Genomic DNA, 72,089 nt, shown 5'->3' with positions numbered 1-72,089 from the left:
CTGTGGGTACTCAGACATTTGGTCAAACATTATTCTAGATGTTTCCGTAAGGATGGTTTTGGAAGAGATTTACATTTAAATTTGTAGACTGAGTAAATGTGGGTAGGTCTTCAATTTGCAGACTCACCCTGCAGATCTTAGGATCTCAGCTCCCATAATTTCATGTGCCAATTTCATACATAAAACATCTCTCTATCTCTTTCTCTGTCTCTGTCTTTCTCTCTCTCTCTCGCTTTCTTTCTCTCTCTTTCTATGGGATGTATCAGTATACCTCCTTTCCCCAGTCTTTTCTTTCTCCTCTTCCTCCTTTTCCCAGCTTATGAGCTATCTCTTCCTCCCTCTCTCTCACTTTCTCTCTCTTTTCTTCCTTCCTCCCTCCCCACCTCCCTTGTTTCTTTCCTTCCTTCTTTCCTCCCTCCCTTCCTTCCTCCCTTCTTTCCTTCCTTCTTCTCTTTTATGTTTCGTTTTCAATGAATTATTGTCCAAATTTATTCTCAACATTTTCTGAGCTAGTACATTTATCTCAAGAAATTTTTTTTCTAATCAATATAAAAACATGCTATACCCATGAAACTTTATGCTTCATAAGTTTCACAGGACTTTTTTTTTAGGAGGATCATTATAAATATGTATGGATAGTAATAGCAAAGCCTATAAATGTGAAGTGCTTTTTCTAAAACCCATCTTTAGAGCAAATATGTTATATACATACTACAAATACTCTCACACAGTTAGAGACTTTATTGATTATATGGATAATTTATATATATATTATCTGTTTCTGATGCTTGCAATGAAATCTAAGATTTTATGTTCTAATTGTGCATTTAAAAGAAATATTACAAAAATATGTTTATCCCCCTAGGTATCTGTCTACAATTGGAAGCATTATCAGCATAATTAGTTTCATTGCACATATAATTCTCTGATATGCCACTATTACATTCTTAAATCATTGGGTCAACAAGGGATTTCCCTTTCTTACTACAAGAATACAATAACTATAATACAAATATTACCATTAAATTGTTGAAGTACTTATTGTATTCATGATCTCCTTTTAAAAAATAACAATATCTTGATTTTTAAATATAGGCTTTTATAGCTATTGTTTAATACATGAAGTACTTCCACTACTATGTTGAGATTTTGAGATTTCTTGCTAGCATTTTGTCAGTTTTTCTCATAGATCATTGAGAGGTTTGAAACGTGTTCACATAGTTTTCCATGTGTTAATGAAAAACATTGATTTCTGCCTGATTTTATATTTGATTTCTGATCAATTGGAAATGATTTTTGCTCTCTTAATCAAAGTATTTATAGTCATTTTATTTTATGAGAATTTATTTTTCAAAAATATAGCTATATTTTGAATACATTAACTCTGGAATTATATCCATTAATAATGACTGGATGTGAACCAACAATAGATATGAGATACACACACACACACATGCATACACATGCACACACACACACACACACATGCTTTCTCTTGCTGGAAACTAGTATGTCTTTCTATTCTTTCCTTCTTTTTCTTTAGTATTCGTCATTTTCATATTTTTATGTGGTTTTTTTTTTGAGGGATGAGTGAGTTCTTAATAACTCTCCCTCCTATATCAGAAAATAGCTTTAAGTATTAGATTGATCGCTCTGTGAGGCCAGAGTTTCTAAGAATCCGGGCAGTAGATATTATTTGGATACCTATGTGGTCTCAGGTGCTGTGTTTGACACAGTTATTTTTTTAAGTAACATTAAATTATTCTTTAACAGCTTACACATATATTGTTGTGGAGGGGGGCAAAAAAGCAAATACCAAAACACGGAAATGGCCAGATGCGGTGGCTCACGCCTGTAATCCCAACACTTTGGGAGGCCGAGACAGGTGGATCACGAGGTCAGGAGATTGAGACCATCCTGGCCAACATGGTGAAACCCCATCTCTACTAAAAATGCAAAAATTAGCTGGGCATGGTGACACACGCCTGCAGACCCAGCTACTCGGGAGGCTGAGGGAGGAGAATCACTTGAACCTGGGAGGTGGAGTTGCATCAGTGAGCCGAGATTGCACTGCTGCACTCCAGCCTGAGTGACAGAGTAAGACTCCGTCTCAAAAAACAAAAAACACCCCCTACCAAAAAAAAAAACAAGGAAATATTACTCTATTTAAAGAGTATATTTACTGGGGAATATACATGAAATCAATCTTGGTCTTATAACAAACTTCATTGACACCTAAAAAATGACTCATTAAAGTAAATTAACTAAAATGAGAAATAGAAGTTTATTACAAATAGTGAAAATATATACTAACACTTATTATAAACAATAAAACTAAAAATTATTATAAAATAATATTGAATTGTGTCCTGAATTTAACGAAATATAGGTTATATTTGTGTAAATGTTTATTATTGCCCCAGAGTCTGAATCCAGTAGTGATTACCTTTTTTATTTTTTTTCAAACAGTATGTAAAACTGTATAATCAAGTCTTCTATTTCACGTTTGACTTTTGCATCAAAATCATAAAGGGAATTTTTTTTTCATAAGTAATCAAGAGATACTTCAGTTGTCTATGGGACTTTGTATCCTTTCTTTTCCAGCATCTACCTGTCTTTAACTTTGTTTTTTTTTCTTTAATTTACTCTGACTTTTATTATGTATCCAAGATCATTTTTACGAACTTGATGAAATTCTATTTCATGCTAAATTTATAACTTTATTTTGCAGTTGTTTTGCACTGCATATTTATTATATATCTCATAATTAGCAGGAAACTAATTCACAAACAGATTGGTGTTATAGGTAAGAAATAGAATCTAGACTCGAGAAAAGATTTTTTATAATGGACAAATTTAATAAGTGATCAACTTAACATTATTTGCTTGTCATGGCTTTTTCATGTCAACATAAATAGCAGGAGCTGAAGTACGGAATACTTGTAAAATAAGGATCTGCTACATAACAAAGAATAAAAATAAGCAATATCTGTTCATTGATTATATGCCAGAAGTTAATAAAAGGAAGAGTTAAGGGCAAATAACATTTTTTTTTACTTGGGAGATTGAAAGATGATGGCAGAAATGAGAAATGAAAACAGGAAGCTATGAAACAGGTGTGGGAAGGCATATATAAAACACAAAATTCCTGTGGCAAATATAGAGTAGGCTATTCTGCAGAAAATGGACATAAGTCTGGAGCACATATATAAAAACTGTGCCGGGAGGTGGCCTGTTTGCTTGTCCTTTCATATATGTATTGTCGAATATGAAGTGAAGGAAGGAGAATCCTTGAAGGTTAGGAAGTGAGTTAAAAGAAGTGGGCAAAAGTGGATATATGTACAAAGCAATTAAAATAAACTCAAAATACTCTTTTGAAGGACATAATGAAATTCAGTTTTTATACAGAACATCCAGATTGAGATAATCTGAGAAGATGGTGATAATCCAAAAAGTTTTGCTACAAACTATGTCATTCAGAGCCCAATCTAGAGATTAGCTAGCATTTGACATACAAGTAGTAACTGAAGCAATGAGAAAATAAATGTTTTAGAGAAAATATATAGATGGGAGAATGAGTAGAATTTTAGAAAAAAAAATGGAAAGAATGAGCATTAAAACATGGGAATAAATAAGGCTCTCATAAAAGATCTAGAATTGAAAGAAGATATAAGAAGTGGAAACAGCATCAGTAAAACATGTTCAGAAATAATTCAAAGGCATAAAAAATTTTATAAAGAGGCTTTGATGGACAGCATACAATACACCGTAGAGTTTTCTGTAGGAGAAAAATGAGAAAATATCTAATAGAATAACAAATCATGAGATCAATATGTCTTCATTGTAAAAATGTTATGGGGGAAATAAGGAAATAATTCTGATTGATGTTCTGTTAATAGGTGAAAGTAGATCATAAAATGATGCCTTCCATTTCACGAAATACTGTAGCAAGGTAAGATCTTGGAGTGTTTCTTGTTTTTCTTGGGAAAGGCCTGAACATCTTTTGATATTGGGTTATATAGCCAAGATGGAGTAATCAATCCATGAATTCAATATATTTGAAGAGATTTTAAATGGGATAGATAAGGATTGGATCAGTAAAACCACTGGAGAAACTGGATTTAAAGAAGGATCTGCCTGAGAAGGGTGTGTGTGTGTGTGTGTGTGTGTGTGTGTGTGTGTGTGTGTGTGTGCATGCACATGCGCACACGTGTGTTTATAAAATTTGTTTTGAGTGCAAAAATATGGAAACGGATGTAGTTCCTGACTAATGGTTTCAATTTTCTTGAAGGGAATCGATTGTTAGAAAAAGTACTGATACCAGCTGAAGAATGAAAATGTGCAAATATCATTGAATGATATTAAAGGACAAAATTATTGGATTATAGCACCAATTGCTATACTCAGATTAGAAGTCAGGCATCTGAAGTTATCCAGAAATACTGGCATCTATAATAGTTATTAACTTATTGGATATAGAGTTGAATAAGGCAGAAAATAAGGTTGATAATTCTGTAGAATTTTTCAGGAATTTTTTCTGATTTTTATAAATCAAACATATAATATGTGCGTAGTTTTAGCATTTACCAGTTGTAAATGAATGAATCCACTAAAAGGTATCTCACAGAAGGCTGCCCTGAATGGTAAATCAATTCTTAATTTTTTATTTCTTAGGCCCACTCTGCCTCAAGAGTAAGTGCAGGCCTTGAAATCAGCATTGACTTATTTCTGAAAGCAGAAGTAAATCCAAGATAATAGGTCAAACTGCATGTACTGTGCTTTCAGTTTTGTACCTGTATATGGGTAAGGTTGCTTCAAATTTGATATCTAAAAGCAATGGAATTATAGATTACAGGAATCATCCTGTGGATAAACATTTCTACTGTTATCTCAGGAAGCATAGCAAAAACACAGAATATTCCAGAAGCCCTTTCTGAAAACATTGCTGCCTTCTGAGGGCTTGGCCTTTAGAGTTAATGCCATTTTCCGTACAGAGGAGCAAAAACAGCCAGAAAATCCTCCATAGCTAACCCCAGGAAGAAAAAGGGAAGGTATGAGAAGACAGAATTAATGTTTATAAACACCAAAGCTAAGGGCAGGACTGTTCAGTTTATGTCCCCCAACCCAAGACACACAAACACACACACACACACACACACACACACACACACACACACACACACACACACACACGGTGTAGCTGGAAATAGTACTCAGTATGTGATATGGGATAACCTCCCACCTATTTTGATCATGGAGAGCAGCTATGCCTCCCCATAAATCAACAGGCATTTTGAATTTTTCTTTCTGATTTTTGCTATAGCTTCCCTGAAGATGCTTGACTTATTTAGAATTACTGCCAAATGCGTCTCAAGGGTGAATAAACCATCTGACTGATTCATTTGCACATGGTTGACAAAAATAACAACAATCATTGCAACCACCAACACCATCCAAGGACAGTGAATACAAAGTCCATCACGTCAAACCTGTGTTCCCTTCACTACAAGATCCCTGCCTGAAACCTCTTTTTATTTATTACGCTGCCTTACATTCAGGTCTTCTGTCTATCCTCACTAGAAGATAACACTAACACTGATGTTTAGCAGTGAAAAACAAGTATAGTTCTATTGGTTATTTTCGGTTAGCATCTGTTCTGCTTGTTTGGTACCTGCACCATACTGGTAGTTATGTATTTAGTTTAAATTACATTATGTGCACATTTACACTTACTTAATAACTCCTTTCCCTCCAACTGACCAACTTTTTAAAATGTACTTTGAAACGTCCATTAATGGTCAGCAAATGTTCTTCTGAATGTTACTTTGTCTTTCTTGTTTTTATTAAAATATTAATATCACCTGTGGACCTTATTTCCCTTGTCATTAACAGTGTCATTTTTCTTTCATGCCACATATAACTCAGGGTATGGAGATGAATTTGGTATCACCCTCACTTGCAAACAAATTTTTAAGGTATTTCTGTTCTATAGTGTGTTAAAAATTCTGGTTCTTCTTAGTACTATGTGTCTCTTGCTTTTTCATGTCCTTCACATAAAGATTATCTATTTACTTATGTTAACTCTCTAACATTTATCAACAGCTTAAGCTCCTGCATCACATTCTTGTACTGTTTTAAACTCCTCTCATTAACATGTATTATTTAAACATCGCTGTGAATGGCCCATCCATCATATGCCTTCTCTTCCACTCCACTTCAATTACAGTCTTAGGTTGGAATTTGTTATCATTCAAAACTGAATCATCTCTTACATCACAAACTCAGACATGCTATTTTCCAACTGCAATCTCTTAACATGCAACATGCTTATTCAAGTACCTTCTCTTCAACTGTACTTTTACATTATCAAGTTATTTCACCCTCTGACATATCCACTTACCCCTGTCCATCATCAACCTCAATTATATGGCTATTTTCTTAAGAGCTCACTTTATTGATATCCTCTGAATATGCTTGGTTTTCTGATGAAATATTACACTTTTATCATCTAACTCTAATTTGACTCTATTTAAAGGCAACCATCTGTTTTATCCATATGCATGAAGTAAGGTGCTTCTAAAGAAAACAAAATCACATAAATTGGAATAAAACTATGACTTAGATTGATCATTATCAGTCTCAATTAAGCCCTAACATTTTCAAGAAATATTACTATGGTGATAGGTCTGGGAAGCCTAGAGTAATATTTTGGATAGCATCTGGCAAAAGAAGGTTTTATCAAAGCAAGGTCAGAAGCTCTGGAAAAGGACTTGACCTTCACACATTGGGAAAGGCAAGAACAGTTTGTATCCCTGCAGTGGGATTAAATCCACAGGTCTAGAAATGCTGAGGGTTTTTGCATTGAATTGGGAAACTTTATGTAACTCTTTTTTGGTCACATAGCCACTTGCTATATCACTTTAAATGAGTATGTATGTGATAGGCAAAATAAGGTCCCCTGATAATGGCGACATACTAATCTCTGGAACCTGTGCATATGTTAACTCACATGACACAAGGGAATCTGTAGATAAGATTGTTATGTACATTGAGGTAGGCAGCCTCTCTTAGATTATCCAAGTAGGTTCTAGCTAATCACATGGGTCATTAAAATCAGAGAACAGTTTCTGGATATGTTCAGTCACAGGGACTTGTGACATAGAAGAATGATGAGAGAAACTCAGTGGTGCCGCTTTGAAGGTGTAGGAAGAGGGCCACGAGCAAATAAAGCTGAGTGACTTCTAGAAGCTGGAAAGACAAGTTAACGTATTTTCCCTTGGAGGCCTCAAAAAAGAAACAATGGCCTGTGAAAACCTTCATTTTAGCCCGAGACCCATGTCAGGCTTGTAACCTACAGAACTGTACGATAATAGATTGTATTGTTTTAACTACTAAATTTATGATAGTAGGAATAGAAAAGTAAACTACTAACTGTAAACATGAATGGAACAAAAAACATCAATATTAGGTGTGATTAGAAATATTATATTGACTCAGCCACTACCAGCAATTTGACTTTAGAATTTTTACAAAGATGTAATTTAGTCAACACTCCTGTGATGCAGATGAGACATATTATCTACATCATTTTGAATTGACTCATAGTTTATGCAATTGAACCTTTCCTGAAACAATAGCATGCTGCTTTCATTGGAATGATTTTATTAAATATCTTAATATCTGGATGAATATTTACCTAGTTATACTTTGTAAGTTAGCAGTTGAAATAGCTATTGGTGAATTTTTATTCTTCCACATGTATCTTAGTACAAGCTTATCATGTTTCAAAATAAATATTGAAATAGAATTTTGATTAAATAGAATCATACTTAAAAATTATTTGGAGAAAAACTATTTATAATATGTCATTCCATTAATATCACAAGCTGTCTTTTCATTCATTTACATATTTTTCTAATTCTTTATTATAAAGAATTAGAGTTTTCCAAATGGAAGTCTTAGCATTTTTAGATTAATTTCTAGATTCTTGTTGTTTTTGTTTCTATAATATATGGTACAATTGTCCACTAAGATTCTGTCAGGGAATAAGAACCGATATGAGTGATGTACAAGAAAAAGCTTAATATAGTTATAAGCGCTTATGCAATCACAGGGTTAATTGAAATGTCTCTGCATGGCTGGCTGTTGCTTGTGCACATGCTGTTGGGTTTGAGGCGACTTAGGTCAGTCAAGACTGCAACTGTATTGGGATGTAAAATGGGGAAAAGCAGGACAGACAAAATCCCATGAGGACAAATTTAAAGCAATAATGATGAGGTGAAACTCAGAAGAATCAGGTAGAATGCACTTACTGCAGCAATAGACCTGCATGAACCTATATGTGTCTCTCAACATTTCCAATTTTGAAGGTTCATGAGAAGTTAGCATCCTAACCACAGAGCTACAGATGCCCATGTATCTGGTCCAGGATTTGTAGAATCTACAAGGGAAGATCCCGTAGTACCTGGAAGAGCTGTGCACTTGGCTTCTTTCTACCCACACCAAGATAATCTTGCAGATCATTGGCAATGTGCTTGACCTAATACTTTGCTTGGAGCCTGACAGCAAATTTCCAGAATAAAAAGAATTATTTCTGCTTCACCCTTCTGAATCTCATGCAAATTTTAGACATAATTGATAATATTGGGGACCTGGGGAAAATAAGAAATTTTGCTAGATTGACAACACAGTCTCTACTTTTTAAATGCATATCATGTTGGTTATTTAATTATACATTAAAATAATATTGATTTTTAAGTTGATCTAGTAGGTATTACCCTGTTGAATTCTTATTCAATTTATATTATTTTATTTTGCTTTTTTTAACTTTGCAGAAACCTTTATTTTATATATATATATGTATATATGTATATGTATGTATGTGTATATATATACATATATATGTGTGTATATATATGTGGTATTTGCACTGAAAAAGGTTAGAAACACCTGTGGGATGTTTTTATTCCTTTTTCTTATTTTTTAATTGACAAATAAAAATTGTATATATTTATGCTATATATAAATACTCTTATTTATTTACTTACTGTTTTATTTTTATTTTATTTTTATTATTATTTTTATTGATTGATTTTTTAGAAACAAAGTCTTCATTTTGTTATTGCCCAGGCTGGAGTACAATGATACAATCATGGCTTATGGTGACCTTGAACTCTTGGGCTCAAGTGGTTCTCCCGCCTCAGCCTCCTGAGTAGTTAGGATTACAGGCATGTACCACTACACCTGACTGATTTATTATTATTATTATTATTATTATTATTATTATTATTATCGTGATTATTTGTAGAGACAGAGTCTTTCTGTGTTGACCAGGTTGGTCTTGAACTCCTGGCCTCCAGCAATCCTCCTGTCTTGGTCGCTGAAAATGCTGGGATTACACAGGTGTGAGCCACTGCACCTGGCCTCTCATTTATTCTGAAGACATTAATTTTGTACCTGGTTTTACTGGGCAGGTAAAAAATACTCTTAAAATAATAACCAAATTATATCTTTTTTCCTTATTCTGACATCCTTATTATTTTTTTTTCTTTTATTACAGCATTGGCCAGGATCTTTACATCTGTGTTAGCTAATCATTGTAGGAAGCCATGTCTCTTCCTTAAATGTAAAAAGAATACATATTAAATATCTTTAGATAGAGTATCCTGAATTATCTTGTAGTCCTAAACTTAAGTGTCTTTACAAAAGAGAGGCAGAGAGGAATTTGAGTACAGAAGAGGAAAAGTTGATACAATAATGGAAGCAGAAATTGAAGTCATCAACTTTGAATATAAAAGGAGGGGCCACAAGCAACGGAATATGGTGACAGTCAAAAAGCTGAATGGATTATTCTCTCAGAGCCTCCAGATAGAACCAGCCCGATTGACACCTTGACTTTAGCCTAGTGAACTGATTTTGGAATTCTGGACTCCAGAAATGTAAAACTATAGATGTGCATTGTTTTAAGCCACTGTGTTTGTGGTAATTTGTTAAAACAGCCATAAGAAACAAATATAGGTATAACTGTAACAACAACAACAACAACAAAATGAAAACCAGACCAGACATAGAATTGTAGAAAATGTCAGGTGTATGGTGTCAAAGAGTACAAACTGAAGCCAACTCCCCAAATTCAATCAGATCCAAGAAAAAAAGAAAACCCAGATCTGAAGCCAGTAGTTCAGACTAGTGGAAGATTAAAAAGCATGAGTCAAGAGCAACACCTTAGCTGAAAGATAAGAAGTCACAAGGACATTCTATTTTGAAGATCATTTCTTCTTACGTCTTGGTTCCTTCCTTAGATACATCTGAGAAGCAGCTATTACCCTTTGTAAACTGCTATGTGGATATAAACATCTCCTAATTCCTTGTTGATTTCAGACAAGTTAATTTAACATACATCTCAAATATATAAAAATTAATTAAGGCATTAGAAAATGGATGATTAAAATATCAAAAGAATAGTTTAGGAATAATATGAACATAAAAACATTATTTTAAAATATTAATAATTAGAAAATTAAATATAAGCAATAGTAATGAAACAAGCAATTAAAAATATTAAAGGAACATGTGTTTTGAGATGAAAAAATTAAAGGGATGAAATTAGACCTTTGATCTCTAGCCTTTATCTCTTTCTTTCTTTAGTGATTATACATAACTTGATCTTTAAAGAAAATAAAAAGTCTTGTAAGTGATCTCTTGAGGAATGTCCAGCCAGCTATTTGAAGCCTGAAATACATGGACTTCTGCTAGGTCATATGAATCTAAGGACACAAGTCAGAAACCTTGGCCTAAGAGAGACTATAGTTTTACATATACTGTTATTTATTTTGGGAAAGAGAAAGGAGAAGATGGTGTTCAAAGAGAGAGAAAGAAGGGATAACGTGGTGCTCTAAAGGATAAACTACAACTTACTGTAATAGAACCATGTTATTTGAGATTTTTACAGTTTTTTTTTAATTAACATTGAACACTAATGATTATGTCTAGGTGCTTTTGCTTTTTTTTTTTTTTTTAACCTGAAGACTAATTGCTTTATTTAACTTCTCAAAGATGACTAACTAAAGCCATTCCAATGTCTAACAGTAACTTCTTGTCTTTTTTTTAATAAAAAGGTATTTTAGCTTGTGAGATTTTAGGTATGATTTTAACAATCAGGTTAAATGTTTAGAGTCATGGTAATAAATCTTCTATAACACTTTAAATTGGTATTTTCTCAGGAGTAGAAAACATTATGTACATGCCTAAAATCAAATATTCACATTTGGACAGACAATTTCTTTAAAAGTTAGACAATTTCCCGCTGGTGGTGTGGGCACTTAAATGTTCTAAAGTGTGGGCAAAGTGATCATTTTAGCTATCTTGCAAAAATAAATGTGAGTCAGGCACAGTCTAACTGAAAAAGGAGCAGTCCAGGTTAATCTTTAAAATGTTCAGTAGACATTTGCAAGAAATAATTTCAAACTTCAAAAAGATGAGGTAATTAATGGCATTTTGTGGTCTCAGTCAAATGCCAAAGTGCTCTGTGAGCTCTCTCCTCTTTGTGTGGATTCCAAGGGATTCCAAGGACCCCTATCCATGCACATCCTCTTGAATGATTATTCAGTGCTAGTCTCTATAAGAAGCAATCTCTCCTCAGCCTCATGTAATTTCAATCATGGGTAAGAATATGATTTTAGGTCAGGCGTGGTGGCTCACCTCTGTAATCCCAGCACTTTGGGAGGTCGAGGCAGGCAGATCACCTGAGATCAGGAGTTCAAGACCAGCCTGGCCAACATGGTAAAATCCTGGTCTCTGCTAAGAATACAAAAAAAGAATTTAGCCGGGCATGGTGGCAGGCGCCTGTAATCCAAGCTACTCAGGAGGTTGAGGCAGGAGAATCGCAGTGAGCCGAGATTGCGCCACTGCACTCTAGTCTGGGCAACAAAGGAAGACTCTGTCTCAAAAAAAAAAAAAAAATATATATATATATATATATATGATTGTATGTATATATATATGATTTTATGTGTATATATATGATTTTATTTATATATATATATGATTTTAACTTTTCTTTTTGGTAAATTGTCATGTAACAGATCCGATTCTTTGGATTAGTTTCACGTATTTGTACGTTTGTTTTTTGATGCTTGGTGCAGGCACATTTAAAAATCATCTGACTTCGGCCGGGTGTGGTAGCTCACACCTGTAATCCTAGCACTTTGGGAGGTCAAGGCCGGTGGATCATCTGAGGTCAGGAGTTCGAGACCAGCCTGGCCAACATGTTAAAACACCATGTCTACTAAAAATACAAAATTAACCAGGCATGGTGGTGGGCACCTCTAATCCCAGCTCCTTGGGAGCCTGAGGCAGTAGAATCACTTGAACCTGGGAGGCAGAGGTTGCAGTGAGCTGATATCGTGCCACTGTGCTCCAGCCTGGGTGACAGAACGAGACTCCGTCTCAAAAAAAAAAAAAAAAAAAATCATCTGACTTAAAAGTTTCATTTTATAAGTGATATGATTGGTACCCAGAAAGTTTCAGTGACTTCTTTAAGGACACCATCAGAAACCATGGCCTAAGAGAGAGTATAGTTTTATATATACTGTTATTTATTTTGGGAAGGAGAAAGAAAGAGAAGATGGTGTTCAAAGAGAGAGAAAGAAGGGATCACATGGTGCTCTAAAGGATAAACTACTACAACTTACTATAATAGAACCAGGTTATTTGAGATTTTTACAGTTTATTTCTTTAAATTAACATTGTATTCTCTTAAAATTTCAAACATTTGGCACTATAATAATGATTATTTAAACTAAAAGAGTAAACTTAATAAACTTATAAGATCGTATCTTGTCTTAAAGATTCTAATGTTGTAGGAAGTAAAACGCCCAAAGAACTTTAAATTAAAAGTCTAAAGCCTAAAATCTGTAGATAATATACTTAGCCTAAATAATATCATTAGTATGTGTATGATTTACCTCATCATCTCTATATTTTATTCTAAAACTTTCCAGGTTTCAAAGACTATCCTCTTTAAATATATAACTAGATCATTTCAAGTAAATTGGAGTTAACTCAAGTGAATTGAGGTTAGCAGTTCAGGTTGCTAAGGTTGCTTACTGGCAAAATAATTTTTGTTGGGATGAGAACAAGATAATGTCTGAAATGAGAATATGTTCTGGATGGTAATTTTCACATGTACGTGCGTGTGTGCTCACACACACAATGAGGCATTTTCTATAGTTCCAGGTAAACTAGGACTACAATTGTGATCTTAAAGTTCATATTCTTGTGTACAAGTTATATTAATAACTAAGTCTTGTGTTTGAGCTTGGGAGATAAGCATCTTTTAACCTTACCCCACACGTATGCACATACTAAAATAACAACTATCATTCTTTATCATCTAGAGAAATTGTATATTTTCCAGTCTTTTTCAGAGTTTAAAGTTTCCTGTTTTACCCTAATATACCTTGGTACTATTGCATCAGATTTCATCTCCTTACACAATTGCACAGAAATCTGTTTCTATTTTATCTGATTCAGCTCAGTTCCACTCTCTCTCTCCCCTCCTCTCTCCCATTTTTTTCTCTTGTCCTTCTTATCAGTATAAAGTATGAAGTACAATCTATACTGCTCTTCAAATTATCCATTATTGGATTTATTTCTAAATATCAGGGCTTTGTCTGGATCTAAGATTACATATCTGTATCACTATCATAGAATATTTCATGAAGATATGTCACATCCTTAGTACAATTTCAGTTTCTTATTTTAACATTTACTTCTTATCCACACATTTTTCATTTCATCTATACTAGTTTCAAGGAGAAAAATGAATACAATTATCTGAATATGTTTACATCAATAGGTGTTTACATACATCTAAAGAATGTCAATGTTAAATGTTAGGTAAATATAACTATATAATTAAAGCCTATACGAAAAATTCTAAAAAAGGGAACAATTTTGGAAAGGGAAGGTATCTTTTATGAACACACTAAAAATATTGTATTTTAGAGTTCAACTACTAATGACTCTTTCTTCCTTGCCCTAGTCCCAGACACAGTAGACAGAGAGTGGGTCTAGTAAATAGACATGTATATGTCCACTTTGTATTGATAGGCTAATTAGAGAAAATGGGTCTAGATTTGAGATTTTGAATATCTACTCTCATCCTCAAGCTTGAAACAACCTTTCCTAGAAAATATTTTCATAGAAAACATGGTATATTGATTCAGGTTTGTTTTCTTACATTATTGTGGTAGAAAAAAAGAAGAGAAAAAGTATCTCCACCTGTTGTGGCTGTTTAACAGATTAGTGCATTCCATCTAGAGAAATGTGGGAGAATGCATGCTGCACACCAATTGGGTCACAGAGTGAGGACAAATGAATTTATAATGTGAGATATTAAGCAAGAGACTTAATTCTACCAAAACCTCTTCACATAGAAATATAAGGCAAGTTAATAGAAATTTCCCCAGAATTGTAATGTATTGTAGGACACGAAAGTTTAATTGAAAGAATAATAAAAATATTCCTATAAATTTTAATAAAATAATGAGTCTATGTAATGCTAATGACATAGGATTTTTTTGGTGTTGCCTTATTAGCCAGAAATCTCCACAGCTGATGGCACCTATGCTCAGGCTTCACTGGGGCTGGCTGGGCTAATTCCACCCACTTGGCCTGGCAGGCTTTGATCAGCTTATGCTACCAGCCCAGATCCTGTGCCTGCTGTGGCTCTAGGCTCAGCCTGTGGTTGATCCAGGTACACTGTAACTGGCTTCCACCTTGGGCCCTGGCATCTGGATGAGGGGTACGTGGCAGGGCCCAAAAACTCAAAGATGCCAGCAACCGTAGAGCCCCGAGGGTGTTACAGCTTTAGCTTGGGGAGTCCCGAAGTCTGAACCCCCAGTAGGTGTTACAGCTTTTGTTTGTTCCCACCACACACAGCTTGGCAAATGGGGGTGTGTGGCATCCAGCAGTTTTCTTCACTCTCATAGCTTGGTAACAAGGAACATGTTACAGCTCTTTTTGCACTGACTGTTTGGCTGGTTCCAGGTTCTTGTCCTGTGACCAAGAGGAATGAGGTACACAGACACTGGAGAGTGAGCTAGGCAAAGAAGAATTTTATTGAGAGACAGAAAAGCTCTTGACAAAAAGGGACTTGAAGTGAGTAGCCCCCTTTGTGAGAGGGGGCCCAAAAGTGGGTAGCCATCAGTGAGGCTGAGTCTGGGGCTTTTATGGGCTCAGAATGGAGGAGTGTGTGCTGACTGACCCATGGGCAGGCCTGGAATAAAGTACCATTTCTTTGGCTAAAAGGCAGTGAGGAAGTTCTCACTCCAGTTGTGGACTTAACCCAGAACTGGCAGGTTGGTATTCAGGCTTCAGGCTGTCTTTGGCTTGAAGGTCGGGTTTCAGTGGGGACCCATCCCTGTCTGCCTAGGAATTTGTATTCTGTTGCTATCACTAATGTTTATAAGACTATCAATAAGCAAAACTGAAAGTGATATTTCTGTGTCAATTATTTCAAATGTTATGTTTCCTTTCAATGTGTCAAAATTCTCAAGTTTCATGGAGGAAATCAGTTATGTCAAATGAATTCTATCTACATTTTGTCTAAATTTATTAAGTAATCAAAAATTGATATTGCCACATTTTAGTTTGGGATTTATTTATTTAAGATTTAGCAAGATCTTTTTTTTTTTTTTTTGCTTTTTGAATTTTGACGTTTATAACCACATAATATGTATGCCTCTTGCCCAAATCACCAGTAAATTTCCTTAAGCAGTATTGCTTTTGGCCAACTTTTACACGTTACACCATAGCACTTAATATCTTTCACTATCAAATTATTGCATACCTCTTAAAGTACAATTACCAGATTTCCTTTGTGGAACAAATGCCTCTCCTGGGGAATAATAAATAATATTTGTATTTTCTAGGAAACACCTTTATCTCTCAAGTTTGTGTTTGTTCCAAAATAGTAAGTTACTTCCCTTTATTGTGTTTGCAAAGATATCATCTTCACTTTGCAACAGGGAGTCATCTCTGTTTGTTTTCTGTTTATTATCACCTACTTAAACATTTGAGATAATTGGTTGCATATTTTGTCTTACCCGCTTTTGCACTCAGTATCTACACTGTTAAAGTCATAATTCCTGGTCTATTAATAATTAGTTGGAGGATTAAAAGGACAGAGAAAGAATGAAAAAAAAAGAGGAAGGGTAATGGCAGGATATATATTCCTATATATTTGCTAAACTCTGTGGAACATACAACACAAAGTATAAAGCATAATGTAAACTTTAGCTAATAACCATGAATCAACATAGGCTCATCAAGTGTACCACATTAATATAAGATATACCTCACTACAGAAAGATGTTAAAAATAAGAGAAACTAGGATTGATGGGCATATAGATTTTGTTTCTTTTTCTGTAAACGTAAAACTGTTTAAAAAAGTAAAGCCAATTAAAATTAATTAAATAGAAATCAGAAGGAGAAAGACAAGAAGGAACAAAGAGAAAGGACAGAAGGGAGGAAAGGAAGAAGGGTAGGAAAGAGGAAAATGAGAAAGAGGTAGGTATCTTAACTAATTTAATGATGCTCATAGTACAGGAGATACAGGAAAAATACGTAACATAAATTAAAAGAGCTGAACATGTTTGATTCTGAAGAGAGGGAAATTGCATTAATTTAGACACTTAACTAAGAGATATTAAAAACAGTAAGCATCAATTTAAAAGAGACATTTCAGTTTAACAAAATAGAGTTTTTAAGTATGATTCCATTTAGGAGTTTTTAATTTCACTTTAATACAATTATTCAAACAGACACTATCACTCCCTATCATATATGTTGTAGTCTTGGCAAGGTAGATGCTGAGATAAATGTCATGATGAAATTACTATTTAGATGATTTCATGGAACTTTATTTAAATCATTCCTTTTTGGATCATAATAAGTAGATAAAGAGATAGATAATTTGAAATTATATGTATATATCACTAAATTATAAGTTCATTCAAATTAAGTATTCTTATTTTACTCTTTGAGATATCCATCAATGCTTTGCCTTATTTGATGTACAAAAAAGGCAATATTATCAACAATTTAAAAATAACTATGAAGTGGTTTGTTAGGAAGAAAAAAACCTTAATCATTTCAATATTGAAAATACTTTGTTATGCTTTCACTTTCTGTGTTTCACCTGACACAAACTTAAGGCAGCAGATATACTGGCATGGTAGTATTATCACTTGTGCCAATTTTGTTGTATTTTTCTCTTCATAGATATGTGTTTTAAACCTATAGCTATTTATGGGTGCTATTATTATTTGAAGCTTTCTCGTATATATCTGTAGGAGGTGTTTTTGCCCCTTTTTTCAACCTTTTCCTGTTCAACAGTTCTCTAAACTGTTCTTTCTACCTTTCGCAGGCTTCTAATTACAGCCATTTCTGATTCCGAGTTTTTGTTTCCTTCATTTATGTATGAATGTGACCATCTCCGGTATAAGCAATCTGTGTGCTTTCAGGGAATGAGTCACTTCAATAGGGATTCAGTCTTTCTCTCTTCTATTTATTTTCCATCATTTGTGAGAGAAGCTTTTTCCAGGGAATCAGTGAGTGACATTGTTTTATACCAAAGTTAGATACTAACTCACTGAAATTTTAAATCACTGGTAAATAATTTGTTTGATTTCAGACGAACTTAAGAGTGACTTTCTTTATTCCTCCTCTCATTCTCTTTATTATGAACCCCAATGTTGCTCAGATCAGCAGCCTCACTATCCCATTCTCCTTGATTTCCTTCTTTACTTTCAGAGAAGCACATTTCATTCTGTAATTTTAATTGACTTGCAAAGCCTACCTTTTTTCAATAGGAATTACTCCTAATGTTTTGTTGTGTCGTTGAATGGCAAACTGAAAAAAAATTAAAAATCATAAACATAAACTATTTTTATCATAATTATTTCAAAAATCATTAATATAGGAACAGGTCCAAAGAGACCATTATTAAATAGTTAAATCCTAAAATAAAGTTTTACTAGAATTTATAATATTAAGGAATCTCTTATTGATTAATGAGAGCAAATACGCCTCTGGGAGAAGTACTTCATGCAGCCACATCCAGCATGTACAGGGCCCTGATGCAGAGGCACAGGAAGTGATGGCTAGACAAGGCGGGACTGGAGGCAACTCTCCTGGTCTTACATTGCCCAGACCTGAGTAAAGAAGTAACACAAATTTTAGAGTGCACTGAACACAACCTTTATGAAAGGATTAATACACTTTTGCTTACCACCTTAGGTTAAAATTTGTAAATGGTCTTTAATAACAGCCTCTGAATACGTAATATTACCAAGAATCTGGCAAAGGTTATAAGGAAAGCTGAGAAGTTATATTTTTGTGTGTGCCCTGCTGGTTTTTTTTTTTTTTTTTTTTTTTTTTTGAGATGGAGTCTCTGTCACCCAGTCTGGAGTGCAGTGGCGCAACCTCGGGTCACTGCAACCTCTGCCTCCTGTGTTCAAGCAATGCTCCTGCCTCAACCTCCCAAGTAGCTGGGACTACGGGCACCCACCACCATGCCTGGCTAATTTTTTGTATTTTTAGTAGAGACAAGGTTTCACTATGTTGGCCAGGCTACTCTCGAACTCCTGACCTCATAATCCGCCTGCCTCGGCCTCCCGAAGTGCTGGGATTACAGGCATGAGCCACCGTGCCTGATCACCCTGCTGGTTCTTTAGTGGCACTAAGTTGGCCATGATAAAATGATGCATGAAAAATATACCCTAAAATAAAGTTAATCCAAGTTAAGCGTTTTCATAAAGTGTAGGACAGATGTGCACTGTTTATGGACCCCCTCCCTCCACTGCTCCTGTGTATTTGCCTTCTCCTTAAGGCCCTTTATATACCAGTAATAGCCTCTAAGATTTATTTGATGTGTGTGTGTGTAGCGTCTTCCATTCTGTGTGTGTGTGTGTGTGTGTTTGGTTTTCATTGCTGTGTCGCATTTTCACTGACTCTCACACAAACACACGCACACACACAGAATGGAAGATGCTACACACACACACACACACACACACACACACACAGAATGGAAGGTGCTACACTGCTGTTTTTGAAGATGGAGAATGTGGCCATGAGCCAAAGAATGCAGGTATCCAACTGGAAGTAGAAAGAGCATGGAAACTAATTCTCTTTACAGCCTCCAGAAGGAAGAGTTCTGACTTCCAGAATCATAAGAGACTACATTTGTGTGTTTTAAGCCACTAAATTTACTGTCATTTATTACAGCTGCAATAGAAAAAAAATACATATATATAAACACTTTCTTATTATAAATTTATGTAATGCTTTCTAGGTACACAAGATATTACTTTCATCACTTAAATTAAATAGCGCGTTACTGATACCATGATGCAGGTTTCTGTAAATATATGTAATAAATTTGAAAGTTAAGCTAAATTTTCAAATTAATAATATGATTACTGTTAGTTTAGCTTATTCTTTTGATATATTTATAATTAAAGGAAGCAAACACATCTTTCATATTTAAACCACTATTTTCAGGCTTCAATGTAAACCAGCTTTCTTCTTTCTATGTAATATTTTATTCAATATTTATAATTAGCTTCAAAACTTAATAGTCATTTTTCCTTTTTAAAATTTCTTATGTTGTTTGATTTTTTTCTCTCACCACGGGAGAATGCAGATGTCCTAAATTCCCTTTTCCTTGCTGTTTTATTAAAACCACACAGGCCTTTTGGATTATGCCGGTCCTTTCCCTAGCTTCCTCCTTGCTTTTTTTCTTTCTTTCTCATTTTTAGAATATAGTGGCTTAAAACACACAAATATGCTATAAAAGTAGCAAGAACCATAAAATATACATTTTACTACTGTTAATTTTTTGTTGTTTCTCAATAAATATTTTTGAATAATTTTTATGTACCGGGGAATTTTCTAGGTACTAGGTCAGTTTATTCTCAAGGCTCATATACTAATGAAAAATACACATATTCAGAGTTTTTTTTTTAATTTTTTATTTTATTTTATTATTATTATACTTTAAGTTTTAGGGTACATGTGCAAAATGTGCAGGTTAGTTACATATGTATACATGCGCCATGCTGGTGTGCTGCACCCATTAACTCGTCATTTAGCATTAGGTATATCTCCTAAAGCTATCCCTCCCCCCTCCCCCCACCCCACAACAGCACCCAGAGTGTGAAGTTCCCCTTCCTGTGTCCATGTATTCTCATTGTTCAATTCCCACCTATGAGTGAGAATATGCGGTGTTTGGTTTTTTGTTCTTGCGATAGTTTACTGAGAATGATGATTTCCAATTTCATCCATGTGCCTACAAAGGACATGAACTCATCCTTTTTATGGCTGCATAATATTCCATGGTGTATATGTGCCACATTTTCTTAATCCAGTCTATCACTGTTGGACATTTGGGTTGGTTCCAACTCTTTGCTATTGTGAATAGTGCCGCAATAAAGATACGTGTGCATGTGTCTTTATAGCAGCATGATTTATAGTCCTTTGGGTATATACCGAGTAATGGGATGGCTGGGTCAAATGGTATTTCTAGTTCTAGATCCCTGAGGAATCGCCACACTGACTTCCACAATGGTTGAACTAGTTCACAGTCCCACCAACAGTGTAAAAATGTTCCTATTTCTCCACATCCTCTCCAGCACCTGTTGTTTCCTGACTTTTTAATGATTGCCATTCTAACTGGTGTGAGATGGTATCTCATTGTGGTTTTGATTTGCATTTCTCTGATGGCCAGTGATGGTGAGCATTTTTTCATGTGTTTTTTGGCTGCATAAATGTCTTCTTTTGAGAAGTGTCTGTTCATATCCTTCACCCACTTTTTGATGGGGTTGTTTTTTTCTTGTAAATTTGTTTGAGTTCATTGTAGATTCTGGATATTAGCCCTTTGTCAGATGAGTAGGTTGCGAAAATTTTCTCCCATTTTGTAGGTTGCCTGTTCACTCTGATGGTACTTTCTTTTGCTGTGCAGAAGCTCTTTAGTTTCATTAGATCCGATTTGTCAATTTTGGCTTTTGTTGCCATTGCTTTTGGTGTTTTAGACATGAAGTCCTTGCCCATGCCTATGTCCTGAATGGCAATGCCTAGGTTTTTTTCTAGGGTTTTTATGGTTTTAGGTCTAACGTTTAAGTATTTAATACATCTTGAATTAATTTTTGTATAAGGTGTAAGGAAGGGATCCAGTTTCAGCTTTCTACATATGGCTAGCCAGTTTTCCCAGCACCATTTATTAAATAGGGAATCCTTTCCCCATTGCTTGTTTTTCTCAGGTTTGTCAAAGATCAGATAGTTGTAGATATGCAGCGTTATTTCTGAGGGCTCTGTTCTGTTCCATTGATCTATATCTCTGTTTTGGTACCAGTACCATCCTGTTTTCATTACTGTAGCCTTGTAGTATAGTTTGAAGTCGGGTAGCATGATGCCTCCAGCTTTGTTCTTTTGGCTTAGTATTGACTTGGCGATGCGGGCTCTTTTTTGGTTCCATATGAACTTTAAAGTAGTTTTTTTCCAATTCTGTGAAGAAAGTCATTGGTAGTTTGATGAGGATGGCATTGAATCTATAAATTACCTTGGGCCGTATGGCCATTTTCATGATATTGATTCTTCTGACCCATGAGCATGGAATGTTATTCCATTTGTTTGTATCCTCTTTTATTTCATTGAGCAGTGGTTTGTAGTTCTCCTTGAAGAGGTCCTTCACGTCCCTTGTAAGTTGGATTCCTAGGTATTTTATTCTTTGTGAAGCAATTGTGAATGGGATTTCACTCATGATTTGGCTCTCTGTTTGTCTGTTATTGGTGTATAAGAATGCTTGTGATTTTTGCACATTGATTTTGTATCCTGAGACTTTGCTGAAGTTGCTTATCAGCTTGAGATTTTGGGCTGAGACAATGGGGTTTTCTAGATATACAATCATGTCATCTGCAAACAGGGACAATTTGACTTCCTCTTTTCCTAATTGAATACCCTTTATTTCCTTCTCCTGCCTAATTGCCCTGGCCAGAGCTTCCAACACTATGTTGAATAGGAGTGGTGAGAGAGGGCATCCCTGTCTTGTGCCAGTTTTCAAAGGGAATGCTTCCAGTTTTTGCCCATTCAATATGATATTGGCTGTGGGTTTGTCATAGCTCTTATTATTTTGAGATACGTCCCATCAATACCTAATTTATTGAGAGTTTTTAGCATGAAGGGTTGTTGAATTTTGTCAAAGGCCTTTTCTGCATCTATTGAGATAATCATGTGGTTTTTGTCTTTGGTTCTGTTTATATACTGGATTATATTTATTGATTTGCGTATACTGAACCAGCCTTGCATCCCAGGGATGAAGCCCACTTGATCATGGTGGATAAGCTTTTTGATGTGCTGCTGGATTTGGTTTGCCTGTATTTTATTGAGGATTTTTGCATCAATGTTCATCAAGGATATTGGTCTAAAATTCTCTTTTTTTGTTGTGTCTCTGCCCAGCTTTGGTATCAGGATGATGCTGGCCTCATAAAATGAGTTAGGGAGGATTCCCTCTTTTTCTATTGATTGCAATAGTTTCAGAAGGAATGGTACCAGTTCCTCCTTGTACCTCTGGTAGAATTCGGCTGTGAATCCATCTGGTTCTGGACTCTTTTTGGTTGGTAAGCTATTGATTATTGCCACAATTTTAGAGCCTATTATTGGTCTATTCAGAGATTCAACTTCTTCCTGGTTTAGTCTTGGGAGGGTGTATGTTTCAAGGAATTTATCCATTTCTTCTAGATTTTCTAGTTTATTTGCGTAGAGGTGTTTGTAGTATTCTCTGATGGTAATTTGTATTTCTTTGGGATCAGTGGTGATATCTCCTTTATCATTTTTTTATTGCGTCTATTTGATTCTTCTCTCTTTTCTTCTTTATTAATCTTGCTAGCGGTCTATCAATTTTGTTGATCCTTTCAAAAAACCAGCTCCTGGATTCATTAATTTTTTGAAGAGTTTTTTGTGTCTCTATTTCCTTCAGTTCTGCTCTGATTTTAGTTATTTTTTGCCTTCTGCTAGCTTTTGAATGTGTTTGCTCTTGCTTTTGTAGTTCCTTTAATTGTGATGTTAGGGTGTCAATTTTGGATCTTTCCTGCTTTCTCTGGTGGGCATTTAGTGCTATAAATTTCCCTCTACACACTGCTTTGAATGTGTCCCAGAGATTCTGGTATGTTGTGTCTTCGTTCTCGTTGGTTTCAAAGAACATCTTTATTTCTGCCTTCATTTTGTTATGTACCCAGTAGTCATTCAGGAGTAGGTTGTTCAGTTTCCATGTAGTTGAGTGGTTTTGAGTGAGTTTCTTAATCCTGAGTTCTAGTTTGATTGCACTGTGGTCTGAGAGACAGTTTGTTATAATTTCTGATCTTTTACATTTGCTGAGGAGAGCTTTACTTCCAATTATGTGGTCAATTTTGGAATAGGTGTGGTGTGGTGCTGAAAAAAATGTATATTCTGTTGATTTGGGATGGAGAGTTCAGTAGATGTCTATTAGGTCCACTTGGTACAGAGCTGAGTTCAATTCCTGTGTATCCTTGTTAACTTTCTGTCTCGTTGATCTGTCTAATGTTGACAGTGGGGTGTTAAAGTCTCCCATTATTATTGTGTGGGAGTCTAAGTCTCTTTGTAGGTCACTCAGGACTTGCTTTATGAATCTGGGTGCTCCTGTATTGGGTGCATATATATTCAGGATAGTTAGCTCTTCTTGTTGAATTGATCCCTTTACCATTATGTAATGGCCTTCTTTGTCTCTTTTGATCTCTGATGGTTTAAAGTCTGTTTTATCAGAGACTAGGATTGCAACCCCTGCCTTTTTTTTTTTTTTCCATTTGTTTGGTAGATCTTCCTCCATCCTTTTATTTTGAGCCTATGTGTGTCTCTGCACATGAGATGGGTTTCCTGAATACAGCACACTGATGGGTCTTGACTCTTTATCCAATTTGCCAGTCTGTGTCTTTTAATTGGAGCATTTAGTCCATTTTACATTTAAAGTTAATATTGTTATGTGTGTATTCGATACTGTCATTATGATGTTAGCTGGTTATTTTGCTCACTAGTTGATGCAGTTTTTTCCTAGCCTCGATGGTCTTTACAATTTGGCATGATTTTGTAGTGGCTGGTACCAGTTGTTCCTTTCCATGTTTAGTGCTTCCTTCAGGAGCTCTTTTAGGGCAGGCCTGGTGGTGACAAAATCTCTCAGCATTTGCTTGTCTGTAAAGTATTTTATTTCTCCTTCACTTATGAAGCTTAGTTTGGCTGGATGTGAAATTCTGGGTTGAAAATTCTTTTCTTTAAGAATGTTGAATATTGGCCGCCACTCTCTTCTGGCTTGTAGAGTTTCTGCCGAGAGATCCGCTGTTAGTCTGATGGGCTTCCCTTTGTGGGTAACCCAACCTTTCTCTCTGGCTGCCCTTAACATTTTTTCCTTCATTTCAGCTTTGGTGAATCTGACAATTATGTGTCTTGGAGTTGCTCTTCTCGGGGAGTATCTTTGTGGCGTTCTCTGCATTTCCTGAATCTGAATGTTGGCCTGCCTTGCTAGATTGGGGAAGTTCTCCTGGGTAATATCCTGCAGAGTGTTTTCCAACTTGGTTCCATTCTTCCTGTCACTTTCAGGTACACCAATCAGATGTAGATTTGGTCTTTTCACATAGTCCCATATTTCTTGGAGGCTTTGTTCGTTTATTTTTATTCTTTTTTCTCTAAACTTCCCTTCTCGCTTCATTCATTTCATCTTCCATCACTGATACCCTTTCTTCCAGTGATCGCATCAGCTCCTGAGCCTGCTGCATTCTTCACGTAGTTCTCGAGCCTTGGCTTTCAGCTCCATCAGCTCCTTTAAGCACTTCTCTGTATTGGTTATTCTAGTTATACATTCGTCTAAATTTTTTTCAAAGTTTTCAACTTCTTTGCCTTTGGTTTGAATTTCCTCCTATAGCTCGGAGTAGTTTGATCGTCTGAAGCCTTCTTCTCTCAACTCGTCATTCTCCGTCCAGCTTTGTTCCGTTGCTGGTGAGGAGCTGCGTTCCTTTGGAGGAGGGAGGCGCTCTGCTTTTTAGGGTTTCCAGTTTTTCTCCTGTGTTTTTTCCCCATCTTTGTGGTTTTATCTACTTTTGATCTTTGATGATGGTGATGTACAGATGGGTTTTTGGTGTGGATGTCCTTTCTGTTTGTTAGTTTTCCTTCTAACAGACAGGACCCTCAGCTGCAGGTCTGTTGGAGTTTGCTAGAGGTCCACTCCAGACCCTGTTTGCCTGGGTACCAGCAGCAGTGGCTGCAGAACAGCGGATGTTCGTGAACCGCGAATGCTGCTGTCTGATCGTTCCTCTGGAAGTTTTGTCTCAGAGGAGTACCCAGCCTTGTGAGGTGTCAGTCTGCCCCTACTGGGGGGTGCCTCCCAGTTAGGCTGCTCGGGGGTCAGGGGTCAGGGACCCACTTGAGGAGGCAGTCTGCCCGTTCTCAGATCTCCAGCTGCATGCTGGGAGAACCACTGCTCTCCTCAAAGCCGTCAGACAGGGACATTTGAGTCTGCAGAGGTTACTGCTTTCTTTTTGTTTGTCTGTGCCCTGCCCCCAGAGGTGGAGCCTACAGAGGCAGGCAGGCCTCCTTGAGCTGTGGTGGGCTCCACCCAGTTCGAACTTCCTGGCTGCTTTGTTTACCTAAGCAAGCCTGGGCAATGGCGGGCGCCCCTCCCCCAGCCTCGCTGCCGCCTTGCAGTTTGATCTCAGACTGCTGTGCTAGCAATCAGCAAGACTCTGTGGGCATAGGACCCTCCGAGCCAGGTGTGGGATATAATCTCATGGTGCGCAGTTTTTAAAGCCCGTCGGAAAGGCACAGTATTGGGGTGGGAGTGACCCGATTTTCCAGGTGCTGTCTGTCACCCCTTTCTTTGACCAGGAAAGGGAACTCCCTGACCCCTTGTGCTTCCCGAGTGAGGCAATGCCTCGCCCTGCTTCGGCTCGTGCATGGTGCGCTGCACCCACTGTCCTGCACCCACTGTCTGGCACTCCCTAGTGAGATGAACCCGGTACCTCAGACGGAAATGCAGAAATCACCAGTCTTCTGCGTCGCTCATACTGGGAGCTGTTGACCGGAGCTGTTCCTATTCGGCCGTCTTGGCTTTCCTGGGGAATATTCAGAGTTTTTTAAAACTAGGATTGCTGATGAAGTTATTACAAGAAAATTAGAAGAAAAATGTTGCATATATTAAATGAGTAATACTATCTAAGGGAGGATATTTAATGAATATATGATGATAATTAAAACAGAATCAAGGCATGATAAGAGGACAGGGGTTTTAATGTAATACATTTGGTCTTTGCATACACACACCAACATGTGGTTATATAATTTCACATTTTGCTTTTTGCAAAATTAATTTTAGAGCATGAAGAGAAATTTTGAGCTAAGATTCTACAGAGAAATGAAAGAAAAATGAAATGAGTAAATGTAGAAATTTTCGATGGCATTATGGGGTTTTTATTACCACTTACCACAAAAGTGAGCATGGAGTACTTACTGATGACTGTATAATGAACCTCTTTAAAACTTAGTAACTGAAAACAGCAATTATGTTAATTACTCATGTTTTTCTGGGTCGACACGTGGGCCTATGCTTGGATATGGAGTTAACTCTTCTAGCCTGACCTGACATATCTATGTGGCTGTGGTCATTTAATGGTCAATAAAGCTGGGTGTGCTGGTGTGTGACTATAGTCCTAACTACATGGGAGGAGACTGAGGTGGGAAGATTGCTTAAGCCCAGAAGTTTGAGGGTGCAGACAACTGGGATCATGCCACTGCACTCCAGCCTTGGCAAGAAGTGAGACCCCATCTCTTAAAAAAAGAGGGTGGATGGCCTAAGACAGGGTCACCCACAAGTCCTATGGTTGGTGCTGGCTGGCAGCTGGGCCTTGTGCCTCTAGCAGGCTGGTCTTGGCTTCATAACACAGTGGCAGAAAAGTTTCTAGCCTCAAAATAGGGTAAGCCCTATCACACAAATGCTTTTTTAAAATGTTTTTCTCCGCAGCATATCTTCCCATCAGCCAAAGCAAGCCAAATTGTGGAATCCAAAACTAAGAAAAGAGGGACCTCCACAAGCACTTTAAATCAGAAAGGCATGATTTTTGGGACATATTATGTAACAATCTACCATAGAGCTTGAAGGAGTTATGGAGACATTATTAAGACCTACATTCCTATTAATGCTCTTTAATGTAGTTTGCAGTGAAATAAATTACGAGACTAAAAAGTAGAAAAATTGAATCATGATACCATCCATTGCTATCCCAATGAGTTCTATAATTACAAATTTGAGATACTTCAAAATATATAGTGCAAAGAAACATTTTCTTTTTGATGGTACCTATTGAACATCCTTTAAAGAAATGTTGAAAACCAGCATCAGGGACATTGGTGCAACTCTAGATAAATTAGAAATATTATGGGGGAAAAAGTTGAAGCGGGAAGATGACAAACTGTACTTTGTTCCAAACTGTCAAATTTACCATTTTGAATAATTATGATTTATCTTTTGGTTTTTTAATTTAAAACTTTCTTATTTCCTAATTTAAAACCTACATATGACAGTAATGGAATTAGGACTTTATTAAGATTGAAATAAAGTTTTATTACTATGCTGATTTAATTTAGTAAAACACAGATACACTCCATCTCAAATTTAACTTTGGGATTTGTTCAATTCTAATTGAATGACATACAACATTTTAATATGAAAAAATATGGAGCCCAAATTGTAAAAAGGAAGCATGTATTCTTTCTTGTTTTCCTTTCCTTTGTCTTTTATTAACACTGTAAAATTAATCTGCTGAGACAAAACATACTTGGAGATAGAACCAGAAATTCTAAGAAATGAGTGTTGTAGGCATTACATTTTTAGAATTGTATACACCTTAAATTACTAATTTGAAATGACTGCTACTAATAATGATATATTAGTTTATGTGAATCTAACCCAGAGTTAATAGAGTCATCTATCTTTTATTTAGGGTAAACATAGTATTTTAAAAATTGAAATAAATAAAGCAGTCATTGTTAAGGTCATAACTGGGGTCACATGACATGAAAGTCTCAGAAAAAAGATTATATTAAGATATATTTTAAACAGTGTGGCTTTTCTTCAGTTTTTATTTATTATTTGTCTACAAATCTATTTTATAAGCCTTTAGTATTTTAAATTACTTTTTTTTACAGATATTTTACTAGTTAAATAGACCTTCTTGAAAGAGAAACATATTTCTTAGTGATGCTATTTCATTGAATTGTATATTTTTACATAAGACCTTAGTAAAATAGTACTGTGCCTATGGTAAGAAATTCTGACACATAGAACAACAAACTCCAAAATTGATGGGAAATAATCTTATTGGCCAATTACTAAAACTGTGAAGTCACTAAAACAAAGGGTTCCCGGCACCTTTGTTTATGCTTTCTTCCATTCGAGGGTCTTCATCAGTCATCCCTCTGCTCTTACTCTCAGAATCGATTCCTCCTACAACATGTAGTTTTCATTACTGATCTCTGAAAGCAAATAAATGAAGAATTAATGTACCAGCAACAGTGAGTAAACAGATGACCAGAAGAAAACACACAGAAACTTTTTTTTCCAGCAGCAAAAGGCTGTGTGGTCCATGCATAGTATCAAAGAGGACAGTACCATGCCCAGGTTCTAGACCTTGCTAGCAAGAGTTGTCCATCTATCTCACACAGCAGGTGGAAATCTTTGCTGTTGGGAGAGTTGAGAATATGGCAAAAGTCTGCATAAATAGACAGACATTTTTGTATATGATAGACTTTAATAAACCTGAGTAATGGGGAAGTTTTGCAGTCCTAAGGAAGTGGGTTGACAACAAATAGTCAAATTTGCAGATACCAGCTAACATGTTGGTCTCATGATTGTGTGTGTGTGTTTGTTTTATGTGGGGGGATGGGGATGACGTGGGGAATACTTGGAGCTCAAAATTTTAAAAATAGGCAAGTCATGATAGGAATTATTACAAATTTATGCTTACACAGCCACCTCTGTTTATTATGGGATACTGTTATTATCAGTGATTGGTACTGAAAGATTCAGAAAGGAAGAGAGCATCGGATAAATAATTCACTCACTTTTATTTTTAATTTTTATCATTACATAATATTTTTACATATTTATGGGGTATGTGTGATGTCTTTGATATGAGCATACAATGTGCAGTGATCAAATCCGGGTGATCAAATTTCCATCACTTCAAACATTTATCATTTATTTGTATTGGAAACACTTCAGATCCTCTCTTCCAGTTCTTTTGAAATATACAATAAATTGTTTTTAATTATAGTTGTCCTCTTGTGCTACCAAACACTACATCTTATTCTTACTAACTGTATATTTGTTCCCATTAACAAACCCTTTCAAACCCTCCTCCCTACTATTCTCAGCCTCTATAACCATTCTGTTTATTAGCTCCATGAGATCATAAATAAATGAGAATATGTGATATTTGTCTTTCTCTGCCTTTATTTCACTTAACATAACGTCCTCCAGTTCTATCCATGTTGCTGAAAATGGCAGCATTTTACTTTCTTTTATGGATAAATAATACTCCATGTGTATATGTTTCATATTTTCTTTATCCATTCATCTGTTGATAAGCACTTAGTTTCATTGCATGTTTTCTATTTTGAATAGTGCTGCAGTAAACATGGAGATATAGATATCTCTTCGGTACACTGGTTTCCCTTCTTTTGGATGTACACTCAGCAATAGGGTTGCTGTATCACGTGGTAGTTCCATTTTTGGTTTTGTGAGGAATCACCATACTATTTTTTATAGTGGCTGCTGGTCCTCTAACCTGCTGGAGAAGCATAAGCCACTAGTGTATTTACTGCCCATTCAGTAGTGGGCTAGGAATTTAATTTAGCCTGTTCTTACAGGCCAAGGTCATCACTGGATTCAAATTTCAGGTGGAAAGACTGAGGGAAAAAGTGTGGAATTCATGTGCACACACGCATGCATATACACATAATTGATTTTCTAGTCTTCGATGGCTTAAAATACCATCATTTGTGTAAGTGAATGAAGGACACTTTCTTGGTTTCCTCTGACTCAGAAAACAAGTTTACACTCCTAAGAAAGCAGGATGGTGAGAAATAGTCAAATTTGCTGATCCCAACTAAAATGTTGGGCTCCTGACTGTGTGTGTGTGTGTTTTAGGCGGGGGTTGGGGCAACTCTGTCTATCTGATGAAGACTACCAGATTGATGCATTTTAAAGAGTGTGGCTTTCCTTAAATTTTTATTTTTTATTTGCCTAAAAATCTATTCCTCTGCCTTTAATATTTTTAAGAGCCTTTTTAACTTATATTTTATGAGTCAAATAGACATTCTTGAAATAGAAACATATTACATAGTGATGTTATTTCATTAAGTTGTATATTTTCAAATAGACCTAAATAAAATAATCCTGAGCCTATGGTGAGAAATTCTAACACATTGAACAACAAAGTCTAGAACTGATGGAAAATAATCTCACTGGGCAGTAATTAAAAGTTTTTCAAACTTCAAAAATCATTTTGGTGTCTCAAGTTTATTTGAGGAAAACAAAGCTACAACAGAAAACTGTGGTGCACAGAATTAAAGACACCATCTCATCTGGGCATCTGACTTCTGCATTTATCACAGGACTGATATCATTAAATTAGAGTCATAAATCTTGAGAGGAACTCTATTTAGTGAATTTTGGGTGATGTCGAGAAGAGCCCTGGATCGCTCTTCTTCTTCTTATCCTCCTTGGGAGTAGTCTTGGTTGCTGAAATGCAGAGAAGAGATGCCTTAAAAGGAATTATGTGCGTGTTCACCCTTAGGCACCAGTGTTGAAAGCAGACATTTAGGATTGTCTTCATAGGCAGTTATTTAAAAAATAGCAATTTGGATAGAGTGTTTCCACTGTTTATTGCTAAGAAACCCGGGGATAGTAGTAGGTCACAGGAAAATATACAAAATTAAAGGCAAGAAAGATCCAAAAACATCATTGGCAATAAAAGAGCCAGGAACATGATTTTGCATATGAAATGTTATCGCAGAAAAATACTGTAAGAGATTTTAGCCTTCACTAGTCAAAATAGGACATTGGTTTTCATTATAATTTTTAAGGAGAATCTATTTAATCATGCCAATTAAAATCTCTCATCCCTGCCCTCTGCCTCTTAATGTCTTACCTTCTGTCTATGGATGCCTGAGATATAAATATGATTCCACATTTGAGAAGAAATGCTTAGTATGACTCTAAGAACCAAAACACTTCAACATAGTAACAAATAAACAATTTTTAATTCCTGCCAGTGGCTGATATCTGATTACAGATTTGTTTTGTTTGAAACATGGTCCTCAGTAATCAAGGAAGCATCCAGCACTTAAATAGAAGACAGAATTTTCCTTTAAAGAGAAATTTGGAGCACAGAAGAGTCCTGGACAAATTGAAATCTTTGTCTAAATCCATACTTGTTTTCCAATACCGATGCTCAACCAAATAAAACTTGTCAGAACACTTGGTTTTTATCGTCTACTAGGTCTCACAGATATCACAGGAGTGTTGATAAGGATGATCTCTTTTTATTTTATGTCATTAAATAATTACATTTCTATTTGGCTTATTTAAATTCTACAGTATAAAATTAGAAATGAGACATTATCCAAAGTTAAAATAATTACACTTGATTTACATTAGATTATGATGTTATAATTTTGTCAGTTACAAATGAAACTATATTTAAACAATATAGGCTGATTTTTTTTTTTTTTTTTTTTTTGAGACAGAGTCTCACTCTGTTGCCCAGGCTGGAGTGCAGTGGCATGATCACGGCTCACAGCAAGCTCTGCCTCCTGGGTTCATGCCATTCTCCTGCCTCAGCCTCCAGAGTAGCTGGGACTACAGGCGCCCGCCACCACACCCGGCTAACTTTTTGTGTTTTTAGTAGAGATGGCGTTTCACCGTGTTAGCCAGGATGGTCTCGATCTCCTGACCTTGTGATCCGCCCGCCTCGGCCTCCCAAAGTGCTGGGATTACAGGCATGAGCCACCATGCCCGGCCAATGTAGGCTGATTTTTAAAGTGTGAAATTGACTTTATTGAATGTAAAAAATATTCAATACAAGACATTGTAATAAGAATCATGTGTGTTACTGATTAGAATTCAAGATGGCATGTTCGCTCATCTGGTAATAATGGGAAATAAAAAGCTCTATTATAAAACAACTATTTTTCATGATTGTTATGATCAGTAAGTATGTGGAAATACTGCTCAACAAGTTTAGGAAGGGACTTGAATAAAAGTAAGCAAGAGAACATCCATGCAATGTAAGTGGGGTGGTACAGTTCATGTTTTTGTACTTTGAAGGCTTATCCTGGAAAGTGGAATATCTGGGCCTGATAAATGGCTTGAATATGTCATGGAAACAAATTCTGGTGAGAAAGAATTAATCTTCTACAGATTGACATAACCTTAGATGCTGGTGTTAATTCCCTTATTTATATGCAAATTAAAGGTTTCACTTGGTTTTTTTTCATTTATTCTTAATTAGAAAAAACATATTAGGTATTTCTTAGATATCAAATTGATATTTCTTCTGTTATATGTCGATATCTGAATAAGAGAAGAGAAACATATTCTATGTATTTATTGATTTTAATATTGATCTATATGTATCTCTAATGTAGAAATTTTATCAGAACAAAAGTTTTACTGTTTAATAAGTCATCTCAAATTCTTCCTGGACACCTCAAAATCCTGGCACTGTATTAGTCAAACTCAGTCTTCCATTACATATTCTTTGTATCATCAAATGGATTTTCTTCCTCTACTGTATTTCTCACTTTAATGCCCTTGACATATGGTGACATTGTGAGATGTTTTTAGATTTTTTTTTCATAGATGTCTGTTCGTCTGCCTTTTTAGGCATTTTCTGAATAAAAAGCATGTCCTTGGCACACATGCTCATGCTGAATTTAGAAAACCACTAAAGCTCTAATAGGAAATACAATGGAAACAGTGTAAATATTCTTGATATAAAATAAATGGATTACAGATACCATGAATCTAATATAAAGCAGAATTCAAAACCTTGCTAATGAGAAGGTATAGGTTTCTGTGAGCATAATTTATTTGAAAAGTCATAAATCCTGGTAAGGTTTGGATTCAATATAAACTAATTATTGGAATGCAAAAGAAAAATCAGAGAACATCTCCATGGGAACCCTGAATCCATATTGTTGCATTTGAAAGACTTAGCTTTGATCCATAACTGTATACATATTTGGAACAAGATTATCTCACCCGCATCCTCTCCAGTATGTTCAGAAAAGTCAATTCTGAAATAATTCCCATGAATTATATCTGTGAGTGTTGACTTTTTTTTTTTAAATTCATTGAAGATGCTGCTAATGTAAAGGAATGTTCTTATTCCAGGTGCATCTTCATATTCATGGCACATATTTTCCTCTGGCTCACTTCGTATATAAAAATACATCGATGTGTCCATGTACTTGAAGATTATGCATACAAATGTATTCTGTTACTTTTTCTGTGAACTTTATCCAAGTTAATATTTCCAAGATATGATATGCTCACCAATTCTACTCCAGAGTGACACACTTCCATACTGCTTTTATATCCTGTTAAGTTTTCCCAGGTGTTTTGTTTTTGTTTTTGTTTTTGTTTTTCATGAAACCATTAGAAAGCCAGGGAAATCTACCTAGCTTTTTAAAAATATTTTTTTCAGCACTCAGTACCCAAACAACTTAAAATTATTTAATCAAAAATAAAACACAGGAAAATAAAACCACACAATTCAAATATATTATTTGGCAACTATCACTAGGTCAAGGAAAATAGCTTTGTGAGCCACTTATGAGGTCGTTTCCTAAGAGCCATGTGAATCACAGATTTCTCCATTTTCCAGCAAGTAACAATTATCTGGACTTTTTAGCACTCATTTCCTAGTATTTTTCTTGTCACATAAATTTGCTACTTTAGACATTAGAGTTTAGTCATGCTCATTAAAAATATTAATATAACTTTACATCACTTTCAATCTATAGGCTTTCCTTTTATCCTTCCCATATTCTTAAAATGTATATTTGGAAAAGCATGGCAATTTTGTTCAACCTGTAAAGTTTGCCAAATTCTGGGTTTTGCTGATTCTATAATATTTGTATAATTCTACATATATTTCTACACTCTGGATTTCTTGCAACTTGGCAGCTGTATACGAAGATTAGATCAGACTCTGATTTGATCCTTTTGGCAAGACTATGGATGGTGTTGGCAAGCGTATGTAGGAAACATAATAGTTGGTTTCCTCTCGTTTTGATTTTAGCAGTCATTGATGCTTAATGCCTATAAGCTGTCCATTTCTGGTGATACTCTAATTCCATCATTATTTTTCATTTATTGTTTGGATTGCCTTTATAAAAGGACATATCCTCATCTACTATTTGCTAATTCAGTGGTGTAGTACAAGTAGAAAAACAAGAATAAATGCTTGACTATTTTGCTTATTTACGATATAATGGATGATTTCTTGTTATCCTCTAAAAAATGACAATTTATTTTCTGTTTTATCATAACAAAGTCATAAATACAACCATTATTGATTGGTTTCATTGAAATAAATAATTTGTTTTTTGAAGCTGAAATCCTTCTATCTTAAGCCAGTAGGAGCCTCTAGGTTGAATCCTGAGCCCATGACTCTTGTAGTCTTTGGCAGTTTTATGCTGTCTGGTATTACAAGATATTCCAAGTCAATCTCACATATTTCTTATCTCCAATATGCAGTCATTTTTTTCTGAGAAGTTGTAGTTTCTGAAAGTGATAAATGGCATTATTTTAAGAATATAACTTTAGGGTTAGAGATCATTATTGCTACTGAATTGATCATTGCTTTTAAATGTTTTCAGAGGAAAAAGCTATGAAATATTTTATATATATATAATGTATATATTATATAGAAATATATATCTAATATGTAGTACAGATATATTTATATTATGCTAATAGAAAATATATAAAATATCATATTAATGCCTCCACCAATATAATTATTATAAATATTAAAATTTTGGCATATGATCCCCTAATTTCTTCTACCATTTTTGAATAGCAACATTATACTTGTATTGGCAACACATATAGCTATTATATTATATATTGTCTACCTCTTAGTACACTGTGTTGTTTTTACAGAAAGCTAAATTTTGTTGTCACCCATAGTCCTTATGTAGATATCTTTCCCATCATTTTGGTTGTCTGGAGCTCATTCCTTGCAATTTCTGTAGAAATGGAAAATGAGGACGTATTTGCTGAGCTTGTTTATGCTGATATCATTTTGTTTATGCCTATTATATATTGATATTCAGTTTTGCTGTCTACAAAATACTCGACTCGCACTTTTTTCCTTGAGCATCTTAAATGTGTTACTCCGCTTTTGTGATAAAGTAAGGCTGTAAAGAGATCTGATGAACTAATTTATCCTCCTTATAAACAATACTTTTTTCTTTAGCTGTTCAAGTAATTATATTTTTTTCTCTGACACATAGTATGGACTTTCAAAACGCAATTATAACTTTAACTTTAGCAAACTGTTCTTAAATTATAGATGTTAGGGTTTTTACACCCTTTAGTCAGTTTACTGTCTTCGGTTTTCTTATTCAGGGACTCCTATTATTCACATGTATTATTTTTGTCTCTGATTAATGTTTGCCACTTTGTACTCAATTCTCATTTTATCTATTTCTTCATTTATTTTAGTGTTTATTTTTAATTATTCTTTTTATCTCTTATATTTAATGTATTAACTTTAAGGCATTATATTTTCTCATACTACTTATAATCTAGTTTATATTTTAAAATATTTTGTTGCTTCTATTTATATTTTCATTTATCACCTCATTTCAATGCTTCTCTAATTCTTATTAATATGATTTTATTTTTGCCTTTCTGAATAATTTTATTATAATAATATTATTTTAACTTTTTTCTTCTTTTTGTTATAAAGCATTTATATGGAAATAGACTTTGCTATTTTCCTTTTTTTATTTGATAATAACCATGAATGGTATTTGACTTGTTCTTTTCTTTTTCTTTCTCACTGTCAAGTCTAAAATAATAGACTTACATGGGCAAATGCCCATGTAAATGGGCATTTGTGAATGGTAATATGAAACATTTTGAAAACTGTAGAATATATATCTATAAAATATGCCCACCATGTAAGTATAGATAGACCTTGTTTCTTTTTTTATTGCTTTATATCCAGTGTTTAACATATAATTTATTTATAAATGGACTGACATTCACAGAAAATGTTGTAAAGCAAGGGGAATACTTTTTTCTTATTCTTTGTTATTGATCATACTAAAATGCCTATGAGTATATAAATGATAATTCACAAAATATATGAATAATTGAATAATAGCAATATAGTATTATTTCTAATAATGATGTGTAATTTTCAGATAAACCACATAAGCTTTATACCTCTCTATTTTTCAGAAATAAATTAGATTATATTACCTGGATATTTCAAACAGATGTTGTGGTTTAACTGTGTTGGTAAAGCATTTGTAAGAACAACATTATAACATTAGAAGAGTTATGTAAAATGAAAGTCTGGTCACATTTGACTACATTTTGGGGGAAAATGTTTACTAAAAAGTTTAAACTGTCTTAAACACATGAATCATGCAATGCTTAATAAGTTTTGCTTTCAGAATCCGTTTCCTTTGTAGTTAACATTACATCATAATAATATCCACCTCATTAATAGTCTATCCTTTATCTTTTCTATGCATTTAGAAATATGTCAAGTTTTCCACAGTTACATATAATTAGAGATAGAAACTTTAAATATAACAACTTAAACATGGGCCAAGTGACAGCTTGTTACAGAAACAAAATGTATCTGAAAATGCAAAGGAAAAAGCCAAAGGAGGGGAAAAAAAAGCTAACATAGAACTCATTAGGAAATATTCCAGAAATGTGGATGTTGAACAAAATGAAATCTAAGATGCAATTAATGAAAAGTAAATGTTTTTTCTCTCTATGTATCTCTCTGTCTCTCTCTCTCTAATTAAACAGCTTTATTGCAGTTTAATTGGCACACAATTGGCACATAGTTACAGTATAAAATTGGAAAAATATGAATGAATAAGATCTAGTGTTGGCTAGCACACAGGGTGACAGTAGTCAAAATAATTTAATTGTACATTTAAAAATAACTGTGTAATTGCATTGTTTGTAACACAAAGGATAAATGCTTGAGGTGATGGATAAAAAAATTTGAAAAGTCTTAACCTTGACATGTCTGAATCATTAATACAATCCAGATAATAAACCTATGCCTCTCTCTCAGAAGTTTACTACTCCTTTGTAATCTCCCTTCCCTCTCCTCCCTTTAGCTTGGGCTTTCACCTAGTGACTTGCTTCTAATGAATAATACAGCAAAAGTAATGATCATCTAACTTTTAACATCTATGCTCAATAGTTGTAGTCTCCAAATGTGAGTTGAGCTGTATTTACCTATTTAGGGTATTTATTATATACTATAGATAATGTTTCTCTGATCTCCCCTTTCATTTTTTCATTGACTAAAATTCTTCTTTGGTTATAAAATACTTTTTTGAGGTTAGAAATTTTCTGGAATTACAAAATATAATAAAATTGATTATTTTATTGATATTTGATTTAAAAACTATGCTTGCTGAAAAATATTTGAGGCCAATGCATAAGCTCATATTCTACACATGATTCTAGAAAAGATAATATGTGAATATAGATAATGAAGAATTTATAATAATGAGCTTGAAATGAAAATTATTTCAGCCTCATTTTCAATATTGGTATCTTTTTTAACAACATTGGGTTAAGTAAAATAACCTATGTATACATATATAGAGAAATTTTATTACCTCAGTTAATCTTCAGCAAAGAATACTTTTTTACTTATAAATTTCTTTATAAATTAAATATTGTTTTAAGAATTTAGCCATTATAATAAGAAAATAATGTGAATGTAAATGACCGATTTGTGTTACATTTCCCTTATGGCTTTAAAAATTTCTCTGTCTCTATAGAAGGCAGGAAGTAGTTTATTTTATGAGACACATAAATACTAATGTAAAAAATTTGGTTTGGTGATGTCAGCAAGATGGCACAAAAGGATATTTCAGGCTCCACTCTTCAAAGAAAGTTCAGGCCAGGTGCAGTGGCTCATGCCTGTAATTCCAGCATTTTGGGAAGCCAAGGTGAGTGGATCATATGAAGTCGGGTGTTCAAGACCAGCCTGGCCAACATGGTGAAACCCATCTCTACTAAAAATACAAACATTAGCTGGCTGTGGTGGCACACACGTGTAATTCCAGCTACTCAGGAAGCTGAGGCAGAAGAATTGCTTGAAACCTGGAGACGGAGGTTGCAGTGAGCCGAGATCACATCAATGCCCCCCAGCCTGGTGACAGGGTGAGACTAAGAAAGAAAGAGAGAGGGAGAGAGAGAGAGGAAGGAAGGAAGGAAAGAAAGAAACAAAGAAAGAAAGAAAGAAAAGAAAGTTCAACTAGCAACTATCTACAGACCAGAATATCTTTTTGAAAATTTCAATACTTGGAAACAAACCTGAGACACCCATATGACCCACAGAACTGAATGAAAATTGAAATTAGAAGGACAAAAAGACTGGTCTTACTCCCATTGTACTGCCCATTCCCTTCCCCCAAGTTGGCATAATGCCAGATAGAATTTTCCAGAATTCACAGTTTCTCCAGGGGAAAAAAAGCAAACTGGAAACAGTAATTCAACTTCCCTACTATTCTGAGATGCTTTCCATGGTTCCCAATCTGTTCTCATCTCACTAGGAGCACTGGTGTTAATGGCATGGCTAGACCAGTTGGGATTAGGTAGAAACAAAGAAGTGAGGCAGAGGTAATGGTGACCATGCACAGATCTTAATGGTGCCTATGCATTTCTGCCAATTGTGGCAGTTTTTCAGAGATATTAGGCAACATCATAGCTCACCCTCAAAGTACAGCTAGTTACCTCCAGAAGCATGGTGGGAGGTGCAACGTTGCTTGAGTCACTAGATGGATGGTCCCCATGCCGAACCTCAAAGCACATCCCAAATGACTTTGCCCAAGCAGAGATGCCTGCCTCCAACCATTTTGAAGAAGTGTAGGGGCTAGAAATACTTGATTCAGGAAGTTAAGCAGTAACTCCAGTCAGCCAAAAAGCCTGTTCTACAACCCCACCTAAGCAGGGAGACTCCCACCTATGTGCATTTTAGAAAAACATAGGGTATAGATCTGCTTGACCCAGGAGGTCAAAAAGCTACTTGATTCAACCAAGAGCCCACCCCATGGCTTCACCTTGACAGGAAGGCAATTCTCTACTTTGCATTTTTAAAGAGCACAGACTCTAGTCCTGCCTATTCTGAGCAGCAACTCCACCTAAACTTGAAGTTCAGTCTACAGTTCTGTACAACCGTAGATCCCAGATAGTGGAATTTCCTGGCTGGGTAATACATTCTGTAACTGGTCTAACAAGCAACTTTTCACTACCCAGCCATTAGCTTCATCTGATAGTAAAACCTAACCAGTGGACTCAGTGGAATGGAGACTAGCCAGCAGCTCTACCTGACATCAGAACAAATCAGTGACTTAGCCAACTAGAGAACCCACAAGCTTTGATGTTTCAAGATTGTCACTATCTGACCCCTCCAGAATCACAGGTTGGTCCAAATCATGGTGTATCCCTGCCAAACAAAAAACAAACAAACAAACAAACAACACCTGTAATGGCCAGAAGATAAGGCTGTCTCCTCAAACATGCAGACAAATATGCAAGGATTATGAAGAATCAAGGAAACATAACACCTTCAAAAGGAACGAATAAATCTCCAATAACGGACCTTATGAAATGGAGATCTATGAAATGACTGAAAAATCACAATAATTTCCTTAAAGAAGTTCATCAAAATACAAAAATATATAAATAGAAAATTAAATGAATTTTTAAAAACAATAAATGACAAACCTAGAAATTTGACAAAGCAATAGAAACAATAAAAGTAACCAATGGAAATCCTAAAGATGAGGAATACAGTGACCGAAATGAAAAAATCAATAGAACACTTCAACAGCAGACTTGATCAAGCAGTCAAAAAAATAAGGAATCTGGAAGACAGAACATGTGAAATTAGCCAGTCAAAAGAGCAAAAGGACAAAAAAGCAGAAAAGAGTGAAGAAAGCCTTTGGAAATTATAGGCTATCAAGAGACTAACTCATTACATAATAGAAGTTTTAGAAGGTGAATAAAGAGAAAAAAAAGCCAGAAAACATTACAGAAATGATGACTAAAAACCATCGTAATCTAGAGATAGATAACAGTATGCCAGTATAGAGAGTGCAGTGGTCTCCAGTGAAATTGAACCAAAAGAGAAATTTACCAAGACACACAGGAATCAAACCATTAAAAACAAACAAACAAAATCTAAGAGTGGCAAGAGATAGGAAACACATCACATACAAAGGAGTACTGTAATGACTATCAGCAGATTTCTCCATAGAAACCCTGCAAGCTAAGAAAGAGTAGGATGATATATTCAATGTGCTGAAGGAAAACTACTGTCAACAAAAAAATACTTTACCCAGCAATGACTGATGTCTTTCAGAAATGAAGGAGAAATAAAAACTTTCCCAGATAAATGAAAGCTAACACAGTCACTAGACCTGCCTTAGAGGAACTGCAAAAGGGAGTTCTTTAAGCTGAATAAAAGACTACTGATTAATAACATGAAACATATGAAAGCAGAAAAAGGGGAAAAGCTATGTGACAATGGCCTGAGCAATGATTTTTTCTGGATTTGACCCTGAAAGCACAGGTAACAAAAGCAAAAATAGGTAAATGGGATTATACCAGACTAAAAAATCTTCTGAACAGCAAATGAAATAGTTAACAGTGTGAACTAACAACCTACAGACTGGGAGAAAATATTTGCAAGCCGTACATCTGATAGGGAATTAATATCCAAAATATATAAGTAGTTTACACAACTCAGTAACAAACCAGACTAAAGAAACAAACAAGTAAAAGCAATTAAAAAATGGAAAAAAGACCAGAATAGACAGCTGTCAAAAGATGACATACAAATGACCAACATATATGTGAAAAAATGCTCAACATTATTAATCCTTATGGAAGTGCATATTAAAACCACAATAAGGTATCATCTTACACCTGTCAGAATTATTGTTATCCAAAAGACAAAATATAAAAATCGTTAGCTAGAATGTGGATAAAAGGAAACCCTGAACACTATTGTTGGGAATGTAAACTAATACAGTCGGTATAGAAAAATCTACAGAGATTTCTGAAACACTAAAAATAGAATTATCATATGATCCAGCAATGCTACTTCTAAATATTTACCTAAAACAATTAAAGTCAATTTGTGAAAGAGATGTGTGCATTTCCATGTTCATTGCACCACTATTCACAATAGTCACGTTATGGAGTCAACTTATGTATCCATCAATTGATGAACACTTAAAGAAAAGGTGGTAAAGGTACATAATGGAATACTAGGCAGCCTTAAAAAAGAAGAAATTCTGTCATTTGCAACCCCGTATGTGAAATTTTAGAGTATTATGCTAAGTGAAACAAGCCAGGCAAAGAAAGACAAATACCTCATGTTTTCATTACAGGTGGAATCCAAAACAATCAAACTCATAGAAGCGAAGAATAGAATGCAGGTTACAGAGATTGGGAGCTGGTGGTAATGGGGATGTAAGGACCACAGTGTACAATATCTCAGGAGGAATACATTTTAAAATGAGATGATTTTCAGAATATGGTGAATAAAGTTGGTAATAGTATATTGTACATTGCAAAATTGCTAAGGAAGTAATTTTAAGTATTCTTAGAAAACATTTGAGGTGATGGATACCTTAATTAACTTGATTTAATTATTCTATGTTGTATTCATAAACCATAACAACACTTTGTACTATAAAAATTGATGTAATTACAGATTGTCAGTTTTTTTTTGATACAGGGTCTCAACCTGTTGCCCAGGCCACAGTGTAGTGGCATGCTCACGGCTCACTGCAACCTCGACCTCCCAAGCTCAGGTGATCCTCCCACCTCAGCCTCCCAAGTAGCGGAGAGGGTGTACAGGGGCATGCCACCATGCCCAGCTAATTTTTTATTTTATGTAGAGTCAAGGTCTTGCAATATTGCCCAGACTGATCGCAGACTCCTGGGCTCAAGTGATCTGCTGGCCTCAGCCTCCCAAAGTGCTGGGATTGCAGCCACAAGGCACTGCACCCAGCCTCGACTTATAATAAACATAAAAATTCATTAATATTCAAAGCTATGGTTACAAAATGTAATTCTTTATGAAAGTTTGTAAATGTGCCTTCATATCAATCCTACATGCATTTCAATAAGCATGAAAAAAGTAACAAAGGTAAACAAATGCTTGTGATGTACTTGAGGCTGATATTATTAAAAATAGAACAAATGCATTCTCATTTGCCTAAAAGGGATTTTTTTCTTGTGGTTATGCCAGCAACAGATTGATTTATTTGATGTTTGGTCCTCTGATGACTAAGAATTCTGAGGTCAAATCTTAAAGTAGACTTCAGTTCTTGATACAACTTTGACAGATGAGGCAATCACAGAAATTATGCTTTTTGGTTTTATGAATTATTTCATTTTTTACTAACTCCTTCATTTCTGTTAGAGACACTGAATTCATTAGTGGCTACATCAGTCCCAGAAGATACCACTTGTAGAGACTGTATTTGTGTTTTCAATATCTATTTTTCCTGCTGTCTATAATCAGAGAACCCAAGATTTTTAGCTAGCTGCAAGATGATCTGGAGAAGTTTATATTTCTTTATTTTCTTTAATAATAGACGATTTTGATTAAATTGTAGTCTCAATAAGATGTGAGTAGCATAGCCAAGGCAAACACAGATATTTCAGATAACAATCAAACTTATATGAATATATATATGTGTATATATGTGTGTATGTGAGTGTATATATATGTATGTATATATATGTATGTGTGTATATATATATTCACACACACATGCATTTAGTGTATTTCCCAATACTTTAAATATAATTATGTTCCACTATTGCATAATATATATTTATGCTAAAATATTTGTTTATATAAAGTTCAAATTTAACTGAGCATCCAGTATTTTTATTTGCTAAATCTGGCAGCCTTATATTTGAGGAACAATGATATATACAACTTTTATGCCATTTCCATCAAGGAAACAGAGCACTTTTTCTCCCTTTTTAAAATTCAGGTGCCTGGAAAATGATCAGTATAGCTGCATTTTGCAAAATGCATCTGTGGACATCACACTAAAACGATGCAGCAACAAGACAAAAGGAGCCAAAGTATTATATTACATTTTGGAACAGAGCTTGCTGACAAACCTTAAAGAGGCTATTACAGGTTAAATTTAGGCTACTACATTGGAGTAAATAAATTTCAGGTAAGTAAAATAAATTACTTTTTAAGTCACTGTCAAAGTTTGGTCTCTATTATGTATTGCAGTTATATCCTATTACAAGAATGTACTGTAGGAAAAGTCATCCAGATCATAAGTAATTAGTCCTACATCATTTTTTCCCTTTCTCAGTCTTTCTCCTTCATCTGATAATTTGAGGTAAATTATACTGTTTGTCTCAAGTGCTAATTGCCTAATTATGATTAATTTCTTGCCTTCTATGTTCATTTATTGGCCTTAATAAACTGAAAGCAATTTAAACTATGTCTTGGCCTGAAGACCCGCTATCACAATTATTTAGGTATACAAATGGCTGAATATTTGGTAAGGATATTTCAGAATAATAAAATAGATTTTATACTAGGAGAGGTTTTATTAACACAGGTGTACTCCTGATATTCTCAAACTGTATCTTTCAATTTCAATTGTTTGGATGTATCTTTCCATGGTACAATAAAAATGTTTTATTTAAAAAAGTATCCTTCCATTTAGAATAGCTAGAGCCTAGTAACAAATTATTTTTAAAATCTGAGGGTGTCATATTAATAGCCAGCGGCGTTAGAAAGCACTCATCTTGTGTTTGAAGGGATGAGATATAGGCTGCAAAGAGGAAGTAATTTACTCCATGTGAGGATCATTATAACATGATTTATCTAACCTGTATCCCTGTCTAGTTAATTTCTACCTGTAGTTTATACCTCATGGTATTCACAGAGACTCATGTTAGGACAGGTTTCTAGTATTCTGGTCGTGCACTAAGGAGGACTGATTTACTTCTCCACATTTCTCAGCTGTACCTCCACTTATTTTAACTTGAGATCATTGCTTTTCTTCTTTCCTTTTTTAAAGATTTAACTAAGATGGAATAAAATATTCTAGTCCCAGGATCCATGTCTCAATATCATTGGCCCTTTGGGTTTTGGGATAATAAAGGTTAAATAAAATTATTTGATTTGTCAAATTTTAGATTTAATTGTCACATGTACTAACCTAAGTAAATGGGCATAAAAGAAAAATAATGTCTAGTTAAGCTTAGGGAACAGTATTGAATATCATACAGATTTAAAAGCAATATAACAATACAAATCTTCTCATATTTCGTTCCAATTATTTCTTCTCCCAAGAGAACATGTTAACTTCTAGTACGTAAACCCCCTAAATGCATGTGGTAGGAGAAAAAGAATATTTATGGCCTACGAAAGGAAAGGCAGGATAATTTAGCTTAGTGTAGTCTCTTTCTTCAGTTGTTCTGGGAAGCCCTTCACAATGTTCTGTTTTGAAATTCCGGGATCTTATTTATATAGCATTTACCTATACATATTGGATTATCTGGGCTTAAGGATGCAAATTTTTTTCTCGTGGTATCCCAGCAGGTCAAATGTCTTAAATAGAGCAGGTAAAGAAAGAAAACAAAATCTTACGTCATTTGAAGGTTGTCATCTCTAGGTGGTGTTATCTGGATAATTGTGATCAATAGATAGAGAAATACCTACCAGTCAGTTCTTAGACTGCTGAGTACATAAGAAGTTTAATCTTGGATGAAGATAAATTACATGGACTTGTGTGTGTGCACACACATATACAAACACACACATATATATATAAAACTTATGTGTACATATTTCTTACTTCCTGCAGAACAAATGACTGGCTATGTCATATTTTTTCTATCCCAACTTTGAAGTCATCTATTTCACAAGAGTTCTCCTATTTCTTTTCATGAGAAATATTACTTAGAAATTAAGACCTGGGTACTATAGCTGTTCATCCCTAATGGAATATCATTGTTTCTAGGTTATTTCAGCAGACAGAACAGGAACAATGGCAATTTCACATGCTTCCACTTTTAAAATCTTTTAAATCATAAATTTATATAAATTGTTCTAATCCTACTGCAAGGCAGTAGAGTTCTTCCTTGCTTTTCCTCATGGAACATTTTTTCAACACAAAAAAATTCTAGAATCCCACACTATAAATACATATTCTTTTCTATTAGCCTAATCTTATAATACACACAAATAGCTTCAGAATTTCTAAAACCCTCTAAATAGTAATGAATGTATGTGTGTGTATATATATACACGCTATATATTTATATATAATATATAATATATATAATATAATATATATTATATAATATTATATATAATATAATATATATTATATAATATTATATATAATATAATATATATTATATAATATAATATATAATATAATATATATTATATAATATTATATATAATATAATATATATTATATAATATATATAATATAATATATATTATATAATATATATAATATAATATATATTATATAATATTATATATAATATAATATATATTATATAATATATAATTTATATATATAATATATATATTATATATATAATATATTATATAATATATTATATATAATATATTATATTATATAATATATAATATATAATATAAAAATAATATATAAATATTATATATATAATATATTATATATTATATAATATATATAATATATAATACATATAATATATAATATATATAAATATTTAGACCTCTAAAAGAATTCTGAAAAGTGAACTGAAGGATGAGGAAAGAACAGCCATATATATATATGTGTGTGTGTGTATATGTATATATATGTGTGTGTATATAAGTATATATGTATATATGCACATCTGTGCATATATGTATATATGCACATCTGTGCATATATGTATATATGCACATCTGTGCATATATATGTATATATATGTGTATATATACATGCTATATATTTATATATATTTATATTTTTATATATACATAAATATATAATATATAATATATAAATGAATATATAATATATTATATAAATAGAATATATAAATATATATAAATATATATTTATATTTTTATATATAGCATGTATATATACACACACACACACACACACATATATATATCACACTGCCAGTTTGAGATAAGTGAAACAAAAAATGTGAGTGGCAAGAAATTTTGTGTTATCAAATGACTGCATGATATTTCTGGCTGTTCTTTCCTCATCCTTCAGTTCACTTTTCAGAATTCTTTTAGAGGTCTAAATATTTATTTTATTTTCCTGCTTTTAATTATCAAATAATTTAACAGACAAAAAATAAATATTAAAAGTACTAAACTAGCATGTGATTTCTGTATTAGTCCATTCTCACACTGCTATAAAGAACTGACTGAGACTGGGTAATTTATGAAGAAAAGAGGTTTAATTGACTCACAGTTTCACAGGCTGTACAGGAAGCATGGCTAGGAGGACTCAGGAAACTAACAATCATGGCACAAGGTTAAGGTGAAGCAAGTATATCCCACCATGGTGGAGGAGGAGGGAGATAGCGGGGAGGTGCCACACATTTTTAAATGATCAGATTTTGTGAGAACTTACTATCACAAGAACAGAAAGGAGGAAATCCACCCCATGATTCAATCACCTTCCACCAGGCCCATCCTCCAATTAGACATGAGATTTGGGTGGGGACACAAATCCAAACCAAATCAATTTTAATCTTACATTTCATATCTACTTTTATACACTCTCCCATTTCATCTTCCATTTGGCTGTGTCACATTTGTCAGTACTATCTACAAAGGCCCTATTTCTCACTAGAGTTTTTATTTAGAATACATATTTTTAAAAAATTATAGTTGACTTCAGAATTAAAAGCTACTCAGTATTTAAAGCTAATATTTATTGGGGTCCTATAATGGCCCATTATGAATTGCTTCTTTGAGGCAGCACATAACACAGGTTTTTGCATTAACGTTGTTTTTGCACATGAAACATATTTTAATTTCAGAGGAGTGAGACTGGCTTGATCAATATTGAATAATAAGATTGATGTGCTATAAGAGCTTTCACTCAAAATTTCTTGGCAAGTGGCAGTTAAAAATACCAGAACAAGTTATTTGAATTGTTACATAATTGACATTGTTACACATTATTTTATATAAAATGTGATTTGGTCATAATGACATCTTGATTCAAACTTGTTTGTAAGTCCATACCATGCATAATTTCCAAAACTAACAGATTTTAAAAGATCATGTTTTAGCTCATTGGGAATATGAAATAATAGTCATTTTATAAAGCCTCCATACTGGGGTAGATGGATGAGCAGTCAATCCAGTGAGATCAACATTGTATTGCCACTTGAAAAAACTTACTGGCCTTGTTGATAAATACCATTATATTAGTGATTGAAGGTAAATAATGAATTAAGTATAATTCATTATTTGAAAAAGACTATTATTACAATTGCTTATTTTATTTAATTTCAATAAACCTCCCAAAACAACCAAGTAGTTACAGTTTGCTTACTTAGCTTTCCAATCTTCTTTTTGATTATTATTATTTTTTAACTTGTGACTTAAGGGAGTACCCCTGTATACGAATGGGTACACAGTTTAAGACCAGTTACTAAATAGATTGCATTAGAAGCAGGTGAAAAAACTTACGTTATCTATTGGGAGAAAAAAAAAACTTCATACCTCTATATTAACCACTAAGCTATTTTGTCAACGTTTTTCATCTAACACACTATAAATTTCTTTGTAAGTAACACAGACCCCCCCTCACTGAAACTTTTTTTGCTATTTTCAGCTCCCAATCATTGTTCCCCCCTTTCTTCAGCCTATTTTTGCTTTCACCATGCCTTCTTAATTGAACTTAATAATTTCTAGCTTTTTATTTAAAGTGAGAGAAGTATGATTATTCCTTTCACTTAAAAACAATAGTAGCATTATAAACTGGCTGATTTTCAATAGTTTTGTGTCTCAGGAAATAGGGAGGACCAAGAAGAGAGAGAAAAATGAGGAAAAGTGGGTTGATGGAACAGTCAGAATACACACATTTATCAATTAAGTTAGTCATCTTACTGGATGCAGTTTGTGGCACCCTTAGACAATTACAATGGTAACATCAAAGATTACCAATCACAGATATTATATAACAAAAATATAGTAATAATGAAAAAGTTTGTAACATTGCAAGAATAACCAAAATGTCGCAATGATTCATGAAATAAGCACATGCTATTGCAAAAATCCTGCCCATAGATCTGGTTGACAGGGTTTTCACAAACCTGCAATGTGTAAAAAACACAATGTGTGTGAAGCATACTAAAGCAAAGCAAAATAAGGTAAGGTAAACTTTTATTTGATTTTTTTGTCTAAAACATATATGGGAAAAAGCAAGATAACAATGATTGCAGGATTTTTCTTTGCATGAGAAAGAACTTACCAGCTTTGCTTCCAAAATAATTCTATTATTGTCACAGGATCCTTGGAATGTTGCTGTGCCAGCCAGAAACCTCTGTGGCCAGTGGTGCCGTTGTCTGAGTTTCACTCAGGTTTGCTGGGCTCATTCTACTCACTCGTCCTGACAGGCTGCCCTTGGCTTGCACTACCGGCCTGGATCCCATGCCTGCCAAGGGTGAGCCAAGCATGGAGGGCCGAGGGGTGTGTGAGCGAGCATAGGGTTTGGCCACTGTGTACAGCCAGGCACACCAGTTGTGGTAGGGTGGGCAGCTCCTGGCACTGGCTTGGGTGTTGGCTCCCTGCAAGGCTGCAGCTGGACCATGCATACCACAAGCATCTTCCACGGCTGGCACTAGGGAAGGCAGTGGTGCCTGGAAGCTTGGAGATACCAGGAACCACAGAGCCCCAAAGAGGGTGTCACAGCACTGGCTTGGGAAACTCCTAGGTCTGGGTTCCCTGAAGAGCCACAGCTCTTCTCTCCTTTTTTATCTCCTAGTTGCCTGCAATGTGATGAGCAAGGGGTGTGTTTCAGCCCTGTTTGTGTTACAGCTCTTTTAGCCCCAGCATTTGGTGGGTCCTGAGTGCTTGTCTTGCATCCAAGAAGAATGAGTTACATGGACAAGTGGAGAGTAAGCAAGGCAAAGAGGAGCTTTATTGAGTGATAGGACAATTCAGAGGAGACCCACAATGGGTAGCTCCTCTGTGCAGGCAGGTAGCTCCTCTGTGCAGGCAGGGTGTCCTGACAAGTGTTCAGCTTTCAGCAGAGAGGAGGCTCTGGATTGGGTAGCTTCTCTCCATAGGCAGGTCATCCCATCGAGCATTCAGCTCTCAGCAGAGAGGAGATCCTGGAGTAGGTAGCTCCTCTCCACAGCTGGATGTCCCATCGTCTCAAGTCTGGCTGAATCCAGGGCTTTTATGAGCCTCAGAGTGTAGGAGGTGAGCACTGATTGGTCTATGAGCAGCCATGGGGGGGCCTGAAAAAAGAACCGTAAGTTCCCATTCTGGTCGGTGGGACTGGCAGCCCAGGCCAAAGGCATCAGGCCCTCCCCAGCTTGAAGGTTGAATTTCACCAGGGACCCACCCCCGTCCATCCAGGAGTCTGTCTGCCTCCTGCTGCCATTCATGGTGCCCAGGCTGTTCATGCCAAGGGGCACCTGTAGGTCAGTGCCGAGCTGCCTTCATGTTCCCCTCATCCTCCCTCCTGTGCTCATTGAAACCCAGAGTTTGGAGGGAGCTCAGATGGCAGGGGCCTGTACAGTGTGTCAGTACTGCTTGAGCATGTGCAGCCTGGGCTCAGCCCCAACCTTGTTCCAAGAGCAGAGAGGGCTCTGAAAGCTGGAAGAGGCCAGGCAGTGAGAGCAGACACCTCCAAGCCTGCGCAGGAAGGTGGGGCCTACCCAGACTCCCGAGAGTGCAGAGATTCCTGCACCAGAAGTTGGGCCTACCCAGACCCCCGAGAGTGCAGCCTGGATGGCTGCAGCTGTGCTTGGGAAGGCAGGGGTCTCCTGCCTGCTCCTGGTCCCTAAGAGCACAGGGAGTCCTGGGTCAACAACCATGACATGGGTGGCTACAGCTGTGCCCAGGAAGGCAGGGCTCCTATGTGTTCCTGGCTCCTGCTGGCTCCACGAAGTGTGGAGCCCAGCCTGAGCCTGCCCCATTGCAACTGGCATCTTGGCAGTGGCTGATCCAGGTGGGCCACTGTTGCCATCATTATTTCACTTACATTAAATACCATAGCCATAAACAATAATAAACAGTTCAATTTTCTCTACTTTCAGTTTCTTAGATCACACTGTTATTATTATCTTTTAGTAAATAACAGTGTTAAGTCCTCAGAGATAGCTTATGTACACCCCTCCACTTCAAATCATCTTCTAATTCTTTTAATTTCTTGGTTGATTACTTATCGTCATTTTCCACCATTCCTATATTTTTAAACTAGGGGCCCAATTGTGCTATGATTGTTCACACACATGTATTGTGGATGCTATTAATATCTATGAGATATCAGAGTTTATTACCTTTAGGATCAAAGTTACACACTGCATACAAAGTTGCCTCTTTCTAAGGATACATGCAAAAAATAAAGAGTAATTAATATATAATTTACATGATTGAATCAAGCCATGTCTACATAATGCTATGTATATTGTAAAAGTTTAGCAGATATTTGGATAAAGAGAAATATTAGCAGAACTGTGGATTTTAGCTTTTTAGGGGCTTGACATAATTTTTTAAATAAACATCTGTGATATTTGTGCTGGGATGCAATTGAGAGTTTGACTTTTTCAGTTTTATTATGATTTTATAATTTTTTAGGTGCGTGTAGATTAGAGCTCAGTACAGGGGGGCCAACATTGGAGGCAAGACATTCCTGAATATTCTATCCAATATTGTCTTATTCTGATCAGGCTTCTATAAAAAAATAACATAAACTGGGTACTTTATAAACAACAGCAATTTATTTCTCACCGTTCTGGAGGCAGGGATTTCCAAGGTCAAGATGTCTTCAGACTCAGGGTCTAGTGAGGGCGCAATTTCAGTTTATCTACACTACCTTCTTGCTGGGTCTTTGCACAGTAAAAAGGGCAAAGCAGTTCTCTAGGATCCCTTTTTATCAGAATCACTAATCTCATTGATGAGGGTTCCACCCTCATGACCTACACTCTTCCCAAAGTCATCATTTCCTTACCCCATCACCTCGAGAGTTAGAATTTAACATTTGATTTTTCAGGAGACACAATCATTCAAACCAGCAAATATTATACAAATCATTAGGTTTTCCTAGTTTGACTGATAGAAATAGGCATTTTCTCCAGTTTATATGAACACTGGACATTGTTAATATTTTTAGATTTATTTGTTTGTTCATTGTTTTTACTTAGTTTCTACCAAGTAATTCTTCAAACATTTGTGTTGATCGGTATTCAAACCCCTTTTAGATATGCCGGGTTATCTCTTTGTGAAGCCTCTCCAGTATTCTGTGTTGCAATTTTTAACTTTTTCTCACTGAACTTTCAGCTCTGTCTCCTCAATTTATTTTTACTCAAAGAAGCAATGTATATCAAGAAAACATTTCTTCTGCTAGAATAAATAAATGGTAATTCAAATATTGGCATCAGATTTCCAGCTATGCATTTAAGTCAATTCATGTTTGCTTTGAGATTGAAAAACTTTTATCATGAATAGTAAACGGTATTAAAACTTTTTCAGGGGAAAAAAGATGTAAGCGCTTATGCATAACCGTTCAGTGATAAAACTTTTCTTGAATGTCTTCAATCAAAAACATAGTAAAAAAGAATAGGTCAGCTTTTTAAAAGTTAAATAATTACAGCTGGAAGACATTTAAAACTATTTCCAAACCTCATATTTTTAACTTGCTGTGTAGGCATTGTTTGTTCAATTGTTGTTTTGTTTTTATAAATTCAATAGTTAATGCAGGCAGCAAATGTAACAAGGAATTCCATTTTATGAACAAAGAAAGTAGGTTTATTTTATCTTCTCTGGCCAACCTAAATGTTTGTGAGTTCTGTAGATATTTAGCTAACAATAGATTCATATCCAGAAAAGCACTGTTCAAACTTTTAGAAAAACATAAAATTGCCTCTTGCTGTGTTTTATTCCATTTTATATTTTAACCATACACTCTCACCATCTAATGGAATAATAACTAGAAGTATATATATATATGTGCGTGTGTGTATGTGTGTCTGTGTGTGTGTGTGTGTGATTTTGGTTATATACATAAACATGCATATGAGTAATTTATATGTTTTATAACGTTATAAAGATGTTGGTAAGTAGGCAAGAATTGTGGGAATTTCCTATTTCTTCAACTTCCATATCTGTATAATGAAGATAGTCTGCCCATTGATGTGTATTTTGTGAAGACTAATGAGTAATTATATGCTGAGCATTATAAAGGATGATAAAGACTTTAAGGCTGTAACTGATGCATCCCAATAGATCATTTTCAAACTGGCATACACAGTTCCGCAATAACTTTCACTATATGGTATTGTATGTGTTTGCTGATGTGTCTATCTCCTATATTTTCATCCTCAAGGCAAGAGTCTACTTCTCTATTTAGGTTTGTATCCATAGCAACCAATTCAGAATCTGTCTTAGGGCATATGCTGAATAAATGCTTATTTGATGTGGAATTATGATTAAATGATAATTAGATTTTTCACTCAAAAAATTGGAGTTTAGTTGGGAAGATAAGACTTACCTGTTTGAATCGATCTAAGGCAGTGTAGATAAAGTGCTTAATAAACAACACATAATATAAAGAGTTCAGTAAATTGAATGGTTTTATTAAATTTATAGACATAATTTGTGAATTGCATAAAATGTAATTATGTAAAATTGATGTTGTAGCAGTCCTCTTCCTAAAAGAATCAAATATTAAATCCATTAAAAGTTTAAAATAACTTCCTAGAATGATGAAAATAAGTCAATTACAAATAGAAAGCCGGCATGTGGGGTTTCTACAGTTTAGCACACAGCACTATTAATTTCAAAGCTACATTTACCTTTCTTACTTTGAGATTGGCTCCAATTGACTAAAAATGTAGCATCCTTTTTTATTTCAATATTGGAGATTTAAAGGAAATTATCCATTTTAAAACATGGTTTAAGTCATACCTGATTTAAAATTCTGTCATTTGTAATACACTCAGACGTGAACATGCTTCTGTAACAGCATGGCTACAAGAGGCATTTTAAAAAATCCTATTCTCATATCATAATGTGGATTTACTTTTTAAAGTAGAGTTTATTTAATTTAGTTATGCGTATATATATATAGTTCTTAAGAATTATGATCATAATGTTTAGAAATATAAATTGGATCAATATTTATATGCATTAATTTACATAATGCAATACAGTAAGATTTTTCAACTTGTAGTTTCTGCTTAACATGTAAATGTTTTGAATACTAAGTTATATAAAAAATAATAGTCTTTCCTCTTACAATTTGAATTCATCTTCCCCTTCGGTTGAATACTAATAGTATCAATCATTCTAAGGTGCTCATACATTATTTTTTAAGATTAATGACTAGAGCTTCTGCACAGCAAAATAAACTTCCATCAGAGTGAACAGGCAACCTACAACATGGGAGAAAATTTTCGCAACCTACTCATCTGACAAAGGGCTAATATCCAGAATCTACTATGAACTCAAAAAAATTTACAAGAAAAAAACAAACAACCCCATCAAAAAGTGGGTGAAGGATATGAACAGACACTTCTCAAAAGAAGACATTTATGCAGCCAAAAAACACATGAAAAAATGCTCATCATCACTGGCCATCAGAGAAATGCAAATCAAAACCACTATGAGATACCATCTCACACCAGTTAGAATGGTGATCATTAAAAAGTCAGGAAACAACAGGTGCTGGAGAGGATGTGGAGAAATAGGAACACTTTTACACTGTTGGTGGGACTGTAAACTAGTTCAACCATTGTGGAAGTCAGTGTGGCGACTCCTCAGGGATCTAGAACTAGAAATACCATTTGACCCAGCCATCCCATTACTGGGTATATACCCAAAGGACTATAAATCATGCTGCTATAAAGACACGTGCACACGTATGTTTATTGCGGCATTGTTCACAATAGCAAAGACTTGGACCCAAGCCAAATGTCCAACAATGATAGACTGGATTAAGAAAATGTGGCACATATACACCATGGAATACTATGCAGCCATAAAAATGATGAGTTCATGTCCTTTGTAGGGACATGGATAAAATTGGAAACCATCATTCTCAGTAAACTATCGCAAGAACAAAAAACCAAACACCGCATATTCTCACTCATAGGTGGGAATTGAACAATGAGATCACATGGACACAGGAAGGGGAATATCACACTCTGGGGACTGTTGTGGGGTGGGGGTAGGGGGGAGGGATAGCATTGGGAGATATGCTAGATGACGAGTTAGTGGGTGCAGCGCACCAGCATGGCACATGTATACATATGTAACTAACCTGCACAATGTGCACATGTACCCTAAAACTTAAAGTATAATAAAAAAAAAAAAAAGATTAATGACTCTGTTAACTTTATTGTCTCTGTATACTCAAAAGCCTGAAATTCTTTTTGGTGAACAGGCTTGTCTGGTTGCTTTTAGTCAAGATTTTTCTTTCTTCTGATGCGCTCTGTGGCTGCTGACTCCTTGCTTTATGTATTATTCTAGAAAGTAGCACACTCCTGTTTGAAAATGTGGACTCATTGTACAGCAGCTGTATCTGCCACAATTGATGATACTTAAGGAGGTAAAGTTGTCTGTGTTGTCAATACATAGATAATATAACATCCCTACTAAAGAAAGGCCTGAAAGTAGTTTGAATAGAGAACACAATAGATTTTTACATTCATGTAGTCTGAACATAATGAATGATATCTTTAATAATGTTAAGTACTTTTGCTAATCATGGAAAAACATCATAAATGTGCTTGTGGAAATGTAAATGCTTTTAAAATTATTTTATTGAAAATGTTTCTGTGAGTTGGCATTTAAAATTTTTATCATTAATTATGAAAACAAAGTCCCTTTTCCTCAACAAAATATAAAGAGATTATCATTTAATCTCTTGATTTTCCACTTGCCTTATATTTCCAAATTCAAACAAACATCTATCTGAGGAAGTGAAAGCAGCCAACACAAGCATTCCTTTGCTGACTAGTGCCTGGATAGTCTATTATGCACTATGTCATTATATGGAGGTCCTTTTACGTAGGGATTTTTATTACCCAACCACAGATTCTGAATATTTGAAATGAGTACTGGAAATATCTAATGTGCTTTAATATGCTTCACAGTTGCTAGTAAGTCCAATGTATAGCTAAGTTTTGATACCACTGATATATAATGCATTTTTATAGAAAATGGAAGTCAAATGTAAAATATTTCATGTTTGTCTTATTTCCTTATAATTCTTCTTTCTTCTAATTGTTGACTTTTCTATTTGTGCTGCTTGCATTTGAATTATACGTCTATGAATTTCCTTCTATAATAGTATATGACTAGCAGTATTTGTCAGTGTCTCCAACTTCTCACAAAAATATTAATAAAGATTCATCTAAAAGCAAAATTAACTGTGACTAAAAGCCAACTTATATTATGGAGAGAAAAATCAATTGCTAGATTTGTAGAATGATATCTGAAATAACAATAGTCAGATAACCTACTCATTTCCTGATAGAGAGAGCAGAGACCAATCAGCCTCTGGGTTACAAAGGGGCTGAATTGACTCTCTTGTAATCATTGTCCCTGATTCAGAAGACCAGAGCCAGGTTGGGAAACTATATCCCTCCTCCACCAGGAAGTCTGTAATAAACTGTAAAGTATACCTCTCTCTGAATAGGATAGACATTCTTGAACTCAAGTTCATTTGGTCATTTATAAACACTGGTTCTTTTACATATTTTTATTTTATTTTATTATTTTATTTTTTTGAGTTGGAGTCTTACACTGTCTCTCAGGCTGTAGTGCAGTGGTACGATCTTAGCTCACTTCAACCTCTGCCTTCCTGATTCAAGCTATTCTCCTGCCTCAGCCTCCTGAGTAGCTGGGATTACAGGTGCCGGCCACCACGCCCGGCTGATTTTTTTTACTTCTAGTGGAGACACGTTTCACCATGTTGGCCAGGCTGGTCTTGAACTCCTGACCTGGTGATCCTCCTGCCTCGGCCTCCCAAAGTGCTGGGATTACACGTGTGAACCACCACGCCTGGCCACATATTTTTATTTTAAAAAAATCCCAAATTGAGATTGCTAAATAAAAATAGTAACAACTATTAATATTTCAAGCCCCACTTCACTCAACTCTGGTTTTTCCATTTGTGATTTTGTTCAGAACAATTGTGTACACAAATTTCTGCTTTGAGCAGAATGAGATAATGTGGGGGGGGGGTTGTATTGGGATATGGAGATAGTGAAGCAGTAGGTTAAGAGAAATATTTTAAGATTTTTTGCTGAAAATTGGGACAGAGAAGTAATGTAGTAGTTATATAAAGCTACATCATCAAGGTAAATGTTTGTTATTTTTTTAATGTGATATATTAGGGCACATGTTTAAGCTTAAAAAACTGATCCAGTAAAGGGTTCAAGGTATAATCCAGTAAATTGAAAAATAAATCATGACATAGGACACAGAATAAATGCAGCACAAAACTCCCTGAGTGTAGTGCATGAGAGTAAAAAGTTTTACTGATGAAAGAATTGGATGTAGATGGGTGGAACAGTTTTAAAAATTAACACCATAGAAGACACCTGAGGTGGAAGTAGACGGATTACATAGACTGTATAGATTGGATAACATGACTTTGATCTCACATGATTACATCTGTTTTCTTGGTGAAATGAATAGCAAGTAAATGGCTGAAATTGAGAAGACAGTGAATATTATAGAAAAAAAAGAGTAGAATCTGAAAACTGTGAGTGAATTTACTGACAAATATATTTTTAATGGAGAAATTAGAGATTAGAACATCCAGTTTGAGAAAAAGTTGCTTGTATTTTTCTTTGGGTTTCGCTGTTAACTGACACAAGTTATTTAACACCATACCTCATTTTTCTCTCTGTAAATTTGTGGCAATAGTAATACAGCATAACACATTTGTAATGAGTAAATTTGTTTATATATTTAAAGTGCTTATAAAAGTTTCTGTTCTATAAATTTGTGGTGATATTTAAAATTTTTTAAAACTCTGAATGTTCCTTGTTGTTGTTGTTCAATAATAAATGCAGCTCCTCTTTTGCTTTTGCAGAAATAATATAGGTAAGGTTTTCCAGGAGAGTTCAGTGGAGAGGCTGAGTGGTACAATAATTGAATGATACTTTTGGTTTGCTTCATGGAATGCAAGTTGGGTAAGAGGTCAGAGTGAATGATTTGGACATTTAAATGGGATAAACGATTGCTGAGATGTCTACTAGAATATATAAACTTTAAGAGAGGAGATTGAGGTATGAGTAAAGAACACTTAAAATCAAGATTTTGGAGGATTATTAGAAATAAAAAAGATCTTCCATATTTACCCATAAAGGGAGTGGCTAAACTAGGATGAAATGATTATGAGAAATTAGAAGGTAAAGAAAGTTAAGAGACTAGAGTCTAGCCTCAAAGGCGTCAAGCAATTTTATTCATTAAGGCTGCTCATGGATCAACTGTTTATTATAATTTTGTTTTACGTAGTAAGATTTCATTGCTGGCTTCTGTGAAAATTTGAGTAGACATCAAAGCTGCTTTGCTCAATAAAGAAGCAAAAAATAACATTTTATTTCAAAGTGGAAGTTTTATAATCAATACACAGTTTACCATCCTCCATCTTCTATTACAACAACATAATATCCCAAGCAAATATATTCTCCTTTGGCCTGGGCCGCTGAATGATTAACATGAGAAAAACCCTCTAACAAGCCATTTTGGATATGTGTCACAAGTAAGAAACATATCTTTATTACTTAAGCCATTGAGATTTAAGGCACGTTGTTGGTTTAACAGGAACCCTCCTGAGAGACACAAATGGATTACTAATGTAGATAATGAAAGAATGCCTGTACTAGCAATGAAGAGAATGATGTATCCTTAATGAATTGGTCAAAAAAAATCTGGACATTATTACAGGAACTGAATACAAGGGTTCACCTAGAAGATCCCTCCTTTTCGGGCCTGAAACATTTTTTTTTCCCCAGCTTCTGGACTCTCAGATATGTCCCTTTCTGGGAATTACATGTAGCATAAGAAAGCTGCCTCTTCCATAGTCAATGTCTCTACTGGGGACAGAGTGTATCTAATAACTGATGTTCCTGTGGGCATAAATGCCAGTTTCTTTGCCTTTAGGAAGGACGATTCAGAAGTATTATTCCAGCTCCAAAGCTTCTTGTGGATTGGTCGCGGTTTTTATTGTAACTGCATTGCAGTTCAACACACTCCGCCCGGTTCTGCTTTTTTTCTACTCATATACATGTATTGATCCTGAGGGCACTCTTCAGTAAAATTTCTGCTCACAAATCTCTATGCCAGCTTCTGTTTCCTATGGCATTGGCCTATTATAATTGTTTCCAGGTGTGGCTGAAAACAGCCGACTCTCAGATGGAAATTTGGAATTGGATCGCCCACCAGCATGCTGGCAATGTAGACTCCATTAATTGTAGCCAGTAAATCAGTAAAAGCTTCTAATGCAGAAGAGCAATATGATTGTTAAAAATTTTGCAGATGGTAAACTGGTATAGTGTACTAATGGAAGATGGACAAAAATACACGATGGTAGGTGCACTACACATGAGGCCAGTGATATTAAATGGCTGCTGCTGAGTGCCATGAATGCACTGAAGAAAAAATAGTGAAATATTGAGAGTGAGTATTAGCCAATTGAAATTAAGTATTAAATTTAGAAAGTTACTGTGGCATCTTATAAAGATAGTTATCTCCTGTGGCTGTAGCATAGAAAAACCTGAGTATTAGGCACAATACTTATTTATAAGATTAGTGCAACTCCAGAGAATGATTCATTCTTATCACTCAGGCCAGTTATATCAGGTCTTGGCACAATAGGCCTTGACCCTAGTTAGGAAGGAGTGGGTCTGTAGGACTTAGAGTTGAGAAATATTGGTTGAATACATTGAAAAATCTTAAGATCTTTCTAAACCATACATTCTCAGATAAGTAACCCACTCTTCCCTGTTAAAGCCTATTTCTCCTGTCTTACAAATGCCTATGCCTTGCAAGGTAATAGGAACTTCTTCTAGATCTATTTCCACATCCCTTTCTGACAAATAACTGTGGTAAGGTCGCACTTAAAGACTGCAGAAGTATAGTGGCTAGTAAAAGAGAAAAAGGACTATAAACTGATGAAGCTGCAAGACATAGTATATTGTCAGGATCTGGGGGATCACATGCAGAACTTGATTCTGAAAGCCAGTCGAGGTGAAACATAAGGTTAGATGATTAAGTATTTATGTGGGAGAATTCTTCCCTCAAACAGTTATCAACATTCTGTAAAGGATAAGGAATCAATCCAAGTAATAACAGTACCTAAAAGCTTTTTTAAAGAGATAACTGGCACCAAATGAAGTAGAAATACCAGTACTGTCATGGCAAATGGTGCAAGAAGTAAACACATTGTTCAAAGAAGTGGAAAAGCTGTATTATTAGAAAAAGCATATTTTGTCTCAGCAGAATCCTGGCATTCAGTCCTTGATCTGTAGGTTAAGAGCTATTTTAATGACAAATGCTAAGTGGAATACTTTGAAATTACTTTTGACCCCAGCCAAGGGTTTAATTTGAAATAATAATATATCTCAAAGGGAATGGCAGAAAGTTGTGTCATCCTAAAAGATGGATAGTGCCATATATCATATCCTTAGTTAATTCACTGGTTTTACCCCTATGAAAACTAGATGGATCCTCTAATATCCAGTTATAGCTCACTTGCATCTGTTGCAGATTAACATGATATTAGAAACATGGTATGTGGCCACTGATCAGGGCAATGTGTTATCAAATACTAGATATTATTCTTTCTATACAACTATATTTTTGTACTCATTTACCATTCCCACTTCCCTGCCTCGCAATACCCTTCCCAGACTCTGGTAACCATCATTCTACTTTCTATTTCAATGAGTTCAATTGTTTCAATGTTTAGCTCCCACAAATAAGTGAGAACATGTGAAGATGATCTTTCTGTGCCTGGCTTATTTCACTTATCATAATGACCTTCAGTTACATGTATGTTGTTGCAAATGACAGGATCTCATTCTGTTTTATGGCTGAATAGTTCTCAGGAGAAGGAAACAGGAAACCCAATGAGGCTCTAGAGAATGTTAGGCCTTGCTCCACACTGGGGCATTTGTGGGCCACTGATCCACCTGCAGGAACAGTAGCAGCAGCAAGAGCAGGGGTAAGGACTTTTAGCTCCCTATGCTCCACATGTTGGCATTAGGAGGCCACACTCTGCAACCTCACCTGCTACCCTTGGCCACAACATGCATATCTATGGCAGTAGGTGGCCAGTGACACCACATTTATTTAATCCATTTGTTGTATTATCTATGTGTCTGTTTTTGTGCCAGTACCATTTGTTAATGGACACTTAAAGATTGCTTCCAAATCTTGTCTATTGTGAATAGTCTGAATAAACATGGGAGTTCAGATATCTCTTCCATATACTAATTTCCTTTCTTTTGTGTATATACTTAGTAGCAATGAGATTGCTGGATCATATGGTAGTTCTATTTTTAGTATTTTGCAGAACCTCCAAATGTAGGTTAGGCTGAACTAATTTGCATTCCCACTAACTGTACAAGTGTTCCCTTTTCTTCACATTCTCTCTAGCATTTGTTATTGCCCGTCTTTTGGATAAAGGACATTTTAACTGGGATGAGATGATATCTCATTGTAGTTTTGATTTGCCTTTCTCTGATGATCATTGATGTTGAGCACTGTTTCATATGCCTGTTTGCCATTTGTATGTCTTGTTTCGAGAAATGTCCATTCAGGTAGTTTGCCATTTATTAGTAACATTATTCAATTTTTTCTTATAGACTTGGTTGACTTCCTTATATATTCTGGTTATTAATCCCTTGTCAGATGGATAGTTTGCAAATATTTTATCCCATTGTATGGGTTGGCTCTTGAAAGTGTTGATTGTTTCTTTGCCATGCAAAAACTCTTTAACTTGATGTGTTCTTATTCATTTTTGCTTTGAATGCCCGTGCTTGTGCAGTACTACTCAAGAAATCTTTGCGCAGTCCAATGTTCTGGAGAGTTTGCCCCAAGTTTTACTTTAGTAGTTTTAGAGTTTGAGGTCTTAGATTTAAGTACTTAGTCCATTTTTGAATTAATTATTGCATATGGCAGAGATAGGGGCCTAGTTTCATTCTTCTGCATATATTTACTTTCCTCAGCACTATTTATTGAAGAAAGAGTCTTTTCCCAAATGTACATTGTTGGCACTTTTGTCAAAAATGACTTTACAGTAGATACATAGATTTGTTTCTGGGTTATTTATTCTGTTCCATTTGTCTATGTGTCTATTTTTATGCCAGTGCAATGCTGTTTTGGTTATTATAGCTTTATAGCATAATTTGAAGTCATGTAATATGACTGCAAGTTTTGTTTTGTTTACTTAGGATAGCCTTGGCTATTTTGGTATTTTGTAGGTCCATATAAATTTTAGGATTTTTTTTTTTCATTTATGTAAAGAATGTCATTGGTATTTTGATAGGGATTGCATTGAATCTGTAGATTACTTTAGGTAGTATGAACATTTCTTCCAACCCATAAACACACACACATACACACCACAAACACAAATATTCCTTTAAAAAAACCTGCCAGGCTGGGCACAGTGGCTCACACCTGTAATCCCAGCACTTTGGGAGGCTGAGGTGGGAGGATCATGAGGTCAGGAGATCAAGACCACCTTGGCTAACACAGTAAAACCCCGTCTCCACCAGAAATACAAAAAAGTAGCTGGCCGTGGTGGCACGCACCTGTAGTCCCAGCTACCTGGGAGGCTGAGGCAGGAGAATCCCTTGAACCCGGGAGGTGGAGGTTGCAGTGAGCTGAGATTGTGCCATTGCACTCCAGTCTGGGCAACAGAGCGAGATTCAGTCTCAAAAAAACAAACAAACAAAAAAACAACCAACCAACAACAACAAAAACAAAACAAAACAAACAAGCAAACACCTGCCAAAGTTATTGCTAGAGTCTTCTTCGTCATAAGGATCTCTTCTCTATGCTAGTCACCATAGATGTGCTACTTCTATTTCTTCCTTGAAAATGCCTGTATATGAGGGAGGGAGGAGCCAAGATGGCCGAATAGGAACAGCTCCGGTCTACAGCTCCCAGCGTGAGCGACGCAGAAGACGGGTGATTTCTGCATTTCCATCTGAGGTACCGGGTTAATCTCACTAGGGAGTGCCAGACAGTGGGCGCAGGCCAGTGGGTGCGCGCACCGTGCGCGAGCCGAAGCAGGGCGAGGCATTGCCTCACCTGGGAAGCGCAAGGGGTCAGGCAGTTCCCTTTCCGAGTCAAAGAAAGGGGTGACGGACACACCTGGAAAATCGGGTCACTCCCACCCGAATATTGCGCTTTTCAGACCGGCTTAAAAAACGGCGCACCACGAGACTATATCCCACACCTGGCTCGGAGGGTCCTACGCCCAAGGAATCTCGCTGATTGCTAGCACAGCAGTCTGAGATCAAACTGCAAGGCGGCAGCGAGGCTGGGGGAGGGGCGCCCGCCATTGCCCAGGCTTGCTTAGGTAAACAAAGCAGCCCGGAAGCTCGAACTGGGTGGAGCCCACCACAGCTCAAGGAGGCTTGCCTGCCTCTGTAGGCTCCACCTCTGGGGGCGGGGCACAGACAAAAAGACAGCAGTAACCTTTGCAGACTTAAATGTTCCTGTCTGACAGCTTTGAGGAGAGCAGTGGTTCTCCCAGCACGCAGCTGGAGATCTGAGAACAGGCAGACTGCCTCCTCAAGTGGGTCCCTGACCCCTGACTCCCGAGCAGCCTAACTGGGAGGCACCCCCCAGCAGGGGCACACTGACACCTCACACGGCAGGGTATTCCAACAGACCTGCAGCTGAGGGTCCTGTCTGTTAGAAGGAAAACTAACAAACAGAAAGGACATCCACACCGAAAACCCATCTGTACATCACCATCATCAAAGACCAAAAGTAGATAAAACCACAAAGATGGGGAAAAAACAGAACAGAAAAACTGGAAACTCTAAAACGCAGAGCACCTCTCCTCCTCCAAAGGAACACAGTTCCTCACCAGCAACGGAACAAAGCTGGATGAAGAATGATTTTGACGAGCTGAGAGAAGAAGGCTTCAGACAATCGAATTACTCTGAGCTACGGGAGGACATTCAAACCAAAGGCAAAGAAGTTGAAAACTTTGAAAAAAATTTAGAAGAATGTATAACTAGAATAACCAATACAGAGAAGTGCTTAAAGGAGCTGATGGAGCTGAAAACCAAGGCTCGAGAACTACGTGAAGAATGCAGAAGCCTCAGGAGCCGATGCGATCAACTGGAAGAAAGGGTATCAGCAATGGAAGATGAAATGAATGAAATGAAGCGAGAAGGGAAGTCTAGAGAAAAAAGAATAAAAAGAAATGAGCAAAGCCTCCAAGAAATATGGGACTATGTGAAAAGACCAAATCTACATCTGATTGGTGTACCTGAAAGTGATGCAGAGAATGGAACCAAGTTGGAAAACACTCTGCAGGATATTATCCAGTAGAACTTCCCCAATCTAGCAAGGCAGGCCAACATTCAGATTCAGGAAATACAGAGAACGCCACAAAGATACTCCCCGAGAAGAGCAACTCCAAGACACATAATTGTCAGATTCACCAAAGTTGAAATGAAGGAAAAAATGTTAAGGGCAGCCAGAGAGAAAGGTCGGGTTACCCTCAAAGGGAAGCCCATCAGACTAACAGCGGATTTCTCGGCAGAAACCCTACAAGCCAGAAGAGAGTGGGGGCCAGTATTCAACATTCTTAAAGAAAAGAATTTTCAACCCAGAATTTCATATCCAGCCAAACTAAGCTTCATTAGTGAAGGAGGAATAAAATACTTTCCAGACAAGCAAATGCTGAGAGATTTTGTCACCACCAGGCCTGCCCTAAAAGAGCTCCTGAAGGAAGCGCTAAACATGGAAAGGAACAACCGGTACCAGCCGCTGCAAAATCATGCCAAAATGTAAAGACCATCGAGACTAGGAAGAAACTGCATCAACTAATGAGCAAAATCACCAGCTAACATCATAATGACAGGATCAAATTCACACATAACAATATTAACTTTAAATGTAAATGGACTAAATTCTCCAATTAAAAGACACAGAGTGGCAAGTTGGATAAAGAGTCAAGACCTATCAGTGTGCTGTATTCAGGAAACCCATCTCACGTGCAGAGACACACATAGGCTCAAAATAAAAGGATGGAGGAAGATCTACCAAGCAAATGGAAAACAAAAAAAGGCAGGCGTTGCAATCTTAGTCTCTGATAAAACAGACTTTAAACCAACAAAGATCAAAAGAGAAAAAGAAGGCCATTACATAATGGTAAAGGGATCAATTCAACAAGAGGAGCTAACTATCCTAAATATATATGCACCCAATACAGGAGCACCCAGATTCATGAAGCAAGTCCTGAGTGACCTACAAAGAGACTTAGACTCCCACACATTAATAATGGGAGACTTTAACACCCCACTGTCAACATTAGACAGATCAACGAGACAGAAAGTCAACAAGGATACCCAGGAATTGAACTCAGCTCTGCACCAAGCGGACCTAATAGACATCTACAGAACTCTCCACCCCAAATCAACAGAATATACATTTTTTTTCAGCACCACACCACACCTATTCCAAAATTGACCACATAGTTGGAAGTAAAGCTCTCCTCAGCAAATGTAAAAGAACAGAAATTATAACAAACTCTCTCTCAGACCACCGTGCAATCAAACTAGAACTCAGGATTAAAAATCTCACTCAAAGCCGCTCAACTACATGGAAACTGAATAACCTGCTCCTGAATGACTACTGGGTACATAACGAAATGAAGGCAGAAATAAAGATGTTCTTTGAAACCAACGAGAACAAAGACACAACATACCAGAATCTCTGGGATGCATTCAAAGCAGTGTGTAGAGGGAAATTTATAGCACTAAATGCCCACAAGAGAAAGCAGGAAAGATCCAAAATTGACACCCTAACATCACAATTAAAAGAACTAGGAAAGCAAGAGCAAACACATTCAAAAGCTAGCAGAAGGCAAGAAATAACTAAAATCAGAGCAGAACTGAAGGAAATAGAGACACAAAAAACCCTTCCAAAAATCAATGAATCCAGGAGCTGGTTTTTTGAAAGGATCAACAAAATTGATAGACTGCTAGCAAGACTAATAAAGAAAAAAAGAGAGAAGAATCAAATAGACACAATAAAAAATGATAAAGGGGATATCACCACCGATCCCACAGAAATACAAACTACCATCAGAGAATACTACAAACACCTCTACGCAAATAAACTAGAAAATCTAGAAGAAATGGATACATTCCTCGACACGTACACTCTCCCAGGACTAAACCAGGAAGAAGTTGAATCTCTGAATAGACCAATAACAGGAGCTGAAATTGTGGCAATAATCAATAGTTTACCAACCAAAAAGAGTCCAGGACCAGATGGATTCACAGCCGAATTCTACCAGAGGTATAAGGAGGAACTGGTACCATTCCTTCTGAAACTATTCCAATCAATAGAAAAAGAGGGAATCCTCCCTAACTCATTTTATGAGGCCAGCATCATTCTGATACCAAAGCCGGGCAGAGACACAACCAAAAAAGAGAATTTTAGACCAATATCCTTGATGAACATTGATGCAAAAATCCTCAATAAAATACTGGCAAACCAAATCCAGCAGCACATCAAAAAGCTTATCCACCATGATCAAGTGGGCTTCATCCCTGGGATGCAAGGCTGGTTCAATATATGCAAATCAATAAATGTAATCCAGCATATAAACAGAGCCAAAGACAAAAACCACATGATTATCTCAATAGATGCAGAAAAAGCCTTTGACAAAATTCAACAACCCTTCATGCTAAAAACTCTCAATAAATTAGGCATTGATGGGACATATTTCAAAATAATAAGAGCTATCTATGACAAACCCACAGCCAATATCATACTGAATGGGCAAAAACTGGAAGCATTCCCTTTGAAAACTGGCACAAGACAGGGATGCCCTCTCTCACCACTCCTATTCAACATAGTGTTGGAAGTTCTGGCCAGGGCAATCAGGCAGGAGAAGGAAATAAAGGGTATTCAATTAGGAAAAGAGGAAGTCAAATTGTCCCTGTTTGCAGACGACATGATTGTTTATCTAGAAAACCCCATTGTCTCAGCCCAAAATCTCCTTAAGCTGATAAGCAACTTCAGCAAAGTCTCAGGATACAAAATCAATGTACAAAAATCACAAGCATTCTTATACACCAACAACAGACAAACAGAGAGCCAAATCATGAGTGAACTCCCGTTCACAATTGCTTCAAAGAGAATAAAATACCTAGGAATCCAACTTACAAGGGATGTGAAGGACCTCTTCAAGGAGAACTACAAACCACTGCTCAAGGAAATAAAAGAGGATACAAACAAATGGAAGAACATTCCATGCTCATGGGTAGGAAGAATCAATATCGTGAAAATGGCCATACTGCCCAAGGTCATTTACAGATTCAATGCCATCCCCATCAAGCTACCAATGACTTTCTTCACAGAATTGGAAAAAACTACTTTAAAGTTCATATGGAACCAAAAAAGAGCCCGCATCGCCAAGTCAATCCTAAGCCAAAAGAACAAAGCTGGAGGCATCACACTACCTGACTTCAAACTATACTACAAGGCTACAGTAACCAAAACAGCATGGTACTGGTACCAAAACAGAGATATAGATCAATGGAACAGAACAGAGCCCTCAGAAATAACGCCGCATACCTACAACTATCTGATCTTTGACAAACCTGAGAAAAACAAGCAATGGGGAAAGGATTCCCTATTTAATAAATGGTGCTGGGAAAACTGGCTAGCCATATGTAGAAAGCTGAAACTGGATCCCTTCCTTACACCTTATACAAAAATCAATTCAAGATGGATTAAAGATTTAAACGTTAGACCTAAAACCATAAAAACCCTAGAAGAAAACCTAGGCATTACCATTCAGGACATAGGCATGGGCAAGGACTTCATGTCCAAAACACCAAAAGCAATGGCAACAAAAGACAAAATTGACAAATGGGATCTAATTAAACTCAAGAGCTTCTGCACAGCAAAAGAAACTTCCATCAGAGTGAACAGGCAACCTACAAAATGGGAGAAAATTTTCGCAACCTACTCATCTGACAAAGGGCTAATATCCAGAATCTACAATGAACTCAAACAAATTTACAAGAAAAAAACAAACAACCCCATCAAAAGTGGGCGAAGGACATGAACAGACACTTCTCAAAAGAAGACATTTATGCAGCCAAAAAACACATGAAAAAATGCTCATCATCACTGGCCATCAGAGAAATGCAAATCAAAACCACTATGAGATATCATCTCACACCAGTTAGAATGGCAATCATTAAAAAGTCAGGAAACAACAGGTGCTGGAGAGGATGTGGAGAAATAGGAACACTTTTACACTGTTGGTGGGACTGTAAACTAGTTCAACCATTGTGGAAGTCAGTGTGGCGACTCCTCAGGGATCTAGAACTAGAAATACCATTTGACCCAGCCATCCCATTACTGGGTATATACCCAAAGGACTATAAATCATGCTGCTATAAAGACACATGCACACGTATGTTTATTGCGGCATTATTCACAATAGCAAAGACTTGGAACCAAGCCAAATGTCCAACAATGATAGACTGGATTAAGAAAATGTGGCACATATACACCATGGAATACTGTGCAGCCATAAAAAATGATGAGTTCATGTCCTTTGTAGGGACATGGATGAAATTGGAAACCATCATTCTCAGTAAACTATCGCAAGAACAAAAAACCAAACACCGCATATTCTCACTCATAGGTGGGAATTGAACAATGAGATCACATGGACACAGGAAGGGGAATATCACACTCTGGGGACTGTTGTGGGGTGGGGGTAGGGGGGAGGGATAGCATCGGGAGATATACCTAATGCTAGACGACGAGTTAGTGGGTGCAGCGCACCAGCATGGCACATGTATACATATGTAACTAACCTGCACAATGTGCACATGTACCCTAAAACTTAAAGTATAATAAAAAAAGAAAAAAAAAAAAAAAGAAAATGCCTGTATAAACCAAGGTCAGTAGGTACTTTAAAGACTTTAGCAAGGTAATTATATGTTATAAATGTGAACACACTATTTTTTTTCTCCTCTTGGTACAGTGAAAGTTGTTGATTCTACTAGTTATCTTCAATGTTTTCAGTTCTCAATTGGTGCCCTAGGCCAGTCCACTATGATTGGTGACTGGTTTACTTCAATAAACACACACACACACACACACACACATGCACACACACAAAGAAAATGCCAAACTTACTTTCACCTGAAAGTTTTTGTGCTTGCTGCCAATTATCATGAAGTGCTTTCCCCATAGATATGCACAGATTAATTTTTAAACATCACTTTCTCAAAGAACATACTATGTTTTTTTATTAGAAACACATGGCCTTCTCCAGACATCCCTTACTGGCCCTTTATTTTGATTTGTTTTTCTCCATAGCACTGACTGTTACTTGAAATTGTACTGTTTACTTTTCCCTCTCTCTCTGTTTTTTTTTTTTTTTTTTTTTTTTGAGATAGGGCCCTGCTGTGTCACCAAGGCTGGAATACAGTGGTTCAACTACAGCTCACTGCAACCTTGAACTCCTCGACTAAAGCAGTCCTCCCAATTCAGTCTCTCAAGTAGTTGGGCCCAAGTAGCTGGGACTACAAGCGTAGGCCACCATGCCCACCTAAGAGTTTTAATTTTTTTGTAGAGATATGGTGTCAGTATGTTGCCCAGGCTGCTCTGAAATTCCTGGCCTCAAGTGATCTTTGTATCTCAGCCTCCCAAAGTACTGGGAATACAGGCGTGAGCCACCATAACCAGCCCCTATTTTTCCCCTTTTATTTTATTCTCTTAAGAATTTAAGCTACATGCGTCAAACCCATGTAAATCTAAAATAAAAAATGTGACTGATATAGCAGGTAATCAGCAAATATATTTGAATTAATACATAAATGAATAATCTAGTTTAATAAAAATGTTAATAAAATATTCAAATATATAGTACATATGATCAAAAAATAAACCACACACAAAAGACTAAAATGTAAAATCTATAAATTTTCAAAATATGAAACATCATGTGATAATACTGTATACCAATGTAAGCTGAATTTTTAAAAAGACAGTTTTATATTGGAAAATCTGTGTTGCAGCAAGTGACTATTCTCATTTGAAATGAAGTAATTAAATTATTAGTCTCTACATCATGACACAGACAATATCAAATTTAGGATGGGTTAATCTTCTGCAAAATATCGTTATAATTTTTTCAGAAAGAAATGGAAATAAAATTGGAAAATCTTTTATAGTCACATGTGTACTACATTCTGAAGATACTGCTTTACTCTAAAAGAGCAATAACCTCTAAAAGAGCAGTCAACATTAGAGTCTCTACTTGATTAAGTTTTTATAATCTGGATTCATTTTCTAAAACCCATCAGTTTTTCACCCTTGCCAAACTGGTAATTGAAAGGAGATGGAGTAGAAATCAACCCACACAATTCTCAGTTATTTTTTATGATGACACTGATTAATGAGATTTCTCTGGAGAATCAGTATTGCTTTTGAATACTCCAAACTAATGTGAGAATTAGATCCATTGTTAAACATGTGTATGACAAATATAAAACCAAATTCTTTCTAAATAACTTTGGATCATTTCAGGGATTTATTTGATATAAGCTAAAGTTAAATTTGATCCAAATTCATGTTTTCATATGATTCTGTATCTTCTCTAGTCTGAATGAGAGATTATAATTTTAACTGTCCAGAAATCATTAGCCTGATTGAACTGCACAGTACTCCATGATGTTTTTCCATTTCCATTTGTCTGGACACAGCGTAGCAACAAAATATTTCTTTATGCACCTGAGTTGAATACTTGGGGAAGGTTCAGAGGGTTCTCATGTATTTCAACGATACACAATTTTTGTTCCTGGGGAGATTATCCACGGGTGTTTTAATTTTAAGGATAATTTTATTTTAATTTTTATTATTTTTTGAGATGGAGTCTCTCTCTGTTGTTCAGGCTGCAGTGCAGTGGTGCAATCTGGGCTCACTGCAACCTCTACCTCCCGAGTTCAAGTGATTCTCCTGCCTCAGCCTCCTGAGTATGTGCGATTACAGGCGTGCGCCATCATGCCCAGCTAATATTTGTATTTTTAGTAGAGACAGGGTTTTGCCATATTGGCCAGGCTGGTCTTGCACTCCTGATCTCAGGTGATCCTCCCACCTCGGCCTCCCAAAGTGCTGGGATTACAGGCATGAGCCATTGCAACCAGCCAAAAGATAATTTTATTCAATTCAAAAATCTGTTAAAGAAAATGTTTAAATATTTCAGTGTTGACCAAAATTTGATATAATTTTCTTAACTTACATGAAAATTAAATAATATTAATTCATACGTTTGAATGATATTTCTAAAGTTTTGTCTTGCAATGTAAATGCGACATAAATATTAACACTGTTTAAAATTATTACTAAGGCTACACCTCAAATAGTTATAAAACTACCAAAATTATTTATTTAGTACATCTGCATTTATTTTTAATATTTACCTGGAGATATTTCTTTACTCCTAGCTGGCTTAATGAAAGTAAGTTAGAAAGAAAAATAAATTACCATCTCCTGCCTAGGCAAAGTTGCATAACATAATTTAATTGAGGCCTCATTATGGTAGAGGGCTTGGTGACTGCTCTCAGGTTATTTGAGTCTTGATCACTGTATATAAGTCGGAACATCAACTTATAAGGTAAAAAGAACTTGTTATACAAGTAAAAATTTTCAATCTACCACTGATAATTATTCTGATTTATTTTTGCTTATGCAATTCAAGTAAGACATTGTCAGGCTGTCTACAAATTTTATTTCTTGGAACTACATGATTAGTTATCTACAGTGGAAAAGATCTGTGTTTTAAGGCTACTCACTAAAATCAAATTACATGCCATGATTGCTGTCTGTTTTAATGACTTTATTTCTTGCCATAAGTACTAGCACTATTTAGCTAAACTTGACCCCTTTCAATCCCATTGAGAATATGGATATTATTTCCGTTTTACTTCTTTATGTCATAATTCCCCATGTGCTAAAAATAAGTGGTTTGTTTGTTTGAAGATTCCTGTGCCATTATAATCAATTAATTTCATGGTCATGAACTTTGGACCTTGTTCAGTAAAGTAAGACAGAGGTAAGGTAGCATTTTTTTTTTCATCTTTATTTCAAGTTTCAGGGTACACATGCAGGATGTGCAGGTTTGTTACGTAGGTAAATTGCCATGGTGGTTTGCTGCAGCTATTAGCCCATCAACTAGGTATTAAGCC

The sequence above is a fragment of the Gorilla gorilla genome, chromosome 14 (assembly GCF_029281585.2).
Source record: "Gorilla gorilla gorilla isolate KB3781 chromosome 14, NHGRI_mGorGor1-v2.1_pri, whole genome shotgun sequence".
Taxonomy (NCBI): Eukaryota; Metazoa; Chordata; class Mammalia; order Primates; family Hominidae; genus Gorilla; species Gorilla gorilla.
The sequence above is the reverse complement of the archived record's forward strand: the minus strand, read 5'-3'. Positions refer to the sequence as shown.